General features: G+C 45.9%; 1 long non-coding RNA gene across 1 annotated transcript; it reads left to right on the top strand.

Moving 5' to 3' along the window:
• Window positions 1-7,836: 7,836 nt before the first annotated feature.
• LOC128325212 (uncharacterized) lies at window positions 7,837-40,495 on the top strand. Its single transcript, XR_008307306.1, has 3 exons — window positions 7,837-7,922; window positions 26,948-27,004; window positions 40,288-40,495. It is a non-coding gene; the product is annotated as an uncharacterized LOC128325212 (long non-coding RNA).
• Window positions 40,496-72,089: the final 31,594 nt, after the last annotated feature.

A 72,089-nucleotide genomic window follows, 5' to 3' on the forward strand; every position in this document is an offset into this window, starting at 1 on the left:
CAGAATCCTAAGCAGCAATAGGTCAGAAATTTGGAAAGTGTGTAAATTGCTTTTTAAAGAAACTTATATGTAGATTGGATGATGGGCATGCATGAAAGGGCTTCTACATTTCATCCTATTTGATGCTGTTAGAACTCTAATTTATATGTTCTGAAAAATGTAGCCCTTTTAAAATAATATGAGCTGAAGACTTATCTGGATTACTACCTCCAGGATAGTGATAATAATGAATCCTCTGTTCATCAGTGAATGTGAAATCTGACAAAGAAATGACCTCTAAATAAGGAAATGTTAATGTTAATATAGGTGGAGATATCAGAGCCTTCATTTCAGTTCTTTTTTTGTTAAGCATAAGGAGAGTTTTGTGCCTCTGACACTAAGTTCTGTTTAAACCGGAGTACATAGATTAGTGGCTCACATTCAGCACAATACAATGGGAGTGGCTCTGAACTTCCTGTGCCACTGCAGGTATCTAAAACACCAGCACTTGGACGCTTTCCAGCCTAGCTGCTCATCAGCAGCAAAATGCCTCCATTTGGGCAAGTTGCATTTGAAACGTAAACAGCAGGGGAAGCAGTCTTGCAGCAACTAACAACCCGTAAAAATAGCAACTTTCTCACACCGGATATATAATATCCTAACTCTATATTGCAGCAATTAAATTCAAAATGGCATCGGAAATGTGAATGGTACTCCGTTGTTTTGGCTTGTGGCTGTAACATTAAAGAACTTGAATGGTACTCTGCTGTCCATGTACGTACTGCGGTGTCACGACGCAGGAAGTGTTGAAGCAGACTTCCGAGATACATCCTGACCCCGTTGTAGGGTCTAGTCGGGAAAGTGCCCTGTGTTTGTTGCACAAACGTGCTCTTGTGCTAGAACTTAAAACTGCCCAATCATACTTGTGCAATGCTATGCCTATTGCACAATTTTGTAGTAGTGCAATAACTCATCACTGTCAGCACTGTTTTAGATGTCCACAGCAGTATGGGCAGTTCAGAACTACCCATGTTGCACTGTGCAGAATATCAGCCAGTGATTCCCTCAAAGTCTTGTGGGGGGAAGCCTAGAAATAAAATTGAAATATGCATTCTCCAGCTTCCAATACCTGATTTTATTGCTAGTTGAGTACCCTTGTTCCATTGCCATGAAAGTCTTGCTATCTTTGTACTTCAAAGTGGGATATATTATGAGCATATGTGCCAATTTTGCACTTGTAGTTGGAATTCATTAGATTAGGTCCCAAAGCCTCCAGTCCACTGGTAGCACACACTCAGAAGCTGATTCATCTAAACCAGGCCTGCACAACTCAAATGACCTGGCGGGCTGAAACCAACCGTGACTTGGTTCATGGGGGCCGAGGTTAATTCCTAGGGTGCTGATTATTAGAGTAACACTTAAGATCAATCAATCAACCAATCAACTGAATTAAAGTGAAATGAATTAAAAATGAATTAAAAATGAATTTAATCAATATTTAACTTTTGATGTTCTAGCAGGCCAAGATTGATTTAAATTAATATGAAATAAGTTGAATTAAAATTCATTCTAATAATATAAATATTATACAATCTGTACGAAATACATAATAAAATGCATTGTTCTTCCTTTCCACCTCTGCCAAATCATCACACAAAACATGGAACACTTTTATCATAATTTTGGAAAAGAAGGGAGAAGGGGAAAGAAAGATGGAAAGGATGCAGCAGGAGGCTTGGCCTGAGAGAGAGAGAGAGAATGGAGCAGTCTTGGAGAGAGAGAGAGAGAGAGAGAGAGAGAGAGAGAGAGAGAGAGAGAGAGAGAGAGAGAGAATGGAGCAGTCTTGGTGGGAGAGAGAGAGAGAGAGAGAGAGAGAGAGAGAGAGAGAATGAAGCAGTCTTGGTGGGAGGGAGAGAGAGAGAGAGAGAGAGAGAGAGAGAGAGAGAGAGGCAGTCTTGGTGGGAGAGAGAGAGAGAGAGACTTAAGAGACTTAACTGCGCAGGCGTGCCTCGCAGTTGGGAAGCAACACTGGGCCAAATAGCAGACCCGAGTGTCGCTCTGGTTTCTGCCGCTGTGCGCCACTGCTGCCGTGGGTGAGGGTAAGGAAGAACACCTGCACCCCCGCAGCCATCTCCTCGGCCATGCAGCAGCTAGAATTTTTTTTTGGGGGGGTGTTTTTTAAGCAGTAGGGGGAGGAAGAGGAAATAGCCCCGGGGCCCAGGAAAAATGGCCGCGCGGGCCTCATCCAGCCCCCGGGCCGCATGTTGTGCAGGCCTGATCTAAACTCTGAAGCCTTCTTCAGCATTATCCATTCTGGGGACAGCAATCAGGGGGTGGGTGGGTGGGTACTGAGACCATGATGGGTAGCCCCCCAAACATACACATACTGATGCATGTAAAAGTGCTGCATGTAAAGTGCTGGTCTGTAGAGTCAAGCATTGGACACACAAAGAGCCCTTTCTCACGATCTGTGAGAAGGGCTTGAAGGGGCAAAGGGAAGAAGCCTTGAAAAACTTACATGCCCCACAGACAATCCTCTTCTTGTTCCTGGGCGGCTGGATTGGCCGCTCAGACAATTGCTGGCTTCTGCCAGTACTTTGGAGGCTTGGGTGATGAGATGCATCACCCTGCCCCTTGTAACTTCCATAATGCACTGTGAAAGTGCACGGTGCTTTATAGGGGTCCCCCCTCCACTTCCTGAAGCAGCTGGGAGTCCCGCAGTCTGCCAGTCTACCAGCCTAGGGCTGGTAGATGATCAGTAAAATGGGATTAGGAAAGCGCTTGCTCTCCTAAGTCCTAACCACAAGAGGTGGTGACAGCCAACAACCTGGATGGCTTTAAGAGTGCTTTGGATAACTTCATGGAGGAGAAGTCTATCAAAGGCTACTAGTTGGAGGGCTATAGGCTACCTCTAGCCTCAAAGGCAGGATGCCTCTGAGTACCAGTTGCAGGGGAGTAACAGCAGGAGAGAGGGCATGCCCTCAACTCCTGCCTGTAGGCTTCTAGTGGTATCTATGGGCCACTGTGTGGAACAGGATGCTGGACTAGATGGGCCTTGGGCCTGATCCAGCAGGGCTGTTCTTATGTTCTTAACCCCTTTTAAGAGGGTGACTCCAGAGGCAGGTTTGCCGCTGAGGCACCACCAGGATCAGGCACGATCCTGGTGGTACAAACACATACACAGGCAAAACCAGGCGGGGCTTCCTTAGCCTGATTTTGCCTGCACATGTGAATAGCTTCAAAGAGTTTCTTTCCACATTCTAGAAGGCTAGCTACCAATAGGAGCTTCCCTTCAAGGGAAAACAGCATCTTCAGAGGAAGGAGGGTGATCCAAATTGGGACCACAGTGGGGGCAATAGGTTTAAGCTCCCCCCCCCCCACAACACTGTGGACCCAGCCCTGATTGCACTCCCCCCTCCACACTGCAGTTGCTATCAAAGTTACAAAGCACAGGCATTCAGGTCCAAACTGCAGGTGTAATGTAGCATATAGTTTGGCCCTGAAAAACAAAATCTATACACATTCACGATGATAATGATTCCTATATATATTTCCAAGAAATAAGCCCCATTGAGACTGGGACTGACTTCTTGGAAAGGTGCATAGAATTTCAGCCTTCAACTCTTCTATAGTGAAATTCTATATCCAGACTTATTTAGCATGTCGTCTGTGCATTTAATGTAGAAGCAAAGTGTGTGGGTGCGCTCACAGATATTAGCTGATAGTCTCTGGTTTTATAATATTGGAACTGTACCTTTTTTCCTCTTCATTACACTGACATGCCAATATAGTCTTGCTCTAATGCTTCTGATCCTAGTCAGCAAGCAATGGCACTCTAGAGGGCCATTTCTTATTTCCTCTGCATAGGTTTCCTGTTTCTAACCTTGTACACCTCTAAACGGATAAGAGAAGCAGGCCGGAGCCCTCTCTGCTAATAAGCAAGTCTCCGCACTGATGCTTGAAATGGAAATCAAAGAGCTCCTTGCTCTACACCTCCCTGATCAATACAATCCTGACTTATAATAGTAATCCCTTCAAGCTGTTTGAAAGAGCACTGCATATAGTGACTTGCTGCATGATTCCTGTATTAGCGGAATAGTCAACTTCATAACTTATTATTAAAAGGCCACAGGCTATCCATGTCATGATGGAGGATGATGCACAGATCTAGTTGCCCAAAATATACCGCAACTGGAGTGAATGTGTGGTAAGCAGGAAATCAACATAACTGCAGGTTCCCGTCAGCCATATTGCAGTATAGGTGGCCAATGGGTATCTGGGCAGCAGTTCCTGTCACCTTGCAAGAGAGAGAAAGATGTGGGGAAGCCTGAGAGTATTTGAAGGTGTGGGGATATAGATTTTTAAATTTGTGGACATTAGAAATTGAAGGCATGGGGATGGACCCAAAGCTCAGTGATGGGAAAATCCCAGGTTCAGTCCCTGGCACATCCAGGTTGGGTTGTGGTGTTTATGGTTAACCCATTCCTTGTTCCAGGCCAGCTCTTGAATAAGGCTTTAGTTACTTGTAGTCCAGTCCTGGAGTAGAGGCGGGGCTAACAAACAGCCAGCAGCAAGAGCACTGAAAAGCCATCTGCACTTGCCTCTCTGTACATAATATTTATTTCCTTAAACTATTAAGATTCCTGATTCCACTCTGGTGCTTTTCCACTCTTTTCCTTGGGTTCTACAGGGCTGGGGAAGAAATTGTGCTTAGAGAAACAGTATTCAGCTAGATGGACCAATGGTCTGACTCATTATCAGGCAGTGTCATAGCATGGGTCTCTCCATGGCGATTCTCTTGTTTACTTCTCCTTCTTACCCCCACCCCCAGGCAGGGCCTCAGAGTTTTTGAGGGGAGGGGGTTTGGTTCACCTGAGTCCTCCTCCTCTAGGCTCCTTGGGGTTACTGTGGCAGTCTCTCTCTGGAGGCCTCCACCACTCGCCCTCCAACTGCCCCTCATCACTGGCCAAGCCTGCCTTAAATCCCTCCTGATGCATCCCACGCCCCCACTAATTGGACCTCCACCCTGCCATATCAGGCTGCTCTTACCCTTATCTACCTCAGCTGTGCCTCTGTCTGCTGCTGCCTCCTTCCTCACTCGCCCCAGCCCTTCCCCAGACCCTCTAGCCCAGCTCCTTGGTCCCACAGCGTCTTGGTTGGCTGCTTGTCAGGCTGCTTTGCCTGGCTGTCCACCCCACCTGGGGTGTCTCTGGCCTCAGCCACCAAGGGAATGTTGGAGCCACTAAGGCCGGCATGCAGCTTCCTATGTTTCTTCCTAAAGTGTGGTGTAGTGGTTAGAGTGCTGGACTAGGACCGGGGAGACCCGAGTTCAAATCCCCATTCAGCCATGAGACTTGCTAGGTGACTCTGGGCCAGTCACTTCTCTCTCAGCCTAGCCTACTTCACAGGGTTGTTGTGATGAGAAACTCAAGTATGTAGTACACTGCTCTGGGCTCCTTGGAGGAAGAGTGGGATATAAAATGTAGATGATGATGATGATGATGATGAGAGAGAGGCAGGCTATCCTGATTACTTGGTACAGGATATAACTGGATTTCCTGTCTGTGGAGTTGGTAAACAAAGAGGGAGATTTCCATACCAAGGTCTTGCAGGTGATGGAGGGAAGCAAGTCTGTTGCCTCTTAGTGAAACCCTTTTTTTTCTCTTTCAAGGAACTACTAAGGCAAGAGAGCGTTTGAAATTCCCACATACATATTTTCAGCCACATTCTTGACCTATTCAAATATAAATTAGAAGGGCATAATTCACCCAAGCTTGCAGAGCAATCCTGTGCACACTTAAGCAAATCTGACAGAAATCAATGGTATTTACTTCTGGATAACCATGAATAGGCCTTGACTGCAATAATCTGCACTCTTACTTGGCTGCATTCTTGGCTGCTTAACATTGGCTGCATTCCCTTCAAAGTAGTGCATTGCATCGGACCAATAATCATATCAGAGTAATGCAAGCCTCATGGATGGAAGCAATGCAATTGGAAGCAATGCAATTATGGAAGCAATGCAAGCAATATGGTGGAAAACTGGAAAATTTCCACCATATCCAATCAGTTGAAAAAATTTATCTGATAAAAAGGTACAATTTGATAGGATACAATATTGTATTCTGTTCTCTCAAACTGCACCAGAGGGGAGTATGGGGTCATACCTATACTGAAGATTTGGTTTTCCTGCAGTCTCTTTTGTATGGCAAAATACAAAGTGCTAGTTATAATTTAGAAAGCCCTAAATGGCCTAGGCCTTGAGTATCTAAGAGAGCGTCTTCTTCACTACGAGCCCTACCGCCCATTGAGGTCATCTGAGGAGGTCTGTCTCCAGTTACGGCCAACTTGTTTGGTGGCTACACAGAGACCGGCCTTCTCAGTCGCTGCCCCGAGATTGTGGAATGTGCTCCCTGCTGACATACGATCCTCCCCATCTCTGGCAATTTTCAAAAAACACTTGAAAACCCATCTTTTTGCCCAAGCTTTCTCAGCTTCCTAATTTTTTTTAGGTTTTAATCTCTGCTTTATTTTTAAATTTTTAAATTGTTTTTAAGTTTTTTGTATATGTTTTTAATTTGTTTTATGCTATTGTTAACCACGCAGAGATGAAAGTTTGGGGCGGTGTACAAATTAGATAGATAGAAAGATTGAAAGATAGATAGATAGATAGATAGATAGATAGATAGATAGATAGATAGATAGATAGATAGCTGCCTTCTGGTCAGCTGCAGCAATGGTGTTTTAAAATGCTTTCACTGGGGATCACCCCACAGTATTCTAGGAAAGGAACCAATGTCACAACATTGTATCCTTTTATGGAGCATTTACTGAAAAAAAGGTCACTCCCTATAGTTACAGGAGATGACCCCCACCATGTGCCTCGAAAAGGACACAAGAAGGCAGCCGATTTGACCTTAGAACATGGAAGGAAGCCAGTTGTTTGATACAGGTAAGCCCCCTGCCAGATGAATTGAACTGATCCAATATATTTTGATGCATTCTAGCAACATTTATTTATTTAGATCTGTGTAAACCACTTTGGGAACTTTTGTTGAAAAGTGGTATATAAATATTCAATTTTTTTAAAAAACATGCATGATGAGGTAGTGACCAGTAGCAGATCAGAACCAATTCTGATACTGATAATTAGCTTTGTGCACAGCCCTAATGAATTCATTACAGTTTGAATTAGATTACAACAATGAACAAGAAATACCATAATGGAATTGTAGTGTGCTTATTGTTATAATTTATGTCAAGAATTAGTAAAGTAATACCATGGCAATCTACCATGTTTAATTTATCATGGGAATACTGTTGGTGTGATTTGTATCCTGTTGGTGTGATTCATATTCTGGAATTTCTTTGAATCTGTTTCTGCCCAGTTTTCTATCTGTTGTGTATGTTGTGAAGAGAAAGAAGATTAAATACAGCTGGGTGTACAATATGTCGAACAAACTTGGACACTGATTTACAAAGGCTGCAAAGAGCAGTTGTGGAAATATTATTCTCCCCCCCACACACACACTTCTTGTAGAGTTTAGAGAGAAGTGCAGGCCGTAACAATGATAGGGCAAGGGGAGACAGTTGTCTGGGGGCCCCACTGCCTGGAGGGGCACCCCAGGGGCACCTCATGTGACTCCCCATTGCCCCCTGCCCAGCCCCATAGCCTCTCAGCCACTTGCCCTCTTCGCCGTCTCTCCTGCTTGTTCTGCTGGCCGGCAATCGAGGCAGCAGACAAGCTGCCAAGAGCTCCTTTTCTCCCGCCTCTCAGCTGATCGGCGGGTGGGCGGGGCTTCCACGGAGGCCTCCGTGTAGGCCGCAGTGAAGCCTGAACTCGAGTAGGGCCCAAGCAAGCCAGGAAGGAGGAGGCAGCCAGAGTGTTCTCTGCAGCAGAAGACCCCTTGCTGCACTGCTTAACCCAGACCAACATTTGCCAGGTAGAGTGTGAACTCCTTTTTGTGGTTACCTTTCCCGCCCCCCCCCCCATATATAGGGATCTGCCTGCCATAGGGCTTGGATATGGGGGGGGGGAGGGACCGAGAAGTCTCTGAATATTTATTTTGAAACAGCTTGGAAAATTTGCTGACTTAAAAAAACTATCTAGAAAGTCCTATAAGTGGCTTGTTTAATGGCAGAAAATTGCAAAAACTTCTGGAACAGTATTTTATTAATTTTATTTATTCATTCATTCATTTATAAATGCACTTATGTTCAAGTTGTTTTGCAACCCAGAAGGTCTGAGTGAGAACTGTGAAGCATGTGTGGTGCTTTTATTTTATTTTTCTTGTGTGTGAACTGCTCCCCAATAACTTGCAGGGACTTCAGGGTAAATCTGGCCAACATGTGAATGCAGCACCTCCATTCCAGAGGAGATGTGTGTTAAAGGGCTTTAAAAGCCTCCTGTGAAAAACCTCCTGCAATCAAACTTGACTGAATTTGTTCAGAATTCTGAGAAAACAAACATAGGCTCACCCTGAATGGTTGAAAGTCTCCTTTGCTAATCTGCAGCGAGGGGCCCATTTTAATAATTCATCTTTCTAGTGTGTTCTAGGCATTAAAAGTAATACAAATATATAGTACTCAATGTATATCACTATATATTGTGATGTGTGTGTGTGTGTGTATTCAGTGAAATGTATTTGCAGGCAGCATACTTATTTTGGAATATCAGACTTAAATCCTTGGAGGCCTGGGGTGTGCGGAGGCCCTGGACTTTGGGGGGGGGGCCCATTTTAAAATCTTGTCTCTAGGCCCACTCCAACCTTGCTACGCCCCTGGAGAAGTGTATTCACAGTAGAGGTGAAATCAGATTTTTTTCACCTCCAGAAAGTGGTTCTCTGAATCAAGCTTGTCAGTTTCGCATCTGCTCTTAGGAACCATTTTGCAAGCAAATGGAAAGTAAAAAACACAAATTTGTAGGGTGAAACACACACAGAGATGTTCAGAAAGTCCATATATATCCAAAGTGCTCCACAGAGTTTCCATGGATTTCCTACTTCTTGGGATGGAACAGCAGAAAGCCCTGCAAACATAAAGGAGCACGTTCCACATTCCTCTAGGAAAAAACTATGGACTCCTAGGGACATCACACCAAACTGGAGGCAATCATGCCAGAGGTTCAGGTTTGTTGCTGTCTGAATATGGGAACCCATGGTTCCGAACGAAAAGTGACCCAAGGTTTCCAACACCAAACCTGAATCTAAACCCTTGGTTACACTTTAGTTCTATCACCAAAACCTTAGGTCAGAAAGTGTCACTGTGTCATCTGAAGGTTGGAGCTTACAGTTTCCATCTGAAACCAGATTTGAGGGTAGGAAGCTTCTCCCTCTCTCCTTCTCTGGTTGGCTGCTGCAGCTTTCCTTCATGCAAAGGAGGAAGCCTGCACAGCCCGTTCCTCCCCGTTTCAGTCTCCTAGACACCAGAGTGGGATCTTCTGGGATTGCAGCAGAGGGGTCGGGGGAACCCATTCCCATAATAGTTTGCTGCTATGTGCAAAGGGGAGCATACTGTTGTGAGAACGGGACCTGAGGTGGCCCATACAACCTATGTCACATTTAGTATTGGGGTATGCAATGTAAAGGGTATGTATAAAAGAAATGTAACTGCAGCTTTGCAGCTTCTGAGTGATTAAGCTGAGAAGGCACCTTAAGGCTGCAGAGCTGTCTGGTGTTTTGATAAGAGACATAGATTTGCTGATTGGGATTCTGCTCACACCTACCTACCGCCCCACCTACATAGGAACATAGAAGGTTGCCTTCTAGTGAGTCTGATGATTGATCCATCTAGCTCAGTATTGTCTAGACAGACTGGCACTGCTTCTCCAAGGTTATAGGCAGGAGTCTTTCCCAGCCCTATCTGGAGATGCCAGGAAAGAACTCGGAAACTTCTGCATGCAAACTTGAAGATGCTCTTTCCAGAGTGGCCCCATCCCCTAGGGGGAATATCTCTCAGTGTTCACATGTAGTATCCCATTCAAATGCAAAAGTAAGGGCAACTCCTGAGTGGGGGCATGGGTAGGTAAGTGCTTTCTAAACAAGTGGCTTGCCTCCCACCCCCCATTTCTGTTTCAGAAATCTATTATGTGGGACACAGCTTGCCCATCCATTAATGCACTTTCCCCCTTCTGTGCCCCTCTTAATTCCCCCCCCCCGATGTCGTCACTGGCCACAAGTGTCCAATGATCTCTCCTCCAAAGGAAGCCAAAATCTAGGTTGCACTGCCCCTGGGATTTCTCATTATTTGTGAAGTGAAGATTACATAGCAATATTGTGGCTATTGTATCCAGAAAACCTGGAGGTAGGTGAAAATATAATCTAGTATGGAGAAGCGTTCCCTCTTCTTGTTTGCTGGATATCAAAATTCACTGTGCTTTTAAATCAATGCTCCATTTTTCCCCCTATTGTTCTTAGTGCACCATCAGCCCCATTAGTGAACCCTTGGGCATGGATGATCTGATACACATTCTCAGTTTTCTTGCCTTACTCATCTTCTTGCCCCCATCCTTGCTTTTGCTCACAAAAAGGATTTTGGTACTGCTTCAAATTATTTATAGGGAGTCTCAGTTTCTTAGAACTGTCTTATTCCTTTCTATCTCTCTAGCTCAAGGGCTTCCCTGGGTCAAACTCACTCCAGAGAATATGATTCCCCTTGTTGAGATAGTGATAGCAGAGGAATTTCTCTCTCTCTCTCTCTCTCTCTCTCTCTCTCTCTCTCTCTCTCTGTCTTTCTTAGAAGAGAGTAACAACAAGCCAATTTTGAAAACAAAGTCCTTCCACTTTGCAAATACAGTATTAAAACATCACTCAGTGATACACTTGGAATTATTTTGTCATCCTTTTAAATACAAGAAAGGATCTTTCTCTTTTGAGTTGATGAACCAGAGCAGCATATGTTTAAGTTAAAAACTGCAATGTGCCTAGAAGTGTGGGGGACACTATTGTACTTCTTTTCTATGGGGGTAGAATGGGGTATGAAAGGCATTATAATTTCACAGAGTGTGCGGAAAATTATTTTTAAGATCTGCACTTGTTCTTTTGACTGGTTAATTAATTAATACTTTTATGTTGGGCTTTGACAGTCAACTGCATTTAACTTATTTTCCTTCTTTGGTTCCTCAATCCACTGGATGCAATTAAGTCAGCTCTGCATTAGGGGTGTGCATGGATAGTTTGGCACCAAACCAGTTCACTTCAAACTGGGCTGGTTCGTAGGTTCCTTCGTGGATGATGGAACCGAGCCACCGCCGAGCAGGCAGCTTGGTAAAGGAGGGAGGATTGTGTGTGCTTTATGAGATAGCTATGGGATGCATTCGGGGGGTCAAGCAGCAGAGCACTTGGCGGGTAAGTAGGCCCTTTAAGTACCTCTTTCTCCACCACCCCCGCCGTTCGTTCACAGGAGCCAGGGTCCCCCACCCCTTTACTCCTCCCCCCAATTCCCCTTTACAAGTATTAGCTGCTGAACTGCTGTAATTCATACCAGATTGGCACCCTTATCCACAATCAGATCATGGATAACTTCTGATTTATTTTGAACCGACCTGGAAGGTGAGCTTCTGTGGGTTGTTGGTGCTGTTTCCCAAGGTCAAAGAGCTGACGCAGCTGGAAGGGGAAACAGTTATTAAGTTTCTGATTTCCCTTCCCCTGTAATGGCTAGGGGTGTGCATGGAACCGCAGAACTGTGGTCCGGCACTGGGCTGGGGGGTTCCTTTAAGAGCGGGGGAGGGTTTACTTACCCCTCCCACCACTTTCCCCTAGGCAAAAGGCTTCAATAAGCCTGTAGCGTGCGCACACGTCACGCGCATGCTTCATGTCTCCGTGACGTGCACACGTGCGCACACACATGTCACGGAGACGTGATGCATGCGTGCGACATGCGTGCATGCTAAAGGCTTATTGAAGCCTTTTGCAGCGTAGCCGGCAGCAGCAGCAAAACATAAGAAGGGCGGCAGGGAGGTATCCTGCCGCCCCAATTATTAAAAGAACTATGGGCGCCGGAGGGGGAAAGTGGCGGGAGCGGTAAGTAAATCCTCCCCCACTCTTAAAGGAACCCCCCCCATCCCAATCACCCGAACCCCGAGCCACCCATGTCCGGACTGGTCCGGAGGCCTGTAGAATGGCCTCCAGAACGGTCCGGGCTCATCACTAGTAATGGCCTTCTGACTGGCCAATGCCCTTTCTTCTTCTTTTCCTCACTATCACTGGAATAGTTGCCCCACTGAGAACTCATACCCCCTGTCTCTCTATCCCCAGATAGTCCTAGAGATAAATCCTTCAGCCAACATAATACCAGCCACAAATCCTGTAAAAGAAATGTTAACTACCCCAGCCCTCAGTCCCACCACCAAATGCCCAGCACCCTATGGCGGCCAGCTTTGGCAGCTGCCATCAGCTGGACTTGGGCTACAGCTGCATTAAATAGTTCAGGAACCAAGGGCAGACATGGCAGCCAGCCCATCAAATTCTTCTGGTAAAATCTCAATTGATGTAGGGGTAATCAGCTGAAGTTCCTAAGATAACAAGGCTGACAACCAGGAACAGGAAGTGCAGCAAAACAATGAAAGCTGTAATCATTGTGCCTGAGAGCTCCTGGCAGGTAATCAGTAGCAAGATGAAAAGTCTACACAGAGCTTACCTCACTGTCTCCTGTCGATGTCACCCATCCAAGGAGAAGAGAGGAATGTGCGTTCCCTGGCTCTCAAGTAGGGATGTGCACAAATTGGTTCATGCACTCATGGGATGTGGGGGGGGGGCTTTAAGGGGCAGGGAGGGTGCTCTTACCTTCCCCACCACTATCCCCCCACCAGCACTCTCCCCCAAACCTATGATGCATGACTGCAGCATACCTCCCTGTAGCCCCAGTAAGCATCATACAGGAAGTGGCCGATGCACATATGTGCCATGCGCACATGCGTTGGCTACTTCCTCTATGATGCTTACTGGAGGTGCAGGGAGGTACACTGCAGCCCCACACCAACAGTTTTGGGCAGAGCACCAGTGAGGGGGAAGCAGCGGGGAAGAGAAGTGCACCCTCCCTACCCCTTAAAGGCCCTGCACACCTCTGAACTGGTATGAAATGCCGAATTGCCGAATGAACTGCCGAATTGACTGCCGAATTGGTTCGGCGCTCCAGAAAAGGAGCTCCGAACCTGCTCATACACATCCCTACTGTTAACATGTCCTGTAGGGCACACATTGTAAGGAGGTTGTTAGCTTTAAAGTTGTTTGCCTATCAGCTAGTGCTGTAGCCCTTAAGTTTGCTCACATTTGTGTACCTTTCTTCCTTTGAGTGCAGATACAAATTGAAACCTCTTTCTGAGTGTCTGTTTTCTTTTCTGAAACCTGGGATTCCCCCCCCCCCGCACTGAACTATGACTATATTTTATTGCACCTCACTTCTATAGAATAAGGGTGCAATTTGAAGTTCTGAAGAACAGGCAATAACTCACTCACTAACAAGTAATTGTGTACTACATGTATTGACTCATGAAAAAAGCACAGGTGGATTGTGAAAGGAAAGTGTGTCATGAAAAATGGCTTGAAACAATGGAAGAGTCAATACATATAATGACAGACTGAGTTAGATTACAAAGTGGATCATATTTTCTCCATTGTGAAGGACCATTTTGAAATATGCCCTGCAATCAGTCTTTGCTAAGGCAGAAAATGAAGAAATACAACAGTTAGGCTTCTCCACCAAATAGTTGGTTCACTGTGGCAGTTTAGTCACTAGACATTTTAAGTAGCTAATGACAATAACTAAAAAAAAATATTTTTCCTGGCCAGGAGGTTTCAGAAGATGGTTTGGGCTCTATCTCATTAGTAAAGGTATTGGAAGATTCTGTCCATCATCAATATTTTGTTGTTGCTGTGGTTATGAGGTAACATATTAATAGAACCACAAAGATTACTTAGAGATTTGGAAGCTCAGTTGGAATGTGTACCAAGAAGGAGGAAAGGTACTACCAAATTAAGGAGGATGCCAGCAAGGCAAACAAGTAGAGTTAGGGAAGATATAAAAGTGAAGACTTCCTTCAGAAAATCGAAGTCCTGCCCAAATGAAGAGAACAGGAAGGAACGTAAATTCTGGCAAAGAGACAATAATGGGTGCAAAAAGAGAGTCTGAGGAGTATATAGCTAGATGTGGCAAGGGGAATAACAATAATCTTTAAATATATCAGAAGCAGAAAACTTGCCAGGGAGGTGGTTATACCCTTAGATGATGAGAGCATGAAAGGGATTATTAAGGGGGTAGGGGATAAAGAGATTGCAGAGAAGCTGAATGGGTTCTTTGCATCTGTCTTCATGGCAGAGGATTCCAACCATATACCTGCTCTGGAACTGAGCTTGTCAGAGTTGGAGGCTGAAGAACAGGGCCAATTTGAGGTGATGAGAGTAGATGTTCTAAACTGTCTTGAAAAACTAAACATTAACAAATTGCCAATCCAGATGGCACCCACCTAAGAATTCTGAAGGAACTCAAACGTGAAATTGCTGCTCTCCTAGACAAAATATGTAATTTGGCTCGGAGTTAACGTAACTCCGATTTTCAAAAGGGGATCCAGGGGGGAATTCAGGAAATTACAGGCCAGTTAGCTTAACTCCTGTTCCAGGTAAATTGATGGAAAACTTTATGGATGTGCAAAAAACTGGAAAACCTGGTTTGATTTGGGTTGAACTGGACTTGAGCCGAACTGGGTCCGGTCCAGTTTTGTACACATCCAAACTGGGCCCAGTTCGGCTCAAATTCAAGCCCGGTTCGGAGGGTGGGGGTTTCAAGCCTGTATTGGTAAAGAGGAATCTGGTGGCAAATTTGAGGTTAAAATTTACTTTCCCCCCAACTCAGTTCTTTTTATTTAAGCCCTCTGGCCCCTTCCTTTACTGGTAAAGGGGAATCCTTACTAAATTCGGCTCCAATTCAGACTGAACCGGGCCCAATTCCACTCGACCTGAACCCTGTTGAACTAGTTTGCACATCCCTAAAAAGCATATTTAAGGACAAAATTGTTAAACATAAAGAACAGGCCTTGCTGAAGAAGAACGAGAATGGCAACAGGCCTGTGAATAAAGGTGATCCAGTTGACATAGTATTCTTGGACTTCCAAAAAGCTTTTGACAAAGTTTCCCACCAAAGGCTCTTGAATAAACTTAGCAGTCATGGGATAAGGGGACAGGTTCATGTGTGGATCTGTAACTGGATGAAGGAGAGGAAACAGAGGGTAGGAATCGATGGACAGTTTCCACTATGGAGGGAAGTAAGAAGTAGGATTCCCCAGGGATCTGCACTGAGACCAGTGCTCTTTAACTTGTTTGTAAATGATCTAGAAGTTGGGGTAAGCAGTGAACTGGCCAAATTTGCAGAAGACACTAAACTATTTAGGGTAGTGAAAACCAAAACAGATTGTGAGGAGCTCCAAAAGGATCTCTGCAAACTGGGTGTGTGAGTGACAAAATGGCAAATGCAGTTCAATATAAGCAAGTGTAAACTGAGACATAATAGGGCAAAAAACAAAAGCAAAACCCAACCCACCCAGCTTCACACACACACTTATGAGGTCTGAGCTGTCAGTGACTGACCTAGAGAGAGATCTTGGGGTCATGGTGGACAGCTCATTGAAAGAGTCAAATCAGTGCACAGCAGCTATGAAAAAGGCAAATTCCATGCTATGGGTCATTAGGAAGGGGATTGAAAATAAATATGCTAATATTATAATGCTCTTATACAATCTGTACTGTGGCCACATTTGGAGCACTGATTACAGTTCTGGTCACCAGATGTTAAGAAGGACATTGTAGAACTGTAAAAGGTACAGAAGAGGGCAACCAAGATGATCAGAGGCCCGGAACATCTTCCTTATTAGATTTTGCCATTTCAGTTTGAATCTGATCTGATCAGTTTTTGGACTGGTCGACCCAGACACAGTTCAAGTTCAAAATGAGCCAGTTCAAACTGGCTCGGAGCCCTAATGGTAAAGGAGAATCTGGTGAGGATTCCCTATTACCTGCAAAGGGGAAGGGAGGCTTGCCTAAGAGTAGAGAGGGTTGGAGGGGAGTAAGTAATTACATACAAGTGCCGCCATGAGTTGTGGGAGGAGGGGCGGCAGAGACGGAAGCAGCTCCCTATACCCCTGCTGGCCTCCCCCAGAATAGGCAGGGCTGGCAGCAGCCCAGTTTGGGCCTTCATTGGTCCATTTTAGGCCTCTGTGCACATGTGGAGGCCATTTTAGTGACCTCTGCACATGCACAGAGGCTATTTGCATGACCACGCAGATGACTACCGAGCCGGCTTACACACCCCTATTCTTTATGAGGCAAGGCTACTGCATCTGGGGTTTTTACATTTGGAACAGAGGTGATTACAGGGAGACATGATAGAGGTTTATAAAATTACGCATGGAGCAGAGAGCGTGGGCAGATAATTTCTTCTCCCTTTCTGAGCATTAGAACCAGGGGTCATTCCATGAAACCAAAGGCCAGGAAATTTTGGACCAACAGAAGGAAGCACTTTTTCACACAGTGCGTAATTAAATTATGGAATTCTCTGCCACGGGATGTGGTGATGGCCACTAGCTTGTATGGCTTTAACAGGAGCTTATACAAATTTATAGAGGACAGGTTTATCAGTGGCTATAGGCCACCTCCAGCCTCAGAGGCAAGATGCCTCTCAATACCAGTTGCAAGGGAGCATCAGCAAGAAGGAGAGCATGCCCTCCCCTCTTGCCTGTGTGCTTCCCAGAAGCATCTGGTGGGCCACTGTGGGAAACAGGATGCTGGACTGGATGGGCCTTGGGTCTGATCCATTAGGGCTGTTCTTATGTTCTTATGCAATGTTTGCAAGCACATGATTGAAAATTGAGAGTGTACTCAGGTCTCCTATCCAGGTTGAGTGCTTCTTCCACCCTGCCGGCAGTTGTGTGAACAAGCCTATAGTTTAGCATATATTATACACCCATGCCTTCCTTTCCTGGAGATAAATTTGGCAGGTGGCAGAGGATATCATGAACACAGCCGAAGATGGTAAATCTGCTGCTCTCTGGCTATAGAATCTGACTTTGATCCTTCTCCTCCCTTACTTATGCTGTGATGAATACTTACATTTTTTTCCCTGAGCTAAATGTAAAACTAGTTCTTTTAGTGAAATATGGCTTTTCCTTATGACACAATTTACAGACCTGCACAAGAAAGAGAACAAAATCTGACAGTTTGCAACCTTCAGTGACAAGGATGTGGGGGGAGGAGGAGATGAAATGAATCGACTTCAGAGAGATCAAAAAACACTGTGAAATAAGCAAGGCCCTTTGCAGATTAGAGCGTCAAGTTTCAGCTCTGCTTTTTTGGTGCAGCATTTGATTCCGGCTTGCCTTATGCTCCTTTGCAGTTAACAACATATCCTTGGGTTGTTGCTTTCTCTGAATGGGATGTTATGTCATCATGCTATCAGTGGATTTCCCACAAAGCCAAACCGGAGTGAGGAATGCTACCAAGAACAGAGCCAGGGAACAATCCAATTGCTGTATTTGTGTTAGCGTTCATTGCCGCAAATCCTTTGACAAGAGTGAATGAGACAGAAAAGCACAGCACTGCCAAAATCACACAAAAAAGTAAACATGGCAAATACAGTAATTATACATTAAAACTATACAGATCCTTCATTTGTATTGATAGAAAACACTTGTTGTGCAGATGAAACGTGCATGGACAGAAACTGGAAGTTCTCAGATCAAGATTTCCAGTGTCAGGAAATGCTGCTTCCTGACACCGTGCTAGCGGTGGAACCGAGGTTGTGCCTGTAGGTGAAATATGGCAGTTCAACTCCCATTAGCAGAGCAAAGCCATTTTGGGGAGAATTCATCCAATCAAGAGATCTGGAGACAGTTCTTTAAGTTTGAAGAACAAGAAGGATTTATATTTAGAAGTTACAAAAGGATATGAAAGTTGAGCTTAAGGCTGAAAGGGGAGAGAGATTAAACAAACAGACATCTCTGGAGAGACAAAAATGGAGACTATCTCTGGAAGAATACAGAGGGGAGGAGTCCAGCACTTTTATCCATGACCCTAATCACCCCCCAGTAGTCACTATTTTATTTATTTATTAGATTTATATACTGCCCTTCGAAAAATGGCTCAGGGCAGTTGAGACATTGCAGCTGAGAGCTGACGCTGCCAGGTTCCGAGCTCCAACAGTGCCCAACCTCAAGGAGTGGGACACACTTTGCCGCCATCTTGCTTGGCCGAGCACGTGACCACGCTTGGCCAATCAGAAGGAGGAGCAGACTGGCACATAAGGGCCAGTCTCTCCTCCTTCAGAGCATTTGGTCTTCAGCACAGCACCCACCCGCCCGCCCACCTCTATTCTCAGTGGGGGATAGCTGCTTGCCACTGGGGCCAAGTAGGAATTTTGAGGGCTGCACCTGGTTGGCACTGGGTGTGGCCTTTTCTCTCCCACTGAGTTCTTTTAGGCTATTTGTAGGTGTGGTGCTGAATACCTATCTGTGTTCAGCTGGAGGGCCATTGAGGTGAGGAGGAATTACCATGGAACAGCCCCTCAGGGTTTTGCAGCATGGGGGGGGGAGGGTTGGGGTTGGGAATGACTCCCTCTGGGGGGTTGCTTTGCTCACCAACTCAGGGCTGTGGTGGGTTGAGTAGCCCTCCCCTCAGCGTGGGGAAGTCACGTGGTAAGAAGTCAGGCATTTGACCCCTGACAGCTTTAACACCCAGCCATTTCATGCTGGTGTGGGAATATTCCTCTTTAGGAGGTCATTTCACATGGGGAGGAGTACCCACACTCTGGTTAGCTAAGAACTTCCGTTGTAAGTTAATTTATATATTAATAAAGCAGCCCTAGTTTTCCATGCTTATCTGAGTCTTTTCTTCTTTGGGGTTTGGGTACAATGGGCTGTAAGTACTTGGCAGGCTTCCGGATTCTATGTGTTCCAAAGCATTTATAAGGTGGAGCAAGAGCTGAGCTTCATGGCGCTTTCTCTGAAAACAATAAGAAGGCAGAGCATCTTTTTTATTTATGTATTTTTTCTATGTAAAACACTTTGAGATATTTGGCTGAAGAGCAGTATATAAATATCTGTAGTATTTGTAGTAGAGCAAGAGCTGCACCCTCAGAGAGAAAGCCAAAAGCTTGCCCCAAAGTCAAGTGGATATGCAGAGGCAGGGTGCAGCAATTTTTTCTGCTCTCTCATCCCTCCAAAAATAACTTTTGGTTTCCAGAAATACATTCCTGTGGGTTGCACAACCTTCCAGTGTGCTGGTAATTACCTATAAAGCCCTAAATGGCTCGGTTACAGGCTATTTCAGAGAGAGTCATCTTCTACATGATCCCCACCATTTCTTAAATTCATCTGGAGAAGCCCTCCTTCAGTTGCTGTCAGGTCAATTGGCGGTGGCTCAGGGTAGGGCTTTATCTGTAGCCACCCCTGGGCTCTGGCATATACTACACACCAAGATATGAGGTTTGCCCCCTCTGCAGGCCTTTGAGTTGGCTCTAAAGATGCATTTCTTTAGTCAGGTATTTTGATTTTGATGGCTGTTTGAATGGTCTTTAATTGTTTTAACTGTTTTAATTGTCTGTTTTGGTTAATATTTGAATAGCTGATTTGATTCTGTAAGCCTCCTAGAGGGGAAACATCATTAGGTGGTATAAAAATTAGAGGGTTCAGAAATTTTGAATATGTAAAATTCAAAGCAAATTTCAGGGGTCATCCTGGGGCAAAATCTGAGAATTTTCACGGAATGTCCAACAAGTTTCTATAAGAGAGTCAGGATTTCTTGGGGGGGAGGGTGTCTGCACATCCCTATTTCCTCATCTTTTTTGAATGGGATTTTGATTGATTGATTGATTGATTGATTTCTATACCACCCTTCCAATAATAGCTCAGGGCGGTTTACACAGAGGTTTACACAGAGGAATAATAAATAAATAAATAAGATGGATCCCTGTCCCCAAAGGGCTCACAATCTAAAAATAAACATAAGATATACACCAGCAACAGTTACTGGAGGTACTGTGCTGGGGGTGGATAGGGCCAGTTACTCTCCCCCTGCTAAATAAAGAGAATCACCACGTTAAAAGGTGCCTCTTTGCCAAGTTAGCAGGGGTTAACTGATAACTAATTTTGCTACGGATCACAACTTTTTATGGGGTTTGGGTGCCCATTGGACATCGCCTGAACCATTTGGGAGCTGCTTATTCATGAGCAGCAAGCCTGCAGCTGAGAGAATGTGTAAATGACCCTAGCATTTGGACGGGGCTGGATTGTGTGGGTCTTTCCCATGGAATTAGCAACCTCTTCATGGTGCATTGCTAACCTTGTGTGAAAGAATCTGCCCCTCGCCCATGTAGTTGGGTCATTTCAACAGTCCACCAGCTATGTGTGAGCCAATCTTGGATAAGCAGTTCCCACATGCAGCTGGGAGAACATCTGAAGGAAGTCTTTTCCAGCTACAGGCACAATTCTTGGTTCAGGTGTCTGCCAGACCCTTTGCATGCACCATTGTGATGGAAACAAAAGAAAAGAGTGATGCAGCAGTTCAGTTTTATGAAATAACGTTATGTAAAAATAGAAGCATTAAATAAAAGATGGGTTTCTCTCAGAAAGAAAAAGATTCCCCTCTTGCTCCCCTTACTCTCTGGGCAAAGAAAGAAGGAAAACTGGAACAAAGCCTCCATTCAAAGTATTTGATTAAAAATGTTACTGGGGAAAAAAAAACTAGGCTAGGAAATGAGAGCATTGCTATGAATTCTGTCCAATAAAAAGAAGCATGCCTAATCTTCTTTACATTATTTTCATTTCACTGCTGAATTATTGAACAGCATTTTTTTTTTACTACTTTGAACTCTGAAATGGCATTTTCGGCAATACTTATGCCCTCGTCTTTCCAGCTTCAATCAAATCAGACGGCCGTGGAATTTGAGAAGCTTGTTGGGATAACTCGGCAATTTCACAGGCTTCCCGGCCCTGGCCACTTGACAGAACAGTGAAAGGAGCTAGAACATTTCCATTACATATAGTAGTTTATTATTAGCTTCATAAAAGTTATTAGTTAATAGCATGTGGAACAATAAATTCTGTAAACTGAGCTAAATTGTCCATCTCTGGCCTTGACTTTTTCAAACAAGCTGTTCATTTCAGCAGTTCCCATACTGCTCAGTAAGCTTCCGACGCAAGCAAGACGTGCACTTGCTGCTTCTTGGCCGCTCTACACCTTGCCTGATGCTTCCAAAGCATCACAAGAGGTAAAGGGAGACTTCATCTGTATGTGTGTCTGTTTGTATACATCTCTCTCTCTCTCTCTCTCTCTCTCTCTCTCTCTCTCTCTCTCTCTCTCTCTCTCTCTCTCTCACACACACACACACACACACACACACACACATACACATACACACCCTAGTGTGATCTAAAAAAATCCACCAAGCATAAAGGTTCTACAGTAGCAGTGTTCCTCGTATTGACTGCCAGGAAATTTAGGACCGACAAAAGTAAGCACTTTTCCATACAACACATAATTAATCTATGGAATTCTCTGTCACGGGATGCGGTGACGGACACCAGCCTGGATAGCTTTAAGAGGGGATTAGACAAATTCATGGAGGACAGGTCTATCAGTGGCTACTCATCTGAGGGCTATAGGACACCTCCAGCCTCAAAGGCAAGATGCTTCTGAATACCAGTTGCAGGGAGTGCAACAACAAGAGAGGGGAGATGCCTTCATCTCTTGCATGTAGGCTTCCCAGAGGCATCTGGTGGGGCATTGTGGGAAACAGGATGCTGGACTAGATAGGCATTGGGCCTGATCCAGCAGGGCTGTTATGTTCATTGTAAGGCCTGGAGGCCAGTGGCGGCCCCCAGCGACCTAAGTGCGGCTTCCTGACCAATTGATTTTTGGGCCTGTGTGAAGCTTTGGCTAAAGCTGAATACTCTGCACAGTCCCCCAGCACCGTGCAAATAGGACATTCCCACTGTGCAGTGCTGTACTTTGCCCAACATGTGTGTGTGGGGTGCATCTTTAAGGGAAATTGAGCCCTCTTGAGCCCCTTTACCATCTTGGAAGGTGTGCACAGAGTGCTAGGATTTGTAGCCCTTCACTGAGCTTTCCTCCTCTGTGTCTCTTATTCTTTTCTTTTCTTTTCTTTTCTTTTCTTTTCTTTTCTTTTCTTTTCTTTATATGCCACCTGACTCCAAAGGCTCTAGGTGTTTCACAAAATGCAAGAAAAATAAAGCAAACTATTAAAAAAAACCCCATCAATTAACAAATCTAAAACATTCAGGGATTACTACAAGCCTGGCTGACAAAATGTGACAAGGGCTCTTTTGAAGGCTGGCAAAGATGTTAAACCACAAATATCTATAGGGAGTTCATTCCACAGCCTAGGAGCAATTATAGAGAAGGCCCACCCCTGAGCTGCCGCCAGACAAGCCAGCAGCATACTGTGACAAATCTCTCTCGATGACCTCAGTGTGTGGTGAGGATCATGCAGAAGAAAGCTCTCTCCTAGGAAACCTGGTCCCAAGCCATTTAGGGCTTGAAAGGTAATCACCAGCACTTCATATTTTGCCCAGAAACCTATTAGTAGCCAATGCAATTGTTTTAAAACTGGTGTAATATGGTCTCTCTGAGACACCTCAAAGACCAATCTAGCTGCTGCATTTCGAACCAACTGAAGTTTCTGAACCACATAAAAAGGCAGCCCCACGTAGAGAGCATTGCAGTAGACAAGCCTAGAGTTCATGAGAGAGTGTACCACAGTTCTGAGATCACTGTTGTCAAGGAATGGACATAGCTGTTATATCAACTGAAGTTGGTAGAAAGCGTTCCTAGTCATAGCCTCAACCTGAGAAACCAGAGTGAGGCCTGGGTCCAGAAGCTTAAAGGGCCCTAGACCATGGAACCTTACCCCAAGGCAAGGAAGAGGCAAAATCCAGGTTAAGAGACAGCTTAGGAGGTATCGACAACTTAAACACAGGAGTACCCTGGGCCACTGAGACCAGGTGACCCAGAGGAACCTGAACCCCCACCAAGACCCAAGGACATAGCCCTGCCTCTGTCCTCCAAATTGGAGTCCTCCAACAACCTGCCAGCCATAATGGAAGTGCCCCAGCACCACTGATCCAGTGCTTGCAGATCCAAAGCCCCTTGAAGACCCAAAGCTTCCTTATGAAAGGGGTAGGGTCAAGTCACTCTGGCTAAGCTGCTAAAACCCAGCAGTCTGCTACAAGGAACTGCTGAACCAACAACCCTCTGTTGCTGTACCAAGTCCCTATGGCTGCTAAAAAATGGCCTGTGGTTTGGTGACAAAACCATGGGTTCACACCTTCAGACAACCAAATTCTTGAACCTCTGCCACAGCTGCCTATAGTTCCAGGTTATGTCTGAAGGCAGCCTATGTTCCCTGATATTCTTTGAATGAGGTCCTAACCTGTTGCCCTGGGAGCTATCCAAGGTCTGGTGTGATTCCTGATAACTGCCTTGAAGAAGATCATGGCTTAGCCTGGAGCAGGATAGGAGGGTAACAAAAGAAATGACTTGTATACTCTGCAGCAAGCCGCTTGTCTAAGCAACATGCCTCTTTAAACCCTCCCAAGCCCCTTTAAACCCTGCCAGCGCATCTTAACGCAGAGAGGTTCTGTGGCTACCAAGGAGTGCATCCTTGCACTCCCGCTGCTACTTCCATTATTATCATAAATCACTTTGATAACATTGTTGAAAAGCAGTGTATAAAATATTAGAGGAAGAGGAGGAGGAGGAAGAAGGAGGAGGAGGAGGAGGAGGAGGAGGAGGAGGAGGAGGAGCAGGTCTATAAGTGGAGCAATATCAGGGCAGTATTCTGAGACGGAGTTCCAAGTATAAGGGACAGCAAGGGAGAAAGGGCAGGAGACCTCCAGTTGGAGGATCTGATTTGGTATATCAAAGAACCACTGAACTGGAGCCATGGCTACCGTCTCCACTGTGCCAGCTTTCAGGACTTGAAGAGATCATGTGTGACTAACAAGCAACCTAACAATGTATGGCAAGGCATATTGCAACTCAGGACTTATGGCAACCCAGGATCCCGCTGGAGGTACAGAGGGAGGATGAGCACAGCAGTGGAAACAGTGAATGGATGAACAGGTGCAAAGAATGCAAAGTGCCAGGGTGCAAACTGTCATTCTAAAAAAGGAGAAACTGTGAGTAAGCAGCCAAGATAGACCACAATGCATGTCCTTTATCTCTGTTGCACTGGTAATTTCAGGAGCCAGTAAAAGGGACAGAGACTTCTCTAAGAACTTCCTGATTAATGTTTCTAATCCTATTAAAACATTTTTCTTGACATCCCATGTACAGTCAGAACCTCCAACTCAAACTCATGATTTTATTTTAGTTGTATTTCTAGACACATAAGCCCCTGCAAAAGAACACTAAACAGTGACAGATAGAAGAATTGATTTTTGACTGGTCCTCCACTTCATATGTGATTTGCTGTAGACAGTGGCATTGGGCAGGCATAGGCAGCCTGTGTTCATAAGGGCAATGACCTCTCCCTATGGGTGCAGCTTTCTCCCACCCCATGACGGCTGCTCCACATGGTGCACCACTGGAGATGGGCAGCAGGAGTTGAAGGAGAACCCCGCAGCTTCTGGAGCCTTCAGTGCTCCCACCCCTTCCCTCAGGGCAAGCAGGGGATATTCTCTTGCTCTTGCTCTCAGCCTCTTCAGCCTCAGGAATAGCTAGCATGTGGGGAGAGGGAGGTGAGTGAGGTGGCCCCAGGAGCAGATGTCCATGGGTTCTTGGAACCAGTGTGCTCAATTATAGCTCTGTCCCTGTCTGTAGCCAATTGAATGGAAAACATGGAGGCTATGCTATGTAATGTAATCACATCTTCCTGGAGGTGCTTATGCACCTGGTTATTACCTTTAAAGCCCTGAACAGCTTGGATCTGGGCTACCTTAGAGAGTGCCTTCTTCTGCATGATCACCTTTGCACATTGAGGTCATCTGGAGAGATCCGTCTCCAGTTACTACCAGTACATCTGCTGGCGACTCAGAACTGGGCCTTTTCTGTAGCTGTTCCTGGCCTATGGAATGCACTCCCAGCAGGTATCTGCAATTTAGGCTCACTGTTGGCCTTTAAGAGAGCCCTAAAGACTTACTTTTTTGGCCTGGCCTTCCAAGGTTCTTAAATTGTTTTTAAGTATTTTAATTGGTTTTAAATTTTGTTAATATTGTGTTTATATTGTTTTAAGTAGTGTGTTTTAAATGATGTTTGTTTTTATGTTTTTTAATCAGTTGTACACTGCCCAGAGCCTCTGGATGGCACAGTTTATAAATGTAATAAATAAATCAAATAATAAATAAATATGCAGTGACTACTCAAGTTTTCCCGTTATGGTGAAAATATGCCCATGAGTTAAAGACAGTGCTGATGTCGCTCCTGGAATGACTATTGCAAGTGAGATAAGACCATACACCTTAGTCTGTATTGATTTATTCCCCCTGTTAATAATCCATATCATTTGATAGTTTTACAAGCAGAGGTTTTGAACAGGAAGAGGTGCTTCATGCATCAAAGTTCCAGAAATAAATTCATCCATCCATTCAGGCTTAGGGCAGTTCAACTAATGAGTATCAGTCTGAGTCCATCATGCAAGATGCAAGGTGCACTCTTCCTTGCAGCCTGTTCAGTTTGTGTAGCAAATGTAGTATCCTCTGGAGCAGAAGCAATTTAGCAACAATTTTGACTATGCCGGCTCAAAAGGAACGGATCATTTTGAAAGAGAAATAAACCTTATTGATTTTAAATGGACCAAGTGCTTCTGCAGGTGGTGTGTGTCAGATTGAATCCTAATCTCCTGTTGTTCATTATCTGCTTAGATAGTTGATCATTTTTAAGTTCTTAGAACAGGTGTGCAAAAATGCACAACGGTAGATTTTTCATACCTAATGTTACTCAACCAGGTTTGAAACATTGATCCCCTGCATGAATGGAGTTATAGAAAGGGAGCAATTCAAACCTGAATAAGGCCATTGACTTGTGACAATTTGATACACACGATGGTTTAGGTAAGATGAGAACAACATCTTGGAGGTGTTTGAGCTATACAAAACTCTTCATGAGTCAGGATGGAAATGAGTGGAAGGCAGTGGACGAAAACTGCACCAAAATGGTTGGATAATACTTTGGTCAGGCACATCCTTCTAGACCAGGGATTCTCAACCTTGGGTCCCCAGATGTTGTTGGACTTCATCTCCCATAATCCCCAGCCCTAGTGGCCTTTGGTTGGGGATTATGGGAGTTGAAGTCCAGCAACATCTGGGGACCCAAGGTTGAGAACCCCTGTTCTAGACACACATATTGCTGCTTTGCATCCTCGGCAAAATAAGTTCAGTTATCAGAACAGAGTTGTAGGTGCATCGGTTGCATTGCCCTGCTCATTTGGATCAGTTTCTATCAATAATACCCAGTATTATTAGCTTTGGGATTTGTGGTTGACACTTACAAGCTGACACATACCCATGTCAGCTGTTGAAAGCTTGTTGGGAGAAACTGAGTTCATGGTTGGTAACACTTTCCTCTGAGAATTCTCTGATCATCATTTCCAGTCTTCATGTTTTCCCCAACAATTTTCACTTTTCAACAGAAACTGTCCAACTACTCAGCTGCATAAGAAACATCATGCTCAACTGCAAATTGAGAACCCATGCTGGTACAGATTAATTTATTTTAATTTCCAGACAGCCCAGAATTATTTAAATTAAGAATTCTAGTGGCAGCAGCCTAACTACAATCACACAAACAGATTCATCGATTGGTATGGTTGTATAAATAATTGGGGAAGCTTTTTTGGCAGTAGCAATTCTCATTGCAGTGATGCTATGGATTTTTGTTTCTTTTTAATATCATACTTGATCTAACTAAACTCTGCTCAGATTATGAAGGTTATGACTTTAAAATTTACCTCTGTTTTTCATTTATTGTAGGTCAGCAATGATCAACTTTTGCAATCTCAAACTTTTATTCTTCAGATAACAGCTCAGGTATACTTTGCCACACAAAGTGTATCCTTCTCATGAATAGTCAGAAGCTATACTAAAGCTGGTGCTACCTTCAAATGAGGGCTTCAAATGAAATTGCTTTGGTAGCCAGATCTGTGTCATGAACATCCAAGCTGGTTATCCCTGTCTTAGGTGATAAAAAAAACACACCCAACAAACCTCCCTGTTTACTGAAAACCCCTCTCTCCTCTTTCACAGTTGCTACTTGTGTAATGACCAATGACTTGATTGTGCCATCATTTTGCATTTTTATTTATTGTTTTTATCTCTTATCTTCTCTTACAAAGCAAGAACATTAGATTGTCCACTGGATATAAATGGAAGATAAGAAAGGAAAACAGAGCTGGGAGATTACAAAAATGTTCTTTAGAGCACAATTTTTCAAGAGGATTGCTATAGTTTCTTCAGAGCTCCTGTTAAAGAAGTTGGGGTGGGGGGGGTTGTTAGTGAAGGTTTTTCTCCTGCCCATCCTTTCCTTCACCAGTTTGTTTGTTTATTCGATTTCTATACCGCCTTTCCAAAAATGTCTCAGGGGGGGTTACACAAAGAAATAATAAATAAATAAGTTGGATCCCTGTCCCCAAAGGGCTCACAATCTAAAAAGAAACATAAGAGAGACACCAGCAACAGTCACTGGAAGTACTGTGCTGGGGGTGGAGAGGGCCAGTTACTCTACCCCTGCTAAATAAAGAGAATCACCATGTTAAAAGGTGCCTCTTTGCCAAGTTAGCAGGGGTTAACTTGGGAAACAATTAATACTGGCTTACATTGCCCTGCACTCAAGAAGACACGAGACACAAGGTATTGGTGTAAATCTAGGCCACAATTCATTTTAACTTTTAAAGCAATGGCTTTAAAGAACAGGGATTGGCTTTCCACCCCATACAGTGTGGTATCTATAGGCATGCACCATCAGGGCATGCCTAGCCTATAGCATAGGGCGATACACCTTGGGTCCAGGCAGCCCCAATGCTCTAAAGCAGGGGCTACCCATCCTAGCCGGCTTAGTGCCAGGCCTCTGCCATAGCAGCACCCCCACTCCCCCGGTCGCTGTTCAGCGATTCTGGGGAGCTTAGCCTGACAGAGCAGGTTGGTGCAGGGCAGATCTCCCTGAGCCGTGCAGTCTCTCAAGAGTTCCCCTGTCCGACCTATAGGTGTTCACCAGCCTCAGATGTTATTCCAAACCACACTGTACCTGCCAAAATTGTGACCAATAAGGAGTTAGTCCTGGCTAGCTAACGAAGGGTTAGTACAGTCAGGAGCAGGTGGAAAAGGGCACCACAGGCCAATCAGGTGAGCGCCCCCAAAATGCCCACCCCCAAGAGGCAACCAGCAAGAGCCCAGACTGTAGGGAGCACAGGTGGGTGCCCTCACGAAGGGAACTGAAGGCCCGTTGGGCTGGAGCGAGGCTCTGCTCCTACACAGGCCCACAGGCCAATAGGGCCTCTTCATTTCTCGTGCTTCTTCTGGGTGGCTGGGCAAACATGCCACACTGCTCATTTGAGTGGCGAACAGCCGGATTCTACTTAAAATCCATAGTGCCAAGCTTGTCTACAGCTTGTCTGTAGGGATGTGCGGTTCGGTCTGGATCCGGACCGGTGCGTCCCGAACCGGTCCGGATCCGGCGGTTCGATCCCGGACCGAATCGGGCCCTTCCGGGACCGAGCCGGACCGAATCCGAGCCGGTTCGGTACCGAACCGGCTCAGGTTTCCCGAACCGGTCCGGGAGTGCCATTGAGTCTCTGGAGTGTCTCTTTAAAGTTGCAAGTGTGTCCTCCATTTTGTGTCTCCTTCCCGAAACTTTTGCTCCTCCTTGCATCCATTTTGTGATGCTATTTCCAGGCATTGTATTGGCTGCGCTATTGATCCTTGATTGGCCAGAATGAGTCCTTTGGTCTGGTAGGCTGCTTGGCTGTTGCACTGTTGAGAGCTGGCACCCTGTTGGCCGTGGGGGGAGTGCAAAGGTGGGGGCTCCCAAAGGAGGGAATTTCAAACCTATATAAACCCAAGCCTCTTCTCTGGAAACTTCTCTTGGCTGCAGTTGTGGGATCATCTCTGAGACCTTGTTTGCTTTTTTGCTGCTGGTGTCTGCTGTGAGTCCCTGACTGTGTGTCACATTAGTGTGTGTCTGTCTCTCTGCTCTCTCTGTGTGTTGTTGTGTGCCCCCTTGTCCATCTGCCCTCTGTCTGTCTCTGTCCAAACCTCTTTAATACTTTCCCCTCAACTTTTTCCAACTTTCCCTGTTGTGTTTTCTGTTCTCTTCACCCTTTCTCTCTCAACCCTTCTCCCAAAGTTTTGGCTTGCCCTCCTCCCCCCACACCCCCCCACCCCCCATCTTCTGCATTGCTTTCCTGTTTTTGTGCCTTGCCTGACTTTGGTTCCACTTTTTGAGTTTCATTCATATATTGCTTCTGTGTAAATTTATATATTTGCTGATTTTGGTTTTTAATTAATAACTTCTGCTATTGTTATTGCTGGCTGCCTGTCTGAGTTGTGTTCCTGAGGATTTAGTTTATATTATTGCTGCAATTGGATTCCTTGTGTTCTGATTTTGATTGTTAATTTGTTCCCCTCTGGCCCTGCTCCTAGCTTCCCCCCTCCCTCCCTCCCACCCAGATAAGATTGTTTCCCTCCTGTGCTGCTGCCTGTTGAGTCTTGCATTCTTTGGATTTCTTTGTGGAATTAGGTTCTGGTTTTGGTTTTGCTCCCTGTGTGTGTCCCACCCACTCCCCCAGTCCCTCCCCCTGGTAGTTGTTACCCCCCCCCCCCCGCCCTGAGACTTTCTGGCTGCCCTTTGGTTTCCTTTTTTTTTACTTTGTGTATAGATTCTTTTGATTCAAATTTGATTGTCCCCCTGTGTGGCCCTCTGCTCCCAGCTTCCCCCTCCCTCCCCTCCAGAAACCCACTCCCCCCACTGCCACCTCCTCCTCCTCCACTCCTGCCCTGCCTGCCCCCTCCCACCCAGACTGAGTGTTGTTCCCCATCCTCCCTGGTGCTGCTGCTGCCTGTTGAGTCCTGTCTTAGTTACTTTGGTTTTTTGTGTGAAATCAATTAGCTTCTTTTGGTTCTGGTTTTGCTGTGTGTGTGTGTGTGTCCCATTCCTCCCTGCTGGTTGTTGTTGGTTCCTCCCCCCCCCCCCCAGACTTTCTGCCCATTGGTCCCAGGTGGGTTTTGTTTTTTTTTGGACTTTTTTTCATATTGTTTGGTTTGCTTTGATTGATTCATTGATTGTTCCCCTCTCTGTGTGGCCCTCTGCTCTGCTCCCAGCTTCCCCCCTCCCTCCTCTCCAGAAACCCACTCCCCCCACTGCCACCTCCTCCTCCTCCACTCCTGCCCTGCCTGCCCCCTCCCACCCAGATTCATCCCCCTTTACGCATACTAATCCCCCCAAAACACACCCTGCCCTCTGGTCTCTCCCCCTCTTGCCCCCCAACTCCCCGCTACATACCCCAGACCCCCTGAAACACACTCCACCTCCCAAACACCCTCTGTTGGTCTCTCCCCCTCTTGCCCCCCTGACTCCCCGCTACATACCCCAGACCCCCTGAAACACACTCCACCTCCCAAACACCCTCTGTTGGTCTCTCCCCCTCTTGCCCCCCTGACTCCCCGCTATATACCCCAGACCCCCTGAAACACACTCCACCTCCCAAACACCCTCTGTTGGTCTCTCCCCCTCTTGCCCCCCTGACTCCCCGCTACATACCCCAGACCCCCTGAAACACACTCCACCTCCCAAACACCCTCTGTTGGTCTCTCCCCCTCTTGCCCCCCGACTCCCCGCTACATACCCCAGACCCCCTGAAACACACTCCACCTCCCAAACACCCTCTGTTGGTCTCTCCCCCTCTTGGGACCGTCACTGCTGCTGCTGCTGTCCTCCTCCCACACCCGAATCCCCCTCCCTGCTGCTACATTACAGCTCCTCCTCTCTTCTTCCTCTCTCTCTCTCTTTCTCTCTCCTCATCCCTTCACTTCTTCTTCCTCCCACAGCTGCAGCCACACAGTATCCTACCTCCGACCTCACCTGGAGGTCCCCGCCATCGGTTATTTTTCTTTTGAAAGTTGTTTTATTTCATTTGTCTCTGCTTGGGGGTGAGTTGAGCAACAACACATAAATAGTGTTGTCTCCTCACTTCTGCCCCTCCATCGTTAAACTACCCCGGTTGCCTGTGCCTCGTGCGGCCGCCCTGTTGTGTCCCAGCCCAGGGGGTTGGCTGGCGGCGGTGCATCCGTGACCAGCAGTGAGCGGCAGGAGAAGGACCGGAAGAAGAGGGGTTAGTGCGTGTGCAATTGTGCACCTTTTGTTGCCCCCTTTCTCTCCCTAGCTGGCGGTTTTAAATAGGGACACCCCTATCTTGAAATGCATTTGGGTGTGGGGAGGAGGGAGAGGAGATGTACCGTTGCAACTTGTGTCTTCATGCCCAATAAAGAAATTGCTGCTGTGTGTTGCGTTGCATTGCATGCATCTTGCAGGTGGTTTTTGAACAGGTGCCTTCTTCCAGAGTATTTCCTTGCCTCTGGGGCAGTCTGAGTGGGGTCAGGGGATCGGATGCTGCCACTACATGCTGGGCCAATGCCACGCCAGAGTGTTTCCTTGCCTCTGGGGCAGTCTGAGTGGGGTCAGGGGATCGGATGCTGCCACTACATGCTGGGCCAATGCCACGCCAGAGTGCTTCCTTGCCTCTGGGGCAGTCTGAGTGGGGTCGTGGGTTCTGATGCTGCCACTACATGCTGGGCCCATGCCACGCCAGAGTGCTTCCTTGCCTCTGGGGCAGTCTGAGTGGGGTCAGGGGATCGGATGCTGCCACTACATGCTGGGCCAATGCCACGCCAGAGTGCTTCCTTGCCTCTGGGGCAGTCTGAGTGGGGTCCTGGGTTCTGATGCTGCCACTACATGCTGGGCCAATACACACATATGATGATGATAATGATGTTCAATCCATGAGGCTGCCATCAAGTGTTTGCTGCTGCTTGCTTGCCATGGCATTGGGCGGGCAGAGTCACAGAGTGGGTGGGTTCAACCTCTGTGTAGGTGTGACTGGGTTCTGGTTTGGGTTTTGTGCAATTTAGAGTCACTAAATAGGCTGCATTGAGTTTGATGCTCCCCCCACAGGAGCATTACTTGAGAACCACCCCCCAGAACCCACACTTTGTGTTCCAGTTCACTAAATAAGGGTTTCCTCCTTTGATCTGCAGGTTCCCAAGCATTGACTGCGTCCCTCCCCCACCCCCGGTAGGTGCTGTGCCCTCCCCCCATCCACTCCCCCCCCCAAAAAGTTAAAAACTTGCCACCCACACCACAACTACTCCACCCAACTGCCCGTGCCACCCTCCCACACCAGGGGTCCACCCTTTAACCCCCTATTTTTTTAAAAAACCCTCCCAGGCCCATCTCCCCAATTGGCTTGGTGGTTGACTCCCAAATTCTAAAAAGACGCCCTCCCCCTCACTTCGATTGGCTTTACCCCCCCATATCAAAAAGTCTTCCTTTCCCCCCAATTGGCTTCCTTTTTTGAAAACAAACTTCCCCCCGCCGCCTCCAAATCAGCTGCCTTTTTTTTGGCCCCTAAGCCCCTCCAAATTATTTTTTTGACCCTGTCTGGCCTTCCTCCTAAAGTCTCCCTCCTTCTGACCTAGCAGCATGTCTGAGCGCAGTGTGGCGGGCAGGGCTCGCTCAAGGCTGGCAGGCAGAGGTGGGAGAGGCCAGGTGCGGGGTGCGCCTGCGGCACAGGGAGGGAGAGGACGCGGGGAGCCTGAGGACACCCCAGTTCTCCCCATTGGAGAATTCTTTGCTCCGGCCCCATCTTTGGTGCACAGGATTCAGTTCCCCATGCCTGCTGCCGCCAATCGCGGCAGAGGCAGAGGCACCGTTAGGGCTGTGGCGGGTCCCTCCTCGCCGGCGGCACCAGGTGCTGCTGAGGTACCGCCAGTTGTTGAGGTGGAGGAGATTGTGGAGTTGGAAGAGCAGGTAGAGGCCAGTGAGGACCGTGCGGCTGGCAGCGATGCAGCCAGGTTCTCCCTCCCTCTGGGGCCCCTTCCCCCTATCCTTTCGCCGCTCAGTGGGGCCCCCCTCGTGAAACCCGACACTCTGGTGGGGAGCGGTCTGGCGAGGTGGTGGAGGAGAGGCCTGCCTCTCCGATGCCAGTTGAGCCGGGCCCTTCCTCCGCTGTGGAGGGCGGAAGGGGCGGGTTGGGTGGCAGCAGTGGGCAGGCAGCGGCGGCCGCCCCCCCCCCAGGACTGCAGCCACCCTGCGAGAAACGGCCTAGGACAGCGCCCAGGGCGCAGGAGGCCAAGGGCAGTGGTGCATGGGTGCATTTTGAGGTCCCTCAAGATGCCCCATTCCACGCCCGCTGTGTCCACTGCAGGATGCTTGTCAGCCGTGGAAGGGACCCTGCGCACCTGGGTACGACGCCTATGTGGAGACACCTAGAGCGTCACCACCCAGGTCTCAGGGGACAGGCTGGCAGCGCTAGTGCGCCTTGTGCATCTGCCACTAGGGCGGGCAGCGGCAGTGTGCCAGCCAGCAGGCAGGCTACACTGCCCGTCCAGCGGTGGACGCAGTCCTCGGGCAGCCAGCGTATTGTTCGCGTGGACCATCATCACCTCACCCGCCTCATAGGGGAGATGATTTCCACCGATGACCAGCCGTTTCAGGTGGTCGAGAACAATGGCTTCCGCCGGATTCTCCAATACATGGCTCCCGAATACGTCATCCCCTCAAGGACCATGTTCAGCCGGAATGTGGTCCCCTCCCTGTACCGCCGGTGCAGGGAGCTCGTGTCGGCCGAGCTGCGTGCAGCTCCGGCCGGGACAAGCGTGCATTTCACGACTGACCTCTGGACCAGTGTCAGTGGGATGCACGCTTCTTTCCTGGCCCTCACTGCCCACTGGTGGGGACCGGAGAGTGAGGGGACCTCCGCGGGCGATGCTTCCGGCTCCGGCGCGGCTCCTGCTGCACTACGGCACAGGTGGGCCGTCCTGCACGTGGAGACGATGGACACGAGGCACACCGCGGAGGAGGTGGCGGCCGTACTCGACCGCCAGATAGAGGAGTGGATTGGCGGGTGTCCACACCTCTCCCGCGGCTTCATTGTCACCGACAATGGAGCCAACGTTACCGCCGCTGTCGAGACAGTCATGGACTGTGTGAACATACGGTGTATGGCACACATGCTCCATCTGACCGTCAGGGACGCCCTTGGCCTTAAGGAGCTGAAGGCGTCCCAGGAGAAGGGGGCCCGCTCCATCCCAGCTGCTGTTGCTGCCACCGCCACGCTTGTGGATAAGTCTCGCAAGCTGGCCGCCCACTTCCACCGCAGCGAGAAGTCCAGGAGACTGCTTCGCCAGAAGCAGGATGACCTTGGCCTTCCTCGCCATCTCATCCCTACGGATGTGGAGACGCGGTGGAACTCCACCTTCCTCCTGTTCCAGCGCCTGTTGGAGCAGGAGAGAGCCCTTGTCGCCCTGGCGAGGGACGAGTGCTTGGATGTCTGCGACTTCTCGAACGCAGAGTGGAAGCAGATGTCTGAGGCGGTGTCGGCACTCGAGCCCTTCCAGCTTGCCACGAAGGGCTTGTGTGGCAACACCACTCTCTTGAGCCAGGCGCTGCCCACAGCTGTTGGTCTCGAGAAGCTGATGGGTGGACTCCATATCTCTCTGACCACGCCAGAGGGTCGTGCTCTGGCTGGGAGGCTGAGGTCTGGGGTTGACAAGCGGCTCGTTGATGTGCTGGGAGACAGGGAGGAGTATGTCCTCGCTTGTCTCTGTCACCCAGCCCTCAAGGGCAATGCCGTGAGTGCCGATGAATTGCCCAGGTGGAAGGGCATCCTGGTCGAGAAGGTTAGGGAGGAGGAGGCCGCTAGGGCCCGCAGAGACCAGGGTGTTGGTAGTGGTGCGGGGGAAGCCCTCGCGGCCCAACCCGCACCCAGCAGCAGCATGGGCGGCCAGCCGGCGTCAGCTTCCCTTTCCCCTCCCTCTTCCCAGTCCAGCAGCGCGGCATCCCAGGCGGCGCCATCGCAGCAGCCACTTGCTACCGACTCAAGATCCGCCCAGTGGTTTCAGCGGTTCTGCTATGGCGCCATGCCTGGTATGCGGGAGGCTCGACCTGCCAGGCCCCCCTCCAGTGCTGAGCAATGCGTTGCGCAGTACTTGGAGGAGCCTGTGGAGGGAGACGGCGTGGACTGCGCACAGTTCTGGGCGAGCCGCCGCCAAGTCTGGCCGGACCTGGCGGTGGTGGCTGTGCGCCTCCTCTCCTGCCCCCCAACCAGTGTCCAGAGCGAGCGGGTGTTTTCACGTGCCGGGGACGTGGTGACACCCTCTCGCTCCCGCTTGGACCCTGGTCTGGTGGAGCAGCTGGTCTTCCTTAAGGTGAACCTCCCCCTGTTGGGCTACCCCAAGCTGGAGTTTGAGCCGGGCGAGTGATTACCGTGGGTTGCCCCATGGTTGGTCACCTGCCTGGCTCGACCTCTGTGCTTATCCCTACCCTCCCCCCTTCCACCTCTAGCTGAGCTGACGTGACAGATGCTGAGCCGTGCCAGCCAGTCGCAGCATGTAGTGTGCCCACACAGAGATGTAGTTGTAGTAGTTGTTGTCGTGCTGCGACTGGCCAGATGTTTACAATGCCCACGCCCACCTAAAAAGAAACCCAATGCTGACCAGCACAGGCCCTTTATCTATCCACCTGTCAGCATTTGGGGACCTGGCGTGGGCACGGCACACACCCCCAAAGTAGCACAGCCCACGGAGAACTAGACTTAGCGGCAGCGGCGGGTATACGTTCTAAAATGCAGTGTAGATATGTAAATACTGTATGTAAATAAACATGTAAATAATTTTTTCTTTAAAAACCCCATGTTAAAATCAAGCCTCAAAATTATGCAAAAGAAAGAAAAAAAGGTGACAAAGGGAGAACAAAATGATGAATGCCAAATGAATTGATTTTATTGAAAATGTTGCCAGAAATCATGTGTGGGGGGCTTGTTTTACATGGAGAAAATGATTGGATGATTTTTTCTAATGAAACGAATGAATTATTATCATCTTATGTTCATCTTGATTGTGGTCACTGTTGATGTTGGCCGGTGGCAAAAAACCCAAAACCATCAGAATAGCAATGAACTGGCTGCCAACACAACATATTGATTGATAACTGTGCAGGGGGGGAATTGGGTCTGTGTGTGTGTGTGTGGTGCAGGAGGCTCAGTCTGTCTCTTCCTGTTGTGTGTCTGTCTGTCTGTCTGTCTGTGTGAATGGATGCCTAGCACTGTCTCTGTGTGTGGATGCTTCCTGTGTGTGGTGTGGTGTGTGTCTGTCTACATGTTTTTTCCTCCCCCCTCCAACTCCCTCCCCCTCATGCCTCCCTCCATCCCTCCCCTCTCATCCTCCCCCCTTCCTCTTCACCACCCTCCATCCTCCATCCCTTCCAGCCCACCACTGCCTCACCTGCCCCCAACCCCGATCTGGCAGATGATGAGAGTCTGGTCTCTCCCACCGAAGCACACACGTGAGCACGTGTGTGCACAAATATGTGGCTGAGCAACTCTGAGCCGGACCCTCCCCCCTTCAATCCCCTCTACATCCCTCTCCCCCTCCCCTTTCCTCCCCCCTGCCTCCCCCCCTGCCTCCCTCCCTCCCCCCTCCTAGCTAGCAGCGCACACATACACAGTACACACACACAAAACACCTGTGGTGGCAAACACCACCAGCACACATGCACTCACACTGGTGCCACCACCTCTGCCTTGGGCCTCTGTGTCCTTGCGCAAATATGTGGTGGTGGACCAGAGAAGCATTTCTTTCCAGCAAGGCAAAAGGCATGCACTCACTGCACACGCACACACACACACAACACGAAGAGGTGAAAAGACGAGAAGAGGCAACTTCTAGAACCAGCAGCAGCAGGTGAGTGTCGTGTAATTGTGTTGCTTCCCAAGGCCACTGCCCATGCTCAATGCTCAGTCTGCTGAAACTAAAGAACTAGCCACAATCATCCTTCCTCACACGCAGTGCAGCGCAGCTCAGCTCAGCTCAGCTGCACAGCACACTGACTAACTAGACACTACAGCTGGTGGTAGAAAAAACAGAAGTCTAGATTCTAGAAGATGTCCTGGTGGATTTTAAACTTTCAAATCTGTGCTAGGATTGCCTCGCCGCCGCCGCCTCCTCCTCCTGCTGCCTGTAATTGTGCCCTCTCCCCTTGCAGTTGCGCCGTCGTGATGGGTTGGTGATGTGCGTGCGCTGTCTACTTAGCTCTCTCCTCCTCATGTTGGCTGGGCTTGCCAGGCACTGGCTGGCAGCAGCTGTTGGCTGTGTGCTAGTCTCAGGCTGTGGCGCGCGTGACTGGACTGGGAATGTGATTGTAGCGGAAACACTGGTTGTGGTGGTAGCAGTAGTAGCTGTTGTTGTTGCTGGGCTGGTGGCTGCTGGGCTGTGCTGACTCTGCGCACTTGGTCTGGTCTGGTAATTTGGATGCAGATGTAGGGTGTGTGTGCATCATCCATGGGGAGCATCAGAGCAGAGCAGAGCAGGTTGGCTGGCTTCTGTCTGTCGGGCCTAGTCAGTGGCAGGCACTGAGTGAGGCGGTGGTTTCTTTGGGCATCACATCACCCATCATGCAGAGCGGCAGGTCTGCTGCTCTGCTGCTCCGCCTCCTGCTTCTTCTCTGTGTGTTCTGCTCTTGTGCTTAGTGTGCTTCTCCGCTGCTGCTGCTATGCTGGCAGGCAGCACAGCAGTGGCCTTTTTGTTAGATCAGAGAGTGGGTGTTGTCTCTCTGAGTGTCCTCCTCTTACTTGCTTGGATAGGAGTGGTGGTAGGCATTAAGATGGACTGACTAGGTGTTACGTGTTAGGGCGCCCAGAGAGAGGCGCCAAAAAGATGGGGTGGCAATTGTTGGGTTGCTCCTAGTATTATTGGTGAATTTTTGAAGAAAATTTTTTTTCCATTGGCTAGAATGGGGGTTTAGGGCTGCCCCAGACCCACCTCTGTGGGGTGGCAGCACCGCCAAAGTGGGTCCAGGGCCATGGCAAAAATGCCCTCAGTCCCTCCCAGCAATCCCCGTAGAGATAGGAGTGATGGTTCTGTTGTTTTTCTGAGGTGTTCTGAGTGAGTGTGGATTCTGTGATAGCAAATGAGAGTGGATTCATGGTGTCTCATTGGAAATCTCATTAGCTATCATAGAATCTACACTCAGAACACCTCAGAAAAACAACAGAACCATCACTCCTATCTCTACGGGGATTGCTGGGAGGGACTGAGGGCATTTTTGCCATGGCCCCGGACCCACTTTGGGGGTGCTGCCATCCCACAGAGGTGGGTCTGGGGCAGCCCTAAACCCCCATTCTAGCCAATGGAAAAAAAATTTTCTTCAAAAATTCACCAATAATACTAGGAGCCACCAATTGCCTTGGGATTTTTGGGGTGGAGGACACCCATGGGTGGCTACCACCCACCCCAGCTTTTTTGCCCCTAAGGGCTCCACATTGTGAGTTATGGGCAAAAATTATTTTTTAAAAAAAAAATTGTAAAAAATCAGAGGAAGGTCCAATCGACTTGAAATTTGGGTGGCAGGTAGAACACAATGTCCCCTTCAAAACCAGCCACTTTTTGTGATCCGAACCAGTTCGGTTCAGATCCGAACCGGTTCAAAACCAAACCGGACCGGGGGGGGTGGTCCGGCAAAACCAAAACCGAACCACCCCGGTCCGGTCCGGACCCGGTCCGGACCCGAACCGAACCGGGAGAACTGGTTTTATGCACATCCCTACTTGTCTGCACTGCTTCCTAAGGCAGGGAGGTTTTGTGCCTGCTAAGGAGTGTGTGATTACAGTTGTCATAGTACTCCCATCATTCTGCTTAATAGGCAAAGAACATCCTCACCTTCAGAAGCAGCACAAGAAGGCTACCTGCACTGTGCTCAGGGACATATTTTCGAGTGGCGCAGAGGTTTTCCTGGGGAAAGAGAGTTCATCAAATAATTGTCCCTTATTCGGTGCACCAGTGCAGTTAGTCTGCAAGTATGTTGGTTTTCACTTTATATGAAAGTGTTTCATTCTTGGGAGTGTCTTGGACTGTAATGTTTGTTCTTTAAAATAAAATGTAATAATAACAATCAAAACAACAACAACAACAACAATAATAATAGTGCCCTGGGTGCAGTTCCAAAAGACCTTGAAGAGCACCGCAACATCATAGGGGCCACAGAAATCACCATCAGCCAATTACAAAAAGCAATTTTACTGGGAACAGCCTATATTCCGCGACGATATCTATAACAACAGCAACAACACTGACAATAAAATTCAGCCATCCCAGGTCCTTGGGAAAGACTCTATGTCTGGATAAAACAAACCAGTCAATAACACCTGTCTGACTGTGTAAATTATTATTAATAATAATAATAATAATAATAATAGTCTGGATAAAACAAACCAGTCAATAACACCTGTCTGACTGTGTAAACAACAACAACAACAACAACAATAGGATGTTGGTCTGCTCCACTTTCTACACCAGTGCTTCATTGTTCTGTAAGTCAGTAAGGAAGCATAATTCTTTCCCACGTGTGGGAATGAATACATCATTCCTCAGAGTGCATGAGATTCATTCCTGTGCACATGACATTCCTGTGCAGTATGTCATATTATTAGGAAGTATTGTCCCATCACAATAAGGCTGTTCAGTTACAGGTAAGTGTGAACTTGCCCTTGTCTGCATTTGCCTTATATCCTACAGATTTCTTATGTAATGCTGTGTTAGATATCAAGTTCAAAATTCTTTCAGAGGGACTGTTGCCATGCACTCAGCCCTTTTTACTGCCTAACAAATACACAACCAAATCCAGAAATCTCCTTACGGCCATTTATCCAAACCATTTTCAGTGTCACTTGCTACAAGTTATGAAGCAGTTGGCAGCAAGAAAGTGAACATATTTTCAGAGTAATTATTCCAGAGTCCTTTCACTTACAGAAAGTGATTTAATTTGTAAAACATTTTAGTATCTAATGCAGAAAATTGATTGCCTCTTTATAGTTTCACAGCTTTCCTATTCTTTTTTCATTTAACTAAACTGCATCTTTGAATTCTTAGCAATAAAGTAAAGATTGACTAATAATTCAAAATGCCATTGGTTCCCCTGGAGAAATGAAAGTCCTAACTTCAAAATGATCACAAAATTTAAAAAAAAAAGTTTATATTACTTAGGTAATTGCATCAGTATTATTTTGATCCTGACAATCACATTAAAATTCTCTACTGTATCCAAATAGCTTTCTACGTCAACCAATATATCATTTTGTATGCAAACTTCATGTTCAAGATTAAACAATGCAACACCTGCAAGAAGGATGAATGAGATTCAGAACTGAGATGATCTTCCCCATTACTCTTTGAAGAAACAAAGAAGTGTTAGCTGCAGAACTGTTTTCATTGCAGTTGAGTCAACAGCCTCATGGAAAACTATTTTAAAACTGTATATTTTCAAGTGCTGCAACTGAGAATTCAATATGGAGTATTGGACCGGGCTTTCTCTGTGGCTACCCCAGGGCTTTGGAATATGCTCCCTGCTGAAATAAGAGCATCTCCTTCTCTGTTTGTTTTCAGGAAGACCCTCAAGGTGTGGCAGGCTTTTAATTAGAATTAATTTTAATAATTGTTTTATGCTGTTTTTATTCCTGTTTTATGCTACTGTTTTAATTGTTTCATGTATTTTAATCTGTGCTGATATTTAAATATTGTTTTAAATGTTGTGCACCGTCTAGAGAAGAATCAAGCGGTATTAAAAAATATGATTGATAAATAAATAAATAAATAAATAAATAAAGTACATATATCTTCTAGGTTCCAGATGTGTTAACCATACCACAGAACTAGACCAATGCACATCTAAAGGATCACCAGCTCCCTAACAAACCTGCCCAAATGTTGAGATCCTCTGTAGAAGCCCTTCACCCAGAGAAGGGTGCCCTCCTCTGGGTGTCCGGAGCTTCAGAAGTGAGTTGGATGACAAAATCCCACTGAAATCAATAGGACTTAAGATTCAAAGCCAATTTGTCCCATTGATTTCAATGATGCTTAGTTACCTTAAATCATAGAGAACTGGAGACCCACTCCACATGTTAACATCTGTCTCTCTGGAATGACAAAAGGTCTTACAGTAAGGCATGTATTGCCAGTTGGTGCAAACATATTAGGTTCTCATGACAGAAATTGACTCTTTCTCAGGCGCAAGATAAGGAGGACTACCATGTTCTTATTCCTTTTCCTTTTTAAACTGCTTTGAGGACGTTTTGTTGAAAAGTGGTATATAAGTGATAATAATAAAGAATGCAGGCAGTACAGTATTCAGTAGTATAAGACAGAAGATGTGTATATCTAAGAAGAGTGGTTGAGCTTAAGGGGAAGTTATCACTTTCCAGATTTATATAGGAAGAGGGAGGAATTGATTCAGGTAATGCCTATTGCTGACTCTCCATCATTTTGTAAATCAGATAGGCTTAGGCTATTGCAAGTCTTTATATAACACCAGAACTCCAGCTCATTCTTAGGCCTCTTATGGCCTGTTACTTACTTCCAGTTGTCGGGCATGTGGTTAATTTCAATCTGATTTTCTAGGACTCCCCATCACAAGTGTACCTATCAATTTCAAGATGCAGTAGGCATAAGAATTATTTTGCCACTTGGATACCTATTTCTACGGTAAACAATTATTTATATTTCTACTGCAGTGCTTAGCGGGGGGGGGGGGGACTTTTCATTACTTTGTCTGCCCCAATTGTTAACTGGCCCTTTCTATTTCAGACCCCTGCAGCAGTCAGCCACTCAGCATGGGACGGAGGAAGAAAGAAGCCTTATTCAGACATTAACAAATGATGAGCATTCAACGTTCTAATCAAAGGGAGAATCTCTCCCTGGATACAGAATTTGTCTCTTCAGACAAACACTGTCCATTACTTGTAGTCAGTAGTGGGCAGGGCTACATAGCATATTGGCAAGGCATCATGTTACTGCATTTATTTATCTATTTACTCATTTATGAATTGATATCCCACTCATGCTTCAAGGAACCCAATGCAGTGTACATGGTTATGTTTATCTTCATAACAACCCTGTGAGGTAGGTTAGGCTGAAAGATCAGTGGCTGACCAAGTTTCATGGCTGAATGGTGATTTTAACTCGAGTCTTGCCAGTCCTACTCTAACACTCCAACCACTATACCACACTGGTTCTACTATGCCATTATCAAATGCCAGAATATAATTAGAGATTCCTCGATTTGCCTCCTCCCGCCCAAATATCTATTCAGTCTGGCTTTCCTGGATTTATTCTGCTTCCTTTTATTATCCCCTAAGAACATAAGAAACATAAGGAAAGCCCTGTTGGATCAGGCCCAAGGCCTATGTAGACTAGCATCCTGTTTCACACAGTGGCCCGCCAGATGTCTTTGGGAAACCCATGGGCAAGAGCTGAGGGAATGCCTTCTCTCCTGCTGTTGCTCCCTTGCAACTGGCAAGAGGCACCTTGCCTCTGAGGCTGGAGGTGGCCTATAGCCATCAGACTAGGAGCCATTGATAGAACTGTCCTCCATGAATTTGTCTAAGCCCCTTTCAGAGCCATCCAAGCTAGGGGCTATCACCACATCCCGTGGCAGAGAATTCCATAGATTAATTATGGCCTATGTGAAAAAGTACTTCCTTTTGTTGTTCCTAAATTTCCTGGCCTTCAGTTACATGGGATGACCCCGGTTCTAGTGTTCTCCTCCTAATGTGTTATTTCTTTACCTTATCTTTGTACATGTGAGGACAGGGCCTCTGTTATTTCTTTTAGTATGGCAACTAGCAATTTAGCACTTTATATGAGCACTTAATTTAAAAAAGCAACAACAAATATTTATATACCGCTTTTCAACAAAAGTTTCCAAAGCGGTTTATATAGAGAAATCATAAATAAATAAAATGCATAAATAAATAAGATGAAACAAATCAAAATTGTCTCTGTGTTGCAGGCTGGGTCTAAATATGCTGGAAGTGACTCATTAGAAGACTATACTGCAATTAATTTTAACAAAGATTGTATTTAAAAGCTGTCCGGTTACATATGCATGTCATTTCCCCGTTCAATAGTATCTCCATATGACTTACGTGGCTGATTTGCCATTTCTCAACACAGCTTCTCGGAATGTGGCATTCTCTGCTTGAAATTCAAATATTATTTACCTTGAACTCTTGTGCTCAGTCTATAGAGTAAGTTATGAAAACACAAATTAAAAAGTCCTTGGGAAATTGCAGTGAATAAATCTGAATAACTAAGCCATAAGAAGAACTCATGAACTGCCTTCAGACATTCTTGAAGCAGAAAGAGGTTAAGTTTATTGTCTGAATTAATTACTGTGAGTCACTCCCATCCCAGGCATTACATTCCGCAAGCATTATAGGAAAGCACATCATGTGGTTTCCTGCTCTCTTCACTGAATAAATGTAAGATTATGAAAAACCAGTGTGCTGTATCTACATTCATTTGGGTTGCCACAATTTTAGGACCCTGTTTTTTATTTCTGTAATTTATTTCTACATGAATATGTAACGGCAATTTCAAAACTTGTTTTACTTATTTGTATAACAGTGAGGATAGACACACATGATTTCACAGGACCAATTTAATCCCTTCAAGCTCTTAGTAGTTTGGTGCTTTTTCTTTAATGTGACATTTTCATTTTGAAAGTACATAACAATATGATAAAACTACAAGTTAAAAAAAATAAAACTACAAGTTGAAGGGGGGGAAACAGCCATGATGCTCAGTGATCAGGTGCCAAAGTGCTCCATGTTGGGGCTGCTGCAGATGTGCAGGCAGCCCTGAAGCTGTTAAGAACGAGCACTTGTACAAGCAGTGCTGCTGCAATTATGTCTGTGGGGGCAAATGGGAATAACTGCAGTTGCCCTGCTTGTGCAACCATTCATTCTAAACAACGTTGGGGCTGCCTCTGCGTCTGGAGCAGCCCCAGCATGGAGCGTTCTGGAACTGGAAAGCTGTGCATCATGTCAGCCACTGATTTTACATGGAAAAAATCGAACAGATGGGGAAAAGGACATAAAACGCATGCACAAAAAATAAAATAAAAAGGAGTATATCCATATGATTTGCGACTGGAATACTTTCAAGATCTTTTTGTAAGGCTGTAAAAAACCTTCCTGAGATATTTTCCCCTCTTGCAATTTAATGATTTTATTTTTAACATACAAAATTACACAAGATTTAAAACATTAAATAGTAAAGAAAAAAACAATTATAATATAGTTATAATTATATAAGAACATAAGAACAGGCCTGCTGGATCAGGCCCAAGGCTCATCTAGTCCAGCATCCTGTTTTGCACAGAGGCCCACCAGTTGCCTCTGGGGAGCCCATAGCAAGAGATGAGGGCATGTCCTCTCTTCTCCTGCTGCTCCCCTGCAACTGGTATTGAGAGGCATTGTGCCTCTGAGACTGAATATGACCCACAGCCACCAGACTGGTAGCCATTCATAGACCTGTCCTCCATGACTTTGTATAAGCCCCTTTGTATAAGCCTTCCAAGCTGGTGGCCATCAACACATCCCATGACAAGGAATTCCATAGATTAATTATCTACTGTGTGAAAAAGTACTTCCTCTTGTCGGTCCTAAATTTCCCAACCTTCAATTTCATGAGATCACCCCTGGTTCTGGTGTTGTGAGAGAGGGAGAAAAATTCTCTCTGTCCCCTTTATCTACTCCATGCATAATTTTATACATCTCGATCATGTCTCCCCTTAGTCACATCTTTTCCAAAGTAAAGAGCCCCAGATGCTGTACCCTAGACTCATAAGGAAGGTACTCCAGGACCCTAATAATCTTGGTTGCCCTCTTCTTCACCTTTTCCTGTTCTACAATAAAGAAGGATATTGTAGAATTGGAAAAGGTGCAGAAGAAGGCAACCAAGATGACTGGGGCCTGGATCATCAACCTTATGGAGCACCTTCCTTAAAATATAGTGACCAAAACTGTATACAGTACTCCAGATGTAGATGCACAATAGATTTATACAAGAGAATGATCATATTAGCCTTAAGACTTTCAGTCCCCTTCCTAATGATCCCTAGCATGGAATTAGCCTTTTTCACAGCTGCCGAGCACTGAGTCGACACTTTCAATGAGCTGTCCACAACGACCCCAGGATTTCTCTCCTGGTCAGCTCAGATCTCATAAGCATATATGTGAAGTTGGGTTTTTTTGCCCCATTATGCATCACTGTACACTTGCTTACATTGAACCACACTTGCCATTTTGTCACCTACTCCCCCAGTTTGGAGAGATCTTTTTTGGAGCTCCTCACAATCTTTTTGTGGATTTCACTACCCTAAATAGTTTAGTGTCATCTGCAAATTTGTCCACTTCACTGCTTATCCCAACTTGCAGATCATTTATGAACAAGTTAAAGAGTTCTGGTCCCAGTACCGATCCCTGGGGGACCCTACTTCTTACTTCCCTCTATTGTGAAAATTGTCCATTGATTCCTACCCTCTGTTTCCTCTCCTTCATCCAGTTACAGATCCACACATGAACCTGTCTGCTTATCCCATGACTGCTAAGTTTATTCAAGAGCCTTTGATGGGGAACTTTGTCAAAAGCTTTTTGGAAGTCCAAGAATATTATGTCAACCAGATCACCTTTATCCACATGCCTGTTGAAACTCTCAAAGAACTGCAAAAGGTTAGTGAGGCAAGACTAGTCCTTGCAGAAGCCATGCTGGTTCTCTTTCAGCAAGGTCTTTTCTTATATATGTTTAACAATTTTGTCTTTCCATCATTTCCCACCATTTTTGCAATGAGATCAACAGTTTCTCATTTGAGTTCCTTCCAAACTCTTGGGTGGATGCCATCTGGCCCTGGCAATTTGTTAATTTTTAGTTTTTCAAGACATCTTCCCGTTCCCTTATCGTCTCAAATTGGCCCAGTTCTTCAGCCTCTAAACCTGAGGAGCTCAGTTCTGGAGAGGGTCAGTATCCTCCACTATGAAGGCAGATGCAAAGAACTCATTCAGCTTCTCTGTAATCTCCTTATCCTCAATAATCCCTTTCATACCCTCATCATCTAAGAGTCCAAGAGCCTCCCTGGCAGGTTGTCTATCTCATATATATTCAAAGAAGTTTTTGTTATTCCCCTTGACGCCTCTATCTCTATGCTTCTCAAACTCTCTCTTTTGCTTCCCTTATTGTCTTCTTGCATTTATTTTGTCAGAGTTTATGTTCCTTTCTGTTCTCTTCATTTGGGCAGGACTTCCATTTTCTGAAGGAAGTCTTCTTCCCTTTTATAGCTTCCCTGACTCTACTTGTTAGCCATGCTGGCGTACTCCTGAACTTGGTGGTATCTTTCCTCCTTCTTGGTACATATTCCAACTGAGCTTTGGGTATTGTGGTTTTAAATAAGTCCCATGTTTTCTGGAGTGATTTGACCCTCCTCACTTTCCTTTTCAACTTTCTTTTACCAGTCCCCTCATTTTTGAGAAGTTTCCTCTTCTGAAGTCCAATGCATCTGTGTTAGACTTCCTTGACAGTTATCCACTCACGTATATGCTGAATTGGATCACACTATGGTCACTGCTCCTCAATGGTTCTACAACTGTAACATCTCACACCAGGTCCTGGGAACTACTCATGATTAAGTCCACGGTTGCCATCTCCCTGGTTGGTTCTGAGACTAACTGTTCTAACTCACAGTCATTTAGCATATCTAGAAATTTGGTCTCATTTCAATACTTGAATGTGAATTTACCCAGTCTATGTGTGGGTAGTCACCTATTATTACTGCCCTGTCTCTCGTTGATTCCTCTCTTATTTGCTTTTCCAACTCCAGGGCGCTTTCCAGACTAGACCTTGCAACAGGGTCAGGACATATCTCGGAAGTGTGCTTCCACACTTCCTGCATCGTGACACAACAGTCCCTATGCGGACAGTAGGCTGCTGTTCACCTTTTCAATGCCTTGTTGCAAATTTAATCGCTGTGATATAGATCAAGGACGTTATATATCCGGTGTGAAAAAGTTGCTGGTTTTTGGGGTTGTTAGTAGCTGCGAGACTGCTCCCCCTGCTGTTTACATTACAAATGTGACTTGCCAGAATGGAGGCATTTTGCTGCTGTTCCAGCAGCTAGTCTGGAAAGCGCCCAGGTCACTCTTATCATTTTGATCTGGAGGACAATAGCATGTCCCTAATAACATATTTCCTTTCAGTTCTCTGTGGAGGACTATGGTCCACCTCAGTTTTCTAGCTTGTTGGAATAGATCTCTTCTTTAATATACAGTGCTACTCCTCTCATTCTCCCTTCTGTAGAGTTTATATCCAGGAATAACAGTCTCCCGCTGGTTCTCACCATTCCACCTTGTTTCTGTTACACCCACTATGTTTCCATTAGTAACCAAGCACTCCAGCCAGCCAAAAATCAAACCATAGAATATTTATATATTCTAGAATATATACATATATTCATATTTATGAATATATTTATAATTATTCCTATTATTCCTGAGAATTTTTTGTTCCTCTCATCAAAACAATTTATTTCCCTCAAAAATTCTTGGAAGTTTTCTCTAGGTGATAATCAAGGGACATATAAAATCCTCTGAGAAATTTCCAGGAACCTTACTTTAACTCTTGAGCTCCCCTCAAATATTTTGCCTGGGCAGGAATCTCCAAATCTGCCTCAAATTTTGCTTTATGTCTGTATAGAAACAAAGGAAGCTGTCTTATACTGGGTTGGACCATTGGTCCATCTAGCTCAGTATTGTCTACCCAGACTTGCAGTGGCTCTCCAGGGTTGCATGCAGGAATCTCTCTCAGCCCTACCTTTTCTAGGCCGTGGACTGAATCTGGGACATATTGCATGCAAAGCAGATACTGGCCACCTTCAGATGAAACAGGAGGGCAATCATACCAGAGGTTCAGGTTTGTGGTCATCCAAATTCGGGAACCCTCAGTTCTATCACAAAAGCAACCCAAGGTTTTTGACCCCAAACCTGAATTGGAACTTTTGGTTCCACTTGAGTTTCACTGCCAAAACCTCAGGTCAGAAAGCGCCACCATGTCATCCAAAGGCTGCCACTGTGTAAAACTGGAGTTGAGGGTAGGAAGTTCCTCCTTCTCTCTTTCTCTGATTGGCTGCTGTGGCTTTCCTTCTTGCAAAGGAGGAAGTCTGTTGTTTCTGAGGTATTCTGAGTGTGGATTCTATGATAGCAAATTAGAATGGATTCATGGTGTCTCATTGAAAATCTCATTTGCTATCATAGAATCTACACTCAGAATACCTCAGAAACAACAGAACCCTGTACCCCATGGATTAGAACCCATGGGGGTGGTTGGCACCCTATGTGCACTACACCACTTATGGGGCTGCTGAAAGCTCCATTATACCACCTTATGAAGAAAAACCTTAAAGACGCGTAAACTTCAACAATTAACCAAAAATCAGCCCTCTGCCCAAATCCTATGAAAAAATGCAGGTAGCTTCCTTGCCCCTACCCAGCACTACCACCAACCCCACACTGCTCTAAGCCACCCCTTTCCCCCTGACGTGAAGCAATACATCCTCCATTAGACCTAATGGGGAAAAATCTTAAAGACGCGTAAACTTCAAAAATTCACCAAAAATCAGCCCTTTGCCCAATCCCTCTGCAATTTGGGTGGTAGCCTCCACCCATTGGGCACTACCACCCCACCCCACTATTTTGGCCCCAGGTCCCGTTTTTTAAATCCAAATCTATTCAGATTCAGATTCGGATTAATTCAGATCCGAATCGAATCAGGGGTGATTCGGATGGGCAATATTCGGATACAAAACAGAACAGGGTTGTTTCGGTTCGGTTCCGAATTGAAACACCAAAAATCCGAATTGTACACCCCTATTACTGTGTTCAGATCAATGAAACACATTCCCAAAACTCATTCCATCTAACCATCCAGGGACAATGCACACTGAGCCAGATAACCAATCAAAAATATTAACCACAAATATTAATTGTGATGCCATCCTCAGACTTGTCACCCTAAATTTCTCATCCACAAAAGTTCTCAAAGTGGTTTACCTGAAAAATAAATAATAAATAAGATGGCTCCCTGTCCCCAAAAGACTCACAATCAAAAAAGAAACAAGGTAAACTCCAGCAACCACCACTGGAGGAATGCTATCGATTGAATAGGACCAGTTGCTTTCCCTGCTAAATATAAGAGAATCACCACTTTAAATTGTACCACTTTGCTCAGTTAGCAGGGTAATCTGAATCTATCACTTGTATAGAATTCATGTGGATTTTCAGTTCTATTATACACTTTTCACATGTGCTTCTTGTTGAAAGTAATTCCAGAAACAACACTGTGGAGATACGTGTTATTTCAGCATCAACAGCTAAGGTTATTGAAGCAAGAACAAGGTACCATATAATGATACCTTGCATGAGCACCAAAGGTGTGATGGCCCCATTAACGCAGTTTTCTTTCCTTTTGCCTTGGCTTCTGGGATGGAATGGAAGAGATGTGGGCTAAAGAACACTTGACCATACCATACATCAATGTGCCAGGTGCATATAATTTTCACAATTCTTCCTGTGATATAGGCCTACCTGTCCCTGGTCCCCAAAATGGGGGAACAAAGCCTACAATAAAAGGGCCCTCATGGTGCTTACACTGTGTTCTGTATGTAGATAACCCACTCTGCTCCTCACAATGATGAGTAGTTTGCTAGCAATAAGTTATGATGGATGAGCTCTCCCATGACTCCCTCCATAGTTCATTTAGGTTTTTTCCTAGCTTTCTTGGATAATTATCAGAAAAAGCTTCAGGTGGGTTTTTTTTGTTTTTTGTTTTAAAGCTTTTTCTGAGAAAACCGGGGGGATGGGGGAATCCACAGGGAGCTTGCTTTTGGCCTCCCCCACAATCCCCCCTCCATTCCTGATCAAACATACTTTTGTACACAGTGGAGAACAAGTGGAAGGGATCACTGGATACAGGAGAGGCTTTCTAGGCCTCATTCTTATGGCCTAGATTCTCCAAAACATGCTGAGAAACAGCCATTTCAGCCAGGTTGCATGGCACGTTTTGCTTCCTATGCCTATTAGCATTCCTATGAATGGGAAAACTTCATAGCATTCCTATGAATGGGAAAACTTCAATCCCTGACACCCAGGCAGGAAATGGTGCTTTAACAGATATGGCACTTTTTATGTGGAGATATCTGTTCCCGCAAAAAAACGTATGTTTTATCTCGACTTAGGCATTTGCTCTTCCAGCAAAATGACTTCCTATGATATTAGCCTAGGCTAATCCAAGGATTGTTCAGAAAAAGAAAAAGAAAAAGAAGTGGTATTTGTTATTCCTCTAATATCTCTTTAGTTATCAAAAGTCAAAGCTCCAACATTGACATGATGTCAAGGCGCATCACTTCATTAGAGGTTTTCGGTTTCACAGGACAGTAGCAAGAACAAAAAGACAAAGACCAAAAGAAAATACAAAAACAAACGCAAAAATACAAAGTAGTTTTCTCTCGCTCTTGCTCTCTCGGAGGGTCTTTCAAAAGAAACAGCTTGCACAGTAGATATTTCCATCCCAGGAGTCTCCAACCTGCATTATTGTGTACTCGAGGGCCATGGTCTTGCAGACTCTGGCTTGTGGGAAGAAGGGTCCCTCCCTCTTCCTGCTCCGCTGAAGCCACACGCCAACAAGCTCCATAGGGCTCACATTGAAAGACTGTGGGCAAGGCATCAGGACATTGGTAGAGTGGCAACCATTGGTCACTATCTTTGAGGGGGCGTGCCCAGTGTGATCACTGATCATGCCTTTTCAGCATTGATTGGCTGCCCTTGGCAAGGAAAGGGCATTTAAACCTGTTCCACCACTTGCACCACTGCCATTGCAAGGGTCCCACAGCCATAAAGTCTCGCACAAGCACAACTACTGGTATAAGGGGATGCAGAGGGGCTCTAATTTTCTGTTACTCCTGGAAGGGGTCATGATGACTCTCCAGGAGGGAACATGTATATTAGGGCAGCCAAAGGATCCTGGGGTTTGGTCCACTGTGACAATGGATGCTCTTGGAATGGTAGACCCAGGCCAAGTAGTCCAGGAGGACCAAACACACTCTTGCCCCTGTGTTGGCTTCCTAGCCGGATATTAGGACTATAGGAACATAGGAAGCTGCCTTATACCAAGTAAGACCATTGGTCCATCTAGCTTAGTATTGTTTACACAGACTAGCAGTGGCTTCTCCAAGGTTACAGGCAGCAGTCTCTCTCAGCCCTATATTGGAGATGCCAGGGGCAGATGGCCAGTCCATTGCGGAGGACCAGAGGCTCCATGAACTCTCATCAGATAGCCCATCCAACTATAGGGTGTCCTGCTGATGTGGGGCTTCCAGTATCTCTGGTTAATAATAGAACTCACACTTCATGCCATCCCATCGCCATGCAACGCTTCCAGACTCACAAAAAGAGTCTGGCCTGTTTCATGTGTCCCGGTGGGCAGAGTCTGGAAACAATGGGGATGGCTCCTAGTCCACATTCAAACTTGCTGGGCTGTGACTGGCATTTTGGCATATGTAGATCCGCCACTGCAGGGCATCCCATGGCAGGGCACCTGCTGCTTACAGCAATCCCTGCCAAGGAATCCCTGCCAAGGCTGCTTTGGTCTTGTGGGTGGCTGGTCTTGTGGTAGGAAGCATGACTTGTCCCCTTTGCTAAGCAGGGGCTTGCATATGAATGGGAGACTAGAAATGAGAACATTGTAAGATATTCCCCATAGGGGATGGAGCCGCCGCTCTGGGAAGAGCATCTAGGTTTCAAGTTCCCTCCCTGGCTTCTCCAAGATAGGGCTGAGAGAGATTCCCACCTGCAACCTTGGAGAAGCCACTGCCAGTCTGTGGAGACAATACTGAGCTAGATGGATCAATGGTCTGACTCGGTAAATGGCAGCTCCTATGTCCCTATGTTGGACTGCTTCTTCGTGGCATTCACTGGGACAGGGAACGGTGTTGCTGGGTACCCTTCCCCAGGGCTTGCATGGATCTAGAAGTCAGGCTGGGCAGAAACATCCCTCTGGCCTGCATGCATGTTTCTATGGCCTGTCACTCTCATGAGAGAGTGGTCCTTGGGAGAAGGGACACACATCTATTGCACATGATGCTGTCACACAGTGCTTTTGAGCCTTTTGAGCCCATCTAAAAAAGAAATTATGTTTACTGTGCAAAGCCTGCAGCAGGGAGGGGGAGAGGGAGCCCTACGCGCCATCCCCCTGCAGCCTGTCGCCAGCTGCCTTTACAAATGTGTGCAAGCGCCTTTGAACCACTCCTGGGAGTGGTAACTGCGGATGTGGCAGCAGTCTGGATGTGGCAACCCAATCTGCCATTCCTCCCTGTGGCCTGCCAGGCCAGCTGCTCACACTGGGCTAACCCTAGAAATGGCTTCTGTGCATTCGCAGGGAGGCAATTAAAAACACCAGTGTTCTAGCAAAAAAACACCAGGCTAGCCCCTTAAATGGCCTCCACACATGCAGCGGCTTGTGGGCCTCAGGGGAGTGGTGGGTTGGGTTGCCTCCCCCCTCCCCACTGTGGGCTCTACATAGTAAAGGCAATTTCCCAGCACTTCCGCACCTCTTTTTTTAAAAAAAAAAAGGCTGAAAGGAGGCTCTCTTCCCCTTCCGCTCCCCTCCACCATACAGTACAGATTGAATCGATTTGATCCAAATCGGGCTGATTCGATTCAACTTTGAATCAAATCACCCCTTTTAGGACTGATTTGATTTGAATTTTTAATTGTTCGAATCAGCCAGATTTGACTCAAATTTATTCGATTACAAATCAATTTGCACATTCCTAATAGGAAGCTGTCTTATACCGAGACAGACCCATTGGTCCATCTAGCTCAGTATTGTCTTCACAGACAGTATTGTCTACACAGCTTGGCGGTAGCAGCTTCTCCAAGGTTCCAGGCAGGAGTTTCTCTCAGTCCTATCTTGGAGATCCCAGAGAGGGAACTTGGAACCTTCTGCATGCAAGCATGCAGATGCTTTTCCCAAAGTGGCCCCACCCCGAGGGGAATAATTTACACTGCTCACACATGTAGCCTCCCATTCAAATGCAAACCAGGTGGACCCTACTTAACAAAGGGGACAATTCATGCTTGCTACCACAAGACCAGTTCTCCTCCCAGAAATAACAATTCAATTTTATAGCCTTTGGGGTGCCACTAGACCCTTTGTTTTTGCTACAGCAGAATTACACAGCTTCCCTTCCCGAATGCATTAACTCTCCTTAAATACGCCATACCAACCTCCATGTTAAATATTTAAAAGTTTATAGAATGATACTTGTGGCTGAAGAACATATGATAGGTTTGTTCCATTCTGAGTGCTTTCCTTCTGAAGCTCCAAACCACAAAATGATGTAACATTTCCTCAAAGACCTTGGGGGCTGGAAATCAAAACCTCTCATTAGAGATTCAAGATTATTTGCTTGGCTGATTTTACATGCTTTTCTCCAGTGTAATAGTTTGAGCATTAGAGCACAACAAGATTTATTTGATCACTAAAGCCATATGAGGAGGAACATGCATGTCATGCTAACATTAATTTTTTTAAAAATAAAAACCCTCCACTCTGTGGCATTATAACTATACGTTGCAAAGAAAATCCCCAACTAAATCCCGCCCCCAGCTTTAACTTGCACAATATCATAGTGTCTTTAACAGATGACATATGCCAAGAATAAAGAAAGCTGTTTATGCTGAAGCTAATTCCTAACAGGGAGTCAATTCCTGGTGTTATGAAAATGCAGAAGTTATTTGCAGAATGTATCGGATCTATCGGCTGAATGCAAAAACTACACACCGGAGTGTAGAAAACGTGACCCTTTATTTCTGTAGATATTTGTTAGAACTCCTTATTGGGATTGATATTGACCCTATCCCAGTAATGATTGAACTGTGCACCAGATATCATGCGCATCAGTATGGTATGATACATTGCGCAGGGGGATGTGGGGGCTTACCTTTACTGAAGATGAGGCATTCCCTGAAAGGAAGCAACAGCAAATGGTTTGCAACCTTTCCTTCCACCTGCTCAACCTAGAATGCACCAGGGCAGGAAGCGACATCATTATCTTCCAATCTTTTCCTGATGCATTACTGGGGGAAATGTTCAAATCCTATAGTTATAGGGAGTGTCCATTTCCTGCCACCCCCAGCAATACACCAGGAAAAGGATGCAATGTAATGATGGTGCTTCCTGCCCTGGTGAAATCTAGGCTGAGAAGATGAAGAAACGTTGAGGTTAGCTAGAGAGGTCCATCTCCAGTTACCACCGGTACGTCTGGTGGCAACTTGGAACCGGGCCTTCTCTGTAGCTGCCCCTGCCCTTTGGAATGCACTCCTGGCAGATATCCGTAGTTTGGGCTCATTGTTGGCCTTCAAGAGAGCCCTAACTTGTTTGGCCTGGCCTTCCAAGGTTTATAAATTGTTCTTAAGTATTTTTAATTGGTTCTGAACAGTTTTAAATTTGTTTTTATATTGTGTTAATCTGTTTGTTTTAAATAGTTGTGTTCTTGTATTTTGCCTGTTGTGCACCATCCAGAGCCTTTGGCTGGGGCAGTATAGAAATGTAATAAATAAAATAAATAATAATTTAAAAATTGCAATTTGAATGGCTGCTCAGCTGCTTTCTTTAGGAAATGCTGGATCTTTTTTAGTAAAAATAAGCCCTCCTCCCCGATCCTCCAATAGGTTCAATATCAGGGACAGTTTTCATTGGAATTTTATCCAGTGAAAAACACCCCAATATGACTACACTACATCAGAATCAATTATTATTACAGTTCAATGCACAGCTGTAATATTTGTATCTTCCCACCTGCTGGTGTTACATTATACATTTGGAATACTTAGCTGTAAAAGAAGGTATGCTATATTTGCAAAGTAGATGCAAAACATTGTTATCTATTGCCTGCATATTATTATGCACAATAAGCCTAATTATGAAAAGTTTCATGTTGAAAAGTATAAACCTATCATAAAGCAATACACGGTAGATCTGAAGAACAGTTATGCATCCAATGGAAATTATTACCTAACTCACTCAAACTGAATATTAGCATTTTTAAGAGGTTCTCTTGTTTTTACCGGATGTTCCTTGTATTCACAGGTTCCCCTTAGATGCCCCCCATTATATTTCTTTGTATTGTATTGTGTTGTTGTGGGTGGAGTGGGTGGGTAGGTAGTTGGGTAGGTTTAACTTAGGGGGGGGGTTTTGACAGGGCTTTTTTAGGTCCCCCCAATTATTATTTTTTAAAAAAATTCTTAATCTTTTTTTAAAGCCCACACCCACAGGGGTCATGTCTGAGCGCCATGTGGTGAGCAAGGCTTGCAGCAGGGTGGCAGGCAGAGGCCGGAGGGGTCCCCAAGATGATGTGGGAGGCCAGGGTGGAGGGCAGAGAAGACACCAGCATGGGGTCCCACAGATCCTCATAGCTGAGTTCTTTGGCCCAGGTAACGTGGTGGCGCAAAGGCTCTCCGATCCAGAGGAGCCTGCTGACACTGAGCCAGCTGGTCCACTGACGGCTGCACTGCCAGAGCTGCTGACCTGAGAGGAGCCTGGCAGTGCAGTGGGCTCTCCTGCCAGGGAAGCTGCTTCCATGATGGGGGTGGAGGGCAAGGCCTTGATGGCTGGCAGTGCAGCCAGATTTCCCCTCCGTCTTGCACCCCCCCCCCAACGTTCCTCTTGCCACTCAATGGGGACCCCCTGATGATGTGCAGGTTGTGGTGGAGTCCAGTTCTGGGTCCTCCCAGTCTGGCTCTGAGGAGGAAGGGTCTGTTGCTAAGGTGGAAGCACCCCCTCAGCCAAAGTCAGGCTCTTCTTCTTCTGTTCAGGGTGGAAGGGTGGTGGGTGACAGTGGCAGGTGACCACCAGCACCCACCCACCCCCGAGCCGTCATCACCAAAGAAGCCAAAAAAGGCATCCAAGACATCCGAGGCCACCCAGAGCAGTGTCGTTTGGCATCCTTTTGAAATCCCTCAAGATGACTCAACTGCTGCTTGCTGTGTTTACTGCAGGGCACAGGTCAGTCAGGGCAAGGATGCTAAGCATCTGGGGAGGAACTCCATGTGGCTACACATGCGATGGTGTCACCTGGATCTCCTTGACTCCACTGACAGTGCTAGCGTGCTTAGTGTGCCTGTGATTAGCACTGACCAGGGCTGTGCAAAGGTTTCCTTGAATCAGTGCATGCTGCTGGTCAAGCGTTCGACACAGTCTTTGGGCAAGAAGTGCCTTGGTCATGTGGACCCACGTCTCCTCACAGGGGAGATGATAGCCTCTGACGATCAACCTTTTCAAGTGTTCGAGAAACTCAGCTTCCGCTGGATTATCCAGACACTCGTACCCAATTACAAGATCCCCACAAGGACCAGATTCATCTGGACCATGGTCCCCTCCCTATACATGAGATGCAGGGAGCTTGTGTCAGCCATGCTGCATGCAGTGCCTGCTGACACCAGTGTATTTCACCACAATCTCTGGAACAGTGTGAGTGAAATGCATGCTGCTTTCCTGGCCCTAACTGCTCACTGGTGGGGCCTGGAGAGTGAGGGCACCTCCGGTGCTGCCTCTGGCTCTAGCATGTTCCACACCGCATTTCAACTCAGGTGGGCTGTCTTGCACGTGGAAACCTTGGATGTCAAGCACACCAAGGAGGAGGTGGCAGCCATACTCAGCTACCAAACTGAGGAGTGGATAGGTGGGTTTTCACACCTCACTCAGGGCTTCATTGTGACAGACATGTCCAGGTGCTTGCTCTGCGAGCAGCAGCGTGAGCATGGCCTTCCTCACTGTCTCATCCCCACGGATGTAGTTACCCAGTGTGGTATAGTGGTTAGAGTGCTGGACTAGGACCGGGGAGACCCAAGTTCAAATCCCTATTCAGCCATGAAACTAGCTGGGTGACTCTCGGCCATTCACTTCTCTCTCAGCCTAATCTACGTCACAGGGTTGTTGTGAAAGAGAAACTCAAGTACGTAGTACATCGCTCTGGGCTCTTTGGAGGAAGAGCGGGATATAAATGTAATAATAATAATAATAATAATAGCAACAACAACTTCACCTTCCTCTGGTTCTACTGCATGTTGGAGCAGAAGGTGGCCTTAGATGACCTGGCATGGGAAAAGGACTTGGGAGTGTGCGACCTCTCCAACTCAGAGTGGAAGCTCATGTCTGCGATGTTGTCGGCACTGGGGCCTTTCTTGTATGCAACAAAGACTCTGTGTGCCAACAGCACTCCTCTGAGCCAGGCCCTGCCCATGGCTATTCTCCTGGAAAAGCTGATGGGTGAGCTCCAGACCTTGCTGACCTTGCCAGAGGGTCATGTGCTGGACTGGGGTTGTTGACAAGCTGGTTGGTGTGTTGGGTCCCGGCTTGTCTCTTCAACCCAACCATCAAGGGCAATGTCATTTGTTTGGATGACTTGCCCAGGTGGAGGGACCTCTTGGTCCAAAGAGAGCTAGAGAGGAGGAGGATCATCAGACCAGGGACCAGGAGGGTGGTGACAGCATGCCCCATGAGCGTGCGTGGCCCACACCCAGCAGCAGTAGTGCAACTGGCCCTTCATCCTTCATCCTTTCCTCTTCCCAATCTAGCAGCATGGCATCCCTGGCAGTGATGCCAATGCAGCAGTTCCTTCCACTAAATCAGCCCAGTGGTTTAAGCAGGTGTGCCTTGGTGCTTTGCCCGGTTTGTGGGAGCTTGGCCTACCAGGCCCACCAGTGCTATGCAATGCATTGATCAGTGGTTGGAGGAGCCTGTGGAGGAAGACCCTGAGATGGTCTGCACACAGTTCTGGACAACCCACCACCAAGTCTGTCCGGACCTGGCAATGGTTGCTGCGTGCCTCCTCTTCTGCCCCCCCACTCCTAGTGACTGGGAGTTGCAGGAGGAAATCAGGGAGGCTTCAAGGAAAGGCAGAGCAGTAATAATGGGTGACCTCAATTACTCACACATAAACTGCGTAAATTCACAGTCAGGTAATGACAAAGAGGTCAAATTTGTGCCCTAGAACAGTTGGTCTTGGAAACAAGCAGAGAGATTTGCTGGTCAATGACCAAATAAATGTATCTCTCTCTCCCCAAGCAGAGAGAAGTTGACCTTGGACTTAAGCCTGAGTGGCACCCAGGACCTGGTGAGTGATGTCAGTGTCATTGACCCTTTAAGGAACAGTGACCATAGTGCAATCAAATTCAGCATACATGCGGGGAGAGAATAACCAAGGAAGTCTAACACAAAAATGTTGAATTTCAGAAGAGGTTGCTTCTCCCAAATGAGGAGTATGGTGAAAAGAAAGCTGAAGTCACTAGCTCCAGAATGCATGGAATTTACTCAAAACCACAGTACTAGACAGCAGCCCCATAACTCCACTTGGGGGCCACTGGGGTGGCCCAGAGTGAGTGGTGGTACAGTGCACATAGGGTGCCAACCACCCCCATACCCACAAGCCCATGAGGTAATGGGTTTGTTGTTTCTGAGGTATTCTGAGTGTCGATTACAGCATGGTATAGTGGTTAGAGTGCTGGACTAGGACCGGGGAGACCCGAGTTCAAATCCCCATTCAGCCATGATACTAGCTGGGTGACTCTGGGCCAGTCACTTCTCTCTCAGCCTAACCTACTTCACAGGGTTCTTGTGAAAGAGAAACTCAAGTATGTAGAACTCTGGGCTCCTTGGAGGAAGAGCGGGATATAAATGTAATAATAATAATAATAATAATAATAATAATAATAATAATAGATTCTCTGGTAGCAAATGAGAGTGGATTCATTTTCAATGACAATGAATCCACTTGCATTTGCTACCAGAGCCCTAAAGCCAGTTTGAAATGGATCTAGATAATCAGTATCTTCCAAAACTGCCTGGAGTTGATCAGCCTCCACCCTTTCAATTATCTTGCCCACCCAAGGGAGGTTGGAGACTGGTCTATAATTATCCATCACTGAGGGCTTTAGGGCGGGCTTCTTAAGCAGAGGTCTCACAATTGCTTCCTTCAAACATGGAGGCATCCTGCCCTCCCTCGGAGAATTTATATTTCCCTTACTTGGCAGCCTATGATTGGAAGAGCTTTCTCCAAGGAACATTTTATATTCTTGGATAAATCCACTAAAATGTTCACGATTTGAGAGTTCCTTTTATTAATTTTCCCTCTACCCTCTCTCTTTCCCCTTCCTCCATCCTAGCTGCAGTTGGCTTGATGCCAAGGCAACTATGCAGAGCCAAGCACTGAAATGGATTGCAGTTTCCTCAGGGCTGTTTGGTGGCTATTGCATTCAGCTTGAACAAATGCTGAACAGAATGAAATGGATCCTGCTGTCTATTGTGTTTTAGCATTTGGCCCAGACTGAATCCATACTCCTATTGGAGATTTTCTTAAGACCCTGTATGAGCATCTTCTAAAAGGATCTTTTATCTGAGCTGGCTATTGGTGGGCAGGATGACGAGCCATTAAAGATTCCTGCAGACAGTTTTAAATGCCTTTACTAGGCATCGATTCATTTCTGTGAAGCCATTCACATATGGATTTGGCTTCTTTTTAAAATCCATGCTACCACAAAATCTTTTTGTCCCTGGCAATTTGCAGAGGTGTGGAGAAAATTGAACTGAGCTGCTACACAGTAATGGCTTGTAGTATAAGACAGTCACCATAGAGACCAAATTCAATTAATCCCCATGTGTCTGTTTGTCCATGTGCATCAACTCTATGCTTTTAAGAGTATGGGATTTTAGTATACATGCTTTTAGTCTAAAATGACTGGATGTAGGTATGGTATAGTTCAAGGATTCTCACTGTTGGGTCCCCAGATGTTATTGGACTTCAGCTCCCATAATCCCCAACCAAAGGTCACTGGGGCTGGGGATTATGGGAGATGAAGTCCAAAAACATCTGGGGACCCAACATTCAGAACCCCTAGTATAGTGGATTACAGGACTTTGTGAAGCAGTTGCAATTTGATTCAGGAGCTGCTTCTGCATTTCAAGGGACCCTAATTTGATTGTGTTAGGGACAGCCCCCAACTGGAACCCAGGAAAGTTCTCAGAGGAAGAGCCCATGACCAGCCACTCTCTCTATCCAGAGACAGAGAGCCCTCCACTGCTCATCTCCACCCTTCTCAGCCCCATTCAGCAACTGGGCTAGGTTCTTCCCAAGGAGGGCTGTATCCTGAGGACTCAAGACCAAGTTCCTTCTGGGGTACCACCAGCATCAGGCTTCTAGGAGTGCCACTGCTGCCAAACCCAGGCCCAGTTGCAGCAGCAATGGCATTGCCAATTGATGCTGGATGGTCTTCTTCATGAGGGAAGAAGGTTACCTTGGGACAAAACCAAGCACATCTGTGGCAGATGAGGCTGAGTGATACCAGGTGGGGATTTCCTGGCTCTTGATTAGGCTCCATAGCCATCAATCACTGGTGCAGCAGTCCTGTGTAACTGCCGTCACCCAGCTGTCTTGGGAACATAGGAACATAGGAAACTGCCATATACTGAGTCAGACCATTGGTCTATCTAGCTCAATACTGTCTACACAGACTGGCAGTGGCTTCTCCAAGGTTGCAGGCAGGAATCTCTCTCAACCCTATCTTGGAGAAGCCAGGGAGGGAACTCTGAACCTTCTGCTCTTCCCAGAGCGGCTCCATCCCCTGAGGGGAATATCTTGCAGTGCTCACACATCAAGTCTCTCATTCATATGCAACCAGGGCAGACTCTGCTTACCTATGGGGACAAGTCATGCTTGCTACCCCAAGACCAGCAATCCTCTCCGCCTTGCTGTTCACCATGACCTGCTTTATACAGGTGGACAGATTCTGTCCACAGATTCTGAGGTTTAAGGGGTTCTCATTTGGTTTTGGACATTGCCTCGGGGGGCACTACAGTTTGTGGAAAATCCTGTGTCTTTCCCAAGACTGAAGGGGAAATACTTTATGGGTTCCATTTTAGAAGTGAAGCTGCAGAAGACACTACTCTTTTGCTGTGCTCTGGGAAACAGAAAAGTACCTCCTGTCCAGGCAGGATAGGGGCTGGGGTAGGATGGTCAAGCGGCCAAGTCTATTTGCAAACATATCCACCTGATTCAGATACAGCTGCTTCGATTCAGGCCAAACTGGAGGTCTGTCAGTTTGGATTCAAATCAAAGCTTTAGTAGTTGGATCAGGTCATATAGCTGCTGAATTGAGTGGATAGTGTGTGGGACTAGGAAGGCAGTTTCCTCCACATGCTGGTGCAATGGTGGTCCAAAGGGGATCTTAGGTTTCAGAGGTTTCTGTAAAGTTCTGGCTTGAAACAAACCAGATTTCACCATTTTAAGTCATTTTAAAAACAAAAAATTCAAAATATCACCCAAAATCAGGAGATTGACAAATCCTCTGCAAATTGACTGCAGTGGGCCCTTGACCACCTTCTCCAAATGTGTGGTATGTTTGAAGGCCTTAGGGCCAACCAGTGATCATTAGTGATCCCCCCCCATTTCCCCATTGACCACAATGGGGGAAAATCTGAATTTAAGTCGGAATTGGGATTCAAACTCTAAATCCAATCTGATATCAATATTGCCAGAGCCCATAGAATCCAAATCCAATATTGTCAAATCTAGATCACATCAAATCCAAATCCAAATTTTCTGAACAGGAACAGGCCTATTATTTAATCTCCTAATTGCTCAAATGAATGAGCAAGCCTGAAGTCTCTCATACCTTTCCTCCATGCTAAAATTCAAGGCAGTGTACCTGGGCCTCCCAGGAAGTCTCTCATCCAAGAATTGGCCAGACTAAGACCTGCTTAGCTTCAGCAAGGCTGCTATCTCATGTGCCTTCAGACCAGATCCTGGAGGAAGGAAGCTCCCTCTTTGGTCAGAGCCATGGGGTAGCTCACAGGATTAATCATTATTTTACATCTATTAGGTTAGCAGTTCAAGGCCCACTGCTGATTTGGGTCTTGACAGATAGTAGCTATAGCCCTAATCTCTGCAGTTGGAAATAAATTCCACTGGAATCACTGAATTCACTTCCAGTAGTTCACACCCTCCTTGTAGCATAGAATATTGGATAAAAAGAAAATTTACAAGTGGTATTTCTGGAGATTTTGCTGATGCCAGAGACATCGAATAGAGTTTCTGCAGCAATGGCATTGAATGAACACATCTGAGCTCAATCCAAAAAACGTATTTTGTAATTATACACCGGCGTCTATTTCTGTTTTGCAATGTTTGGCTTCTTTCCTAGAGAATGAGTCCTAGGTGACAAATGCAGCTGCTAGAACACCTGGACAGTTACGATGTCTATGATGAATTTCATTCATCTATATATGAGCCAAAATGAGCAAAAGTTCATTTGGAAGTATTTTAGCACAAAGCAAGGCAATCTTAACTAGATTTCTGACAAAATGAATGACAGAATTATTCTGATGAAATCACGGTGAGGAAAAATATCAAAATGATGGCCAATATTTATTAGTTTTCAGACAGGCATGTACATAACTCATGTCAGAAAATGTCCACTGCACAATTCCAAGATGCTAAAGGAAGAGTCTTGAATGACTGTGTATTGGAAGTTATTAATATTCTGTTGAGTTATACAACATTAAGACATTAACAAAACATATTACATCAACAGAGATATTTAGGGTATTTTAGCCATCTCTTGCAAAAAAAAAAATAATAAAAAAAAGCCAACAACAGTTAAAGGCTAGGAAACAGATTTATTTAAGACAGTGTTCTCAAACTTGCATCTCTAGAAGTTATCAGACTACAACTTCCATTGGGAATGATGGGAGTTCAAGAACATCTGGCAACCCAAGTTTGAACCCCCAACCCACTCCGCAGAAGGTAATATATAGTGACCCAATTACTTTTACATATTTTCACTACATTTTGTAAATAACTGCTTCAATATTATTTCCAAAATGTAGAGAAAATGTTCTGTAGGTAGGAACAAGCTTTTAACATGCTGCTTGCTGGCAAGATGGAAATATGGTCCTTAGCAGAAGTAAATTATTTAAAAAGTTTTCTCCAGAATGTATTTTTGAGCCAGATTGTGCTGAAAGTGCACTATTATTGTTCAATATCTAAACTTTAGGAACATAGGAAGCGGCCATATACTGAGTCAAACCATAAGTCCATCTAGCTCAGTATTGTCTTCACAGACTGGCAGTAGCTTCTCCAAGGTTGCAGGCAAGAATCCTTCTCAGCCCTATCTTGGAGATGCCAGAGAGGGAACTTGGAATCTTCTGCTCTCCTTAGAGCGGCTCCATCCCCTAAGGGGAATATCTTACAGTGCTCACACATCGTCTCCCATTCATATGCAACCAGGGCGGACCCTGCTTAGCTAAGGGGACAAATCATGCTTGCTACCACAAGACCAGCACCATAGGGATGTGCATTTCGTTTTGGATACAAAACATTTTGTGCACAAAACAGGCCATTTCAGCTGTTTTGTAGCCAAAACAAAACACTCAATGCTCAAAACAGAAAATTTTGTAGCCGAAACAAAATGTCCCTGTTTCAGATACAAAATGTTTTGTTGTTTCGGCTGTTTCGGAACTCCATTTTGCAGTTGGGAAAAGTCTTTCTCCTTCGGTCTCCATTTTGAGTTTTGACATATGTTCAATTTCTGACCCTTCCAGACTGCAGATTGGCCAGCGAAAGCATGGGCTGATCTGCTGGCAATTGCCCTCTAATTCCTTTTAAGGAAATTTGAGGGTAAAATTTACCCGCATTGGCCGGTGGGGCATGTGCATTTACCCTCATTGGCCAGTGGGGCAGTGTGCATTTCATTGTTGTTGTTTCACACTGTTGTGTGTAGATCAATTGCTTTTCTGGTGGGGGGGATGTGGACATGAATGACCTTTGGAAATCTGCCTGGTTCTTTGCAAAGCTCTGCTGTTGATGTGTGATCTTGATGTTATTTGAGGTGGATCTGGGGCAGAAAGGGGGCTTTGGGGGCAGAAGAGTGGGTCAGGTGGTAGTGCCCCAATGGGTGCCTGCTGCCACCCAGATTCCAAAGGAATTTGGAAAAGGGCTGGTTTTTAAAGAATTTATGATGTTGACATGTCTTTGGGGCAGATTTGGGGCAGAAAGGGAGCCTGAGGGGAAAAACAGTGGGTTGGGTGGCAGTGCCCCAAGGGGTGCCTGCCACAACACAGATTCCAAAGGAATAGGGCAAAGGGCTGATTTCTTAGGAATTGTTGAATTTTATGCTTCTTTAAGGTTTTTCCCTATAGGGTATAATGGAGGTTTCTGCAGACCCATAACTCCACCTGGGGGGCACTGGGGTGGCCGGGAGTGAGTGGTGGTGTAGTGCACATAGGGTGCCAACCACCCACATGGGTTGCTAACCCGTGGGGTGTTGGGTTCTGTTGTTTCTGAGGTGTTCTGAGTGTAGATTCTCTGGTAGCATATGAGATTTTCTACAACAAACAATGAATCCACTCTCATATGCTATCAGAGAATCTACACTCAAAACATCTCAGAAACCAGTACCCCATGGGTTAACAACACATGGGGGTGGTTGGCACCCTATGTGCTCTACACCACCACTCTCTGGGCCACCCTGGTGCCCCCCAAGTGTAGTTATGGGGCTGCTGAAATCTCCATCATTCTCTAAGGGGAAGAACTTTAAAGACGCATAACACCATTAAATCTTTAAAAATCAGCCCTCTGCCTAATTCCTTTGAAATAATACTGGCAGCTTCCTTGCCCCCACTGGGCACTACCACCCACCCTACTCTGCTCTGGGCCACCCCTTTCCCCCCAACATGAAGCTATACTTTTGCTGAAACCTCCATTATTCCCTATGGGAAAAACCTTAAACTTCAAAAATTCACCAAAAACCAGCCCTTTGCCCATTTCCTCTGAAATATGGGCCGTAGCTTCCACCCATTGGGCACTACCATCCCCACCCACTAGTTTTGCCCCAGGGCCATTTTTTAAAATCCAAAACGTTTCAGATTCGGATTTTGAAATTTCGAACAAAGAACAAAATTGGGGTGTTTCGGATTGGCTGATTGCGAACAATGATAATAATCGGGGTGTTTCGGATTCAGGCCAAAAACAAAACAGAAAAACAAAACAAAATGCACAACCCTACAGCACCACTGTGGAGAACCAGTAGTCACACTACCAACGTTACATAACATATTCCCACTGTTGTGAATGGACATGGCTGGTAGTGATGCCACTGGTTCCCTACAGTGGTACCACAAGTTCAAATGAAGATGTCACCACTGTGCATTATGTTTGCCAGTATCTACAACATCAACAGGTCTCTCATCCAAACCGAATCCAAAGACCCACTCAATCAGATATGTTGTGCAACCTTCTTAAAGCTCTGACACATTTTCTCTGAAAGAGTGTTCCACAACCCCAAGTACAGCCACTGTGAATGTCTGCTTCTTGCCAAAGCTGATCAAGCTAGACTTCAAGAACTTTAAAGGAAGGGTTAACTGTCTTCAAAATCTCATTAACTCTACGCTGAGACAGATATCAGCAGAAAGAAAGAAATGCTAGAAGGTCACAGCATGTTCTGCCTTCTATCAGCTTATCTTGTTTCCTCAAAGAGGAACACAACCCCTTCTTAAGCCCTTCTTGTCAGGCTTATGTCAAACAGTTGGGAAACAAGAATGATGCATGACTCTGGAGTACTTAAATATGATTCATTCCTACCTATATCAGTGCCAGACCGGGAATTTACTTGTAATTGAGTATTGACTTGTAATGTGATTGATTGATTTCCAGTTCCCAGTTGTGATTGATTCCTAGTTCATAACTGGAGGGATTACATGAATAGCCACAATTGTAATGGCTATGCAGTTTATACAAATGGAAATACTACAGGAGAATGACATCTGAACTTGTTATGATCTCTGCCTAATTTTTCCATGGAGATAGTTGCCCTCAAGCTGCTGGGTCATCCAAGTGTAATAAAGCCAAAGTGGCAAGACTTGTGATCATGTCCACTGTGAGTGGTTCAAAGTAGAGAGAAAAGTATAGATGGGTATCAGGATCTTCAACTCCCCACTCCCAGTAACTGGCAGCCCCAAACAGCTGCTTTGGAGATCAGGCCAGTGACCCTGGGAGATGGGAGTGCTTTGTCTCATTATATTTCCATAATTAGTCCCATTCTCCCATTAGCCTGGTTTTGCATGCACGTGTGAATACCTTCACAATATATTAATTCCCTATAGATATATATTGCATTGTATTATTATATATGTACTGGGTATGCACTAGTGCTGTTGTGTAATGATCAATTAGGCTTCTACGGGGCAGTCCACTTGTGTTCACTGGACACATGAGTTTAATCCAGGTAGAAAAAGCTAAATGACAGGCACTGATCACAGTCTATGAATTCCTGTTGTGAGCAACCAATGGCTTCTATGCCAGAAACACATGAGCATATTGAGATCTTAGTAAGAGCCTGTCACTTCCGTCTCCAAGTTATCCATGTGAAAATGACTTTAATCACTTCTAAATAAAAAGCATAACAGAAGTGATATCTGTCAAGCCACATTCCTGCTTTGAGACCAAGACCATGACGGCATGTTTAACAGGCAGAGAAATGATGCAATCCAGATTTAAGGGGGGGAAATCAAGTAAATAAATAAGTTATAGGAAAGATACTGAAACATTTAAAGGCCTTCTATAGCAAAGATCTAGTGCTCTGTGAACTAGATGCCATTTGCAGGAACACTTCAGCAAATAAACTTAGCAAGGTGCTGGCTAGGGGAACAATGCCAAAGTTTTGGTTTCAATATTAATAATATGAATCTGGTAGTAAATATGTTGTTGTGCCACCACCACCATGGCCATTACCACCACTTCCACCAGCAAGAGGAGATGCTTTTTCTTCACTCAGGATTCTGCTTGTGTAGGATTCACACTCTTTGCTTTGGAATATCCAGCAAGATCTAGCGTCATTCACAAACCAAGTAACAGCTGTGAGAAATTTACAGTAAATCCCTTTTCAAATTTTCAAAAATATGAATGGTGCCAATAAGATAGCTAGATTCTGAGGGAGAGAAAGAAAGAGTAGTACTACTGTGCAAAATATTCTCCAGGAAAACTTGTTTTGCATGGAATTCTAGGTCTGAGTGCAATCTTCCTTATACACTCCCCCCCCCCACCAATTTTTCTTTTTTGGGGCCTGCTCAGTGGCATTTGCTACCATCTCATCTGGTACTCTGGTGTCCTTGCTTAAATGCCTCTTCTTCCTCCTGTGTATGTCCTCCTGCCATGTGATCATGGCATATTCAGGATCATGCTGTGAATATGAGGATGTCATGATTTCACACTATTAAGCCAATTCAAAGTGAGGGCACTGTGAGGGCAGGAAGCACTGCCCTCACTCTGAAAGGGTGCTGGGGATGAAAGATGTGCTAAGAATATTTTTGCCCCCATTCACAGTTTCCCCTTCTCATGAAATATTACTGAAAGAGGAAAAAATGATGAAATAGATGAACATGTTCAGAAAGCATCCTCCATTCTCAATGGTCATAAAATTAAGTTGCATTGCATGTCACTTTCCCAATATTCCATCACACTTTAACATGAATAGAACAAGTTGTTCTGGAAAAAGTAATCTGCTTACTTTCTTTCACTATAGTCTTAATTGATAATTACCATCCTTACAAGTTAGCACACTTCAGCTATAAATGTTCACATGTCCACCATCTTGAATTGGATCAGATGACATCATCACAAGCCATTGAGATGTCCCAATGTGTCAATCACTACAATTGTACCAAAATGGTTAATATCAGTTAGCCCATTTGTGACTCAAACATTCATGCGTCCACCATCTTGAATTGGGGTGGGTGACATCGCAAACTACATCATTGAGGTGTCTCTGTGTGTCCCTACAGCTATAGCAAATTTGGTTCCTATTGGTCCAGGCATTGCAAAGTTGTTAGTGGGACATACACACACACACACACACACACACACACACACACACACACACACACACACACACTACTGGGTGATTCTATTATTTTATTTGTGAAGCACCTGGTTCAAAATCCTCAAAAAGGCTATAGCAAGTTATTTCTAACGGCTCTCGCCTCTTTATTGTGGGAGTGCAAACTGATGTTGCAAACCTGACACAATTCCAAAGGCTAAGTGATGACCCACCAATGGAAAACAATATTTTATTCCCCTCAAACAGAATGACTTCTAACATCAGAGGCAATCTGTCTGGATAACCTCTACATGCCAATGGGGAGATCTTAGCTTCTGATTCTGACTGTCTGTTAAACATTCTCATTAAACTCGCTTTCAAGTTTTCTGGTGTGCTCCTGATACGTTTCGTTGACAAGATATTCTCTGCATTGAATTGCAGAAATCGAACAAACTGCTCAGGCATTGTTCATATACAGATGTGTTTCCCTGGTTTTTGTCACCAAGATATTAGATTTCCCTTGTGTAACCAACAGGCACAATTAAGGGTAATTGAATACAGTAGTTAGCATAACCTTCCAGCTTCAGACCCTGCTCCAATTTTAACTAGAAGGAGAGTTGCCAGAGATGATAAAAGAATGCAAATAGCTATGTCTATATAGCCAGTTCCCAGGGTTCTATCACACTTCAGCTAACCCAAGGCTCTCCAGCTGCCATAAGACTAAAACTCCCATCATCATCCTCAGCCGGGGCTAGGGGTGATGGGAGATGTACTCCAAACACAACTGCAGTCTCTGGTTGGCCACCCCTGTCTAGTGTGACCAAGAAACATAACCCACAGTGAGCTTAGGCAAGTGAAGGGATGGGGCTTCTAGGGGACAGGATAAATAGGCTTCACAAACACCAAGAGTGCTGGAGAAGATGAAAAACAGCTCCCATTAAGAAAATGATCAAACCATCTATGATCCTGAAATACACATTTTCCCCTTCCCCATCCCATATAAAGGAGTAACACCCATTTATTTATTCATATCATGCGCGTGCTGATGGAGCATGGGTTTTTTTGGGGGGTGGGGTGGGACTAGCACCACCCCATCAGGAAGCCGGAAGGTACAGTGGAGAGCTCTCCTTTTTCTTCAAGTCCCCTTTAAAATTTCCCTAAAAGTGCTCAAACCATGCTTCAAACTGTAGTTCAGGCACATCCCTACAGAAGATTTGTAGGGAGAGGGGGAGCAGATGTGAAGGTACAAGAGGGCCTGGAGGCTCACAAAAGGGCTGATGAGGTATCAGACCCTGTCATGCTCATGATAACAGTAGGGATGGGATGAGGTCTGACAGGGCTTGAAACTGCATAATAAAATGATATAATTTCCAAGTTTTCAGGGAAATAATTTGGTTTTCTGAGCCCATTTCCAAGCACCATAACCACTCCCCTGGGATTTCTGATGGTCAACTTTCTGTTCCATACATCTGCTTTCTTTCTTTTAAACCAACTATCTGGCAAACCAAAAACTGAGATGGTGAAGCTTTTCCAGCTATTGATACAGTGATTAGAAGTGGTTCATCTGCAGTGGTGGTGTTCATCCCCACTGAATGCTTTCTGCTTGTCACACAGATGTTAGGCAGAGAAATCCTTTTAGAAAACACAACCACCCCAAGTGCATTGGTTCCAAAGAATGGCAGATAGAAATCCATTTAAACCCCCATTGCATTTGAAAATATGACAGTGAGATAGATGCCTTTCCAAATCTGAAAATCTGTGTCTCTTAGCTCAATGCTCTACAGACAAAAACATTGCCATAATTTATTTTACAAACATTATATGAATTACAGGTGAGGGATGTGTGCCATATGTTCAAGTGCATCCTGGCAAGATGTTGAAATGCACATGTGATAAAATGTGGCCTGCATCTAGATTGACATTAAACTGTTGTTAATATGCCAAAGCTGAAGGATGTAAAGCCTTGGCAGCTGGACTTGAACAGCTGGATATTTATAGTAGCAACACGACTAATGTTACAAATTTCATTCATGGGGGCACACCCTTGGGTCATCACATGCTGCCAATTGTAAAATCAGTTATCAGAGTTGGTATTTTTATTATTATTCCTATTGGCTGTATTTACACAACCACAAGGATCCTGGTTAACCAGTTAATTGGGATCAGTGAGCCCAGCAGAGCTGATAGTGTGAACCCAGAATTTCAGGGCAATCCTGGCCAAACTACCCTGGTTAACCAGCATTTAATCAAATAGTTCCTGGTTATCTGTTCTGGTTAAATGCAGCTTTCTAGAGTGATATATTAAAAAGGCAAATCCCTGCCCTGAGGATATAGTGATTAGGGGTGTGTACAAAAGTCAAACTGGATGAGGCATGTTCAGTTTGGACACCTCCCGTTGTGCATGCCATTGTGCATGTCCAATGGGCCTCTGTGTGGGCTTCGTAATGGCCACTGTGAGCCAGGAATGGTCCAGAAAGGCCTGAAAATGGGCCCAGAAAGGACTGGGGGGAGGTCAGCAGGTGAAGGGGGAAGCTTCAGAGACCACCACCCCCACTTTCAGTCATGGCAGCACCCCTGGAGGTGGCAGAAAGACCCAGGCCAGGTGGTGAATTAAAAAATATTTTATTTTGTAAACATTTTGAACCCCCGGGGGTGGTTCAGGTGTGTGTGTATAAAACTAAACTAAACTAAACTAAACTAAACTAAACTAAACACCACCCAGATACGTAAGTTTTGGGTGGTACAAAAATATGTAAAATAAATAAATAAAAATGCCCGGTCCGGTTCAAGTCTGGAAATGGGCAAACCAGGTATGTACATACCCTTAGAAGAGAGTTGCCCCTTGCAGAGCTTGTAAGGGACAGATTAGTCCTGAAGATGCCAATGGAAGAGGGCATTCAATTGCCTTGCTGGTGCCCCAGTAATTTGCCACCTAAGGTGGCTACCTTGCCTCACCTCATGAAAAGACTGCCCCTGGTCATGGGCAGCTCTCTCTGGAGGATGCAGGTCCCGAAGGTGGAACCAGGAGAGCTGGAGAGACAAGCATATATTACTCAGTTTGTGGAACAGAGCAGGATGCAGAGGCAAAGCCAGAGGGGGGAAACTGGGTGGGCAGACCAGGAGCCAGAATCAAGCCGCAAGCCAGAGGTCAGAGTCAAGTCATGCAAACAGACACACAGCACGTTCTGGTGACCAGACCTACCTGAGTAGGACAAGGCTAGCCTAGGTAAGGCTGGTTGGGAGAAGAGCCAGGATTGCTCCCAGTTCCACCACTCATTCCCTGACTAGCCCTGATCCTAAACCCAGGCAGAAAGTGAGGTAGGAGGACAAACACATAACTCTGACCTCACTCTCTGGTGGTCTCGGATCTCGTGCTGCCAGCAGCCATCTTGTCAATAGAGTCCGGGGGAAGGAGCAGCCGGGCAGCAGGGAGGTTTCGCAATGCATTACACCACTCATGCAGCAGTCCTACTGCACTACCCGCGCAGCATACTTGGCAGCCCAGCTTTCTCCCCCCTGCTCCTGATCATTGCTGGGCTCACCGCAGCATCAGTCATGTGGGTTCACAAGCGGCGGAGCCCACAAGGTACTTGGATCGTCTGGGGCAGGGATTCTCAACACTGGGTCGCCAGATGTTATTGGACTTCAACTCCCATAATCCCCAGCCCCAGTGGCCTTTGGTTAGAGATTATGGGAGTTGAAGTCCAATAACATCTGGGGACCCAACGGTGAAAATCCCCCCTGGCCTGGGGGAAGGCAGATAGGATCCGGACTTCCCCTCAGCCCTTCCCACTTTGGTCATGTGAATGACCTTACAGAGTAGGAACCAGCAGCACATCATGGCCCAAGTAACCTTGATACTGAGGCAAGGCGTATATCCTTCCTTCCTGTTGTGAGGAAAGCCAATTATTGCTCCTGCTGAACAGGACCAGCCTAGGACTCCAGGGTGCAAAAGTTGCTGCACTGCAGCAGAGACTTCACAAGGGGCAACGGTATATGGCATCTCAGCCTGAGGCTAGGCTATTCCTGACACTAAGAAAGCTGGTATAAAAATCGGACAAATTAACACATAAATAATGCAGGTGCTGAAGTTCTGGTGTGAT

Source organism: Hemicordylus capensis, chromosome 4 (assembly GCF_027244095.1).
Source record: "Hemicordylus capensis ecotype Gifberg chromosome 4, rHemCap1.1.pri, whole genome shotgun sequence".
Classification (NCBI taxonomy): Eukaryota; Metazoa; Chordata; class Lepidosauria; order Squamata; family Cordylidae; genus Hemicordylus; species Hemicordylus capensis.